The 71,013-nt window shown below is 50.4% G+C and overlaps 1 protein-coding gene across 1 annotated transcript; it reads right to left on the reverse strand.

Moving 5' to 3' along the window:
- Window positions 1-40,829: 40,829 nt before the first annotated feature.
- On the reverse strand, window positions 40,830-59,043 carry LOC114697163 (histone H3.3A-like). The gene is made up of 3 exons (XM_028875258.2): window positions 58,912-59,043; window positions 58,187-58,259; window positions 40,830-41,218 (listed from the first exon to the last, which is right to left on the reverse strand). Exons 1-3 carry the CDS (start codon window positions 59,041-59,043, stop codon window positions 40,830-40,832), a joined length of 594 nt encoding a protein of 197 aa, XP_028731091.1.
- Between the last annotated feature and the right edge of the window lie 11,970 nt (window positions 59,044-71,013).

The raw sequence follows: 71,013 nt of genomic DNA on the forward strand, positions 1-71,013 counted from the left end.
GAGGGCCAGTTACGTGGTACTGACCAAGCACATGATGCTGCTGTCTACTTAGGGGTGTCCCTGGAAGATGATGGAGAAGAGAATGCTCCTAGCTGGGATTATGGTGTGCATCACCACAGCAGGCAAGGGGGGTAGCGTGTGTGTGTGTGTGTGTGTGTGTGTGTGTGTGTGTGTGTGTGTAGGTCAGTGGTCACCCTTGAACGTTGTTCCTTTTTGTTTGTTGTTTTTGTTGTTGTTGTTTGAGACTAGGTCTCCATTGGGTTAGGCTGGCTGTTCAGTGAGTCCTGGGATCCGTCACTCTCTGACTCTCTGGTGCTAGGATTAAAGGCGTGGGCCACTGTTTGTTTTTTAATGTGAGTTCTAGGAGTTAAACTCATGCTCGCAAGGCCGGCACCTTACCAGCTGAGATCTCTCTCCAGCCGCATCTGGAAACTGGCATTTTGTTCCTGTTCTCACTTTACAGGTAGGGAAACTGAGGAATAGAAGGGATTGGTGATTTGCTTAAAGCCTCACAGCAAATAACTATCACTCTAGGACCAGAGCTCAAGCTGTCCAGTTCTGGACATAAAGAGTAGGTTCCACACATAAGGTCGGGAGCCCTGGGTTCGAATCTCACTCACCATGTCCTGTGGACTTTTGGGCCAGCCTTATCTTTACAGTAGAGCTGACCCCTCTTCTAGGCTGGAGAGCTTGAGCTTGGGTGGGAATGCTCCTTGACTCTGCTCCTGACTCTCCCAGAGAGGGCTCCGACAGGGGACCCACACGCGAATAAACCATAGTTCCTTCTGTGAACATTGTCCATAAAGGCTGCATTCTTCATCTACCTGAACAATTATGGGTTTGGAGGATTTAAAATAATGGTTTCAGCATGTGCTTTGTATAAACAAAGGTTGGGGCAGGGGGAGAGGAGGAGGCTGTGAGCTTGGCTCCTTCATACAGCTAAAAATAGCAACGTGAAAGTCCTTTAATGATGAGGAAGAAACTTAAATTCCTTGGAAAATTCCCTCCCAGTTCCACAGCACCCTTCCCGACCCCTTTTCTGCCTTGTGCAAATGAAGCAGGGGGATTGGGGTGAGGGGCATGTGTCACAACACATTCCTTCCTGGCCTTGAGAAGGAGGGGCCGAGGAGACCAGATTGGGAACAAAACGTTTGTTCAGGAGCTTGATTCCGGCTGACACGGGCCTCTGAGCTCTGTGAGTGGCATTTATAGCCACAGATATGGGAAAGAAAATAAATCTCCCAGGCTCAGCATCTTGCTTCAATTAATAACATAATCAAGTGTCTGGCCTTGTGGAATGGAAGGATTTCAACATTCAAGGCCCCACTGGCAGGCAGGAGAGAAGTGGGCCCCTGGCCAGGCACCCCCAAAGCAATGGGTTGGTCAGGCCGGAGCAGGAAAGGTGTGTGTGCTCGGGCACCCAGTAGGAAAGTGGAAGGTGATAGGTGGCTCAGGAGAGGAGAAATAGGAAACCGAGGCAGGGTAGTGGTCAGAACTCCTGCTGCTGTTCGTTGTGCCTTTATTATTTCCTGGGTTCTCACCTTTATTTCCCAATTCAGTCCCATTTTCCAGATCAGGAAACTGAGGTCCAGAAAAATAGAGCAAAGAGCACGTGGCGTGGAAAGTGGTAGAGCTGGGGTCTGCACTTGGGGGATGCAGGTTTCGCATCAAGAGAGACAGGAGTGGGGGGAGGAGACGGCTCAGCCAGTAAAGAGCGTGTCTTGTGAGAACTCGAGTTCCATCTCCAATCCCGATGCAGACAGCTGGGCATGACGGCACACACTTGTAATCCCAGCCCTGGGGAAGGGGAGCTGGTGGCTCCCTGGGGTTCGCTGCTCAGCACGTGTCTCAGAGCTAGAACAAGTTTGGGGTGTGTGTGTGTCGGGGAGGGCAGAATGTGAATTCTTTCTCCCAAGCCTGGGCTGTGAGCTGGGCAGGGGCGCCCCTTTCAAGCAAGCTCTGGCCTCTCCTGCTTTAGCTGATGAAGAGTCAGAAGGTTTGAGGGAGGAGGGGCAATGTCAGCTTACAAGAGTGAGCTCACCCGAGTGAGGCAGAGGATGCTGAGGAGGGTGAAGAAGGGACCATGGCTGCAGCCAGGATTGTCACCTCCCACCCCAATACCCCCCCCACCCCCCTGTCCCATCTCAGCCCTCACCTGAGGCTGGATTTGGGAAACACCTAGAGATGCCTGTGAAACACCATGAGGCAGGAGCAGGAGAAGCAGCCTTGCTTGGCAGGAACTTAGTGGTCCTCTGGGTGCTGTGCTGGCTGGCAGCCAGCCCTGGCTTCTAACATTCACTGTCTAACAAGGGGTGCTTTGGTACCTCCCTGGCCCCTGTGCTTGGCTCCACCGGCAGGCTCCGGTGTGTGAGTGAACAGGAACTCTCCAAGTCGCCATCTGGTCTACCTCACCCCCTCACCTCTGTGCCTAACGCTTTGTTGCAGGCAGTGGACAAGAGGGCAAGAGGGGTCGACTAGACGCCTGCTTCCCCATCACTGCCACCCATGCCCCTCCACCCCTTCTGGCTGGCTCAAAAGCCACCTCCTCCAGGAGTCTGCCTTTCTGGCTCCTGAGGGCTTTCTCGCCTTGTGAGCCACACCTTCACTGAGAATCCTGAAGGTTGCTCATTTCGCTTCTGACCCCGGTTTACTGTTTGTATCTTCCTTCTTGAAGGTCCCCGAAGCAGAAGGTGCTCGCTCCATCATGGCAGTACCAGCAGGTCCTCTTGGTGACCAGCGCATTCTGCGTTTCTTATGGAATTTGGTCCTCTAAGCCAAATGGCCACCATCTTCCTCAGTTCAGCTGTGGGTGTTTGCAAGAGGCCATCAGGAGCAGCCCTGTGGACTGTGGACATCTCCTCAGAGAAGAGGGCATTGGACCTTCATCTGAGATTCCTGCTACTCCTCCCGGTCATTTGTATGTGATCCTTCCCTAATGGCACAGGACCTTCGGGTCTCCCCCTAGATGCTAGAGTACGTAGGTGAGGAACTTAACTTGGAGCCCAGTCTATGTTGCTACGAGGACGCCATAAATAGAGGTCAAGTCCACTGTCTAAGGTCACCAGTGACTGAGTCTTAACATCCAAATTTGGACCCAGGCAGCCAGATGCCAGAGCCTCAACTCATTCAAATGATGTGAATTCTGTGACAGTCATGTGATCATGGTGCCTGATCTAACGCCACAGATTTGAGGGTGCTGCTTGAGTGTGACTTCCCCACCAGGCTGGACTTTGGTGCTCCTTGCTTTCAAAGTATGTTGACTGAATCAAGGAAAACAGGTTGATGCAACGGGAGCTCCCGGTGAATTCTGGGAGCTTTTCTGATGATGCACTCTTTCATAACACACTCACCTAACGGCTGAAAAGAACGGTTAATTAGTAATCGTCTCACACTGAGGTGGCCTCTGTAGATTGACAGGGCTCTGGCTTGAGGCATCTCCTGCAGTTAGCTTCACAGAAATGGTGCTGAAGTCATCTGAGGGCCTGTCTGGGCTGGATGGTGAAATGATCCTCTTGGCTCCTGTGTCTATCCTTTTAGCCAGCGATACCTGGCGATGTCTGGACATCTCTCCTGCCACATGCCCATGGCCGGTTGAGTTTCCTCACGGCATGGGGGGCTCTAGCTAGTGGGGCTTCTAACGTGGTGTCCAGTTTCACTGAGGGCAAGTGTTTCTAGGGTTCAATCCTTGGAAGTCCTGTGACAATCCAGAAGTGACATGCTTGATGCTGCCTGACACAGCGGGACGTATGACTCGTTGTTTCGGAGGGGCAGACATTCTTAGAGAGGGTTACTGTGGGCTGGGGCTTGTGGTGGTTTGGAAAAAAGTGGCCCCCAGAGAGAGTGGCACCACTAGGAGGTGGGGCCTCGTTGGAGTGGGCGTGGCTTTGCTGGAGGAAGTGTGTCACTGTGGGGGGCAGGCTTTGAGGTCTCTTTTCTCAAGCTTCCCTCAGTGTGACAGTCGGTTGTTGTTAGAATCTTAGATGGTCTTTTAATAAAAAACCCAGAGCCAGATATTGGGGTGAAAGCTGAATGATCAGAGAAGCAGAGCAAGCCACAGCCAACCTCACCTTGCCAACTCCTCAGCCGATCCTGTTTCCTTAGACTGATATCCTCTGAGTCCTTACTGGAAAGAGTCTCAGCTGAACTGCCTTAGTTCCTGTCTCCTCACGCCTTACATACCTTTCTCTGCCTGGCCATCACTTCCTGGCATTAAAGGCATGTGTGCTTCCCAGTACTAGGATTAAAGGTGTGTGCCACCACTGTCTGGCCTCTATGTCTACTCTAGTGGCTGGCTCTGTCCTCTGATCCTCAGGCAAGCTTTATTAGGGTACACAATATGTCACTACAGTCAGGCAACTTCCTGTTGCCTCTGAGTCAAGATGTAAGGACTGTCAGCTCTAGTACCACGCCTGCCTGCACGCTGTTATGGCCCCTGCGATGATGATAATGGACTGAACCTCTGAAACTGTAAGCGAGCCACCTCAATGAAATGTTTCCTTTATAAGAGTTGCGTTGGTCATGGTGTCTCTTCACAGCAATGAAAACCCAAACTAAGACAGGGCTGCATCATAGAGTCCCAGTGGTTTCTGTCACTCTGGCAGGGCTGTGGACCAGGGTGTTATCAGGGGTGGAGGCTGGGGCAGGTGCATGGGGCTGAGGATAGGAGTGGCTGTAGGTCGCGGTGACAGAGGGAGCCGAGCTATGTCATTGCCAACAGTCCACTAAGGGACGGTGCACATGGGTGTGGCTACAGGGCTCCCGGAGGAGCAAGAATAGGCAAGCTGATATGTAACCATATGCATTTAGTTTGTTCTGAAATGTTTACATTTAAAAAGCTCATTGAACAAGCAAGATTGGGTCACCTAGTGCCTCTGCTAATGTCCTGTTGGCCAAAGATGCTCAGATGACCAACCCCAGATCCAAAAATGAAGCCAGGCCTGTAATCCCAGCCTTGGGGAAGATGAATGAAGCAGGAGGATCATTTATCTGAGGTCCAGGTTAGCTTAGGCTATAGACTGAGACTTTGCCTCAACACAAAAAAGCGAAAACAAACAAGCAAACCTAAAAAGCAAGCAGGGACCCAGTGGTTAAGACCATGCCCTGCTTTTCTAGAGGGCCCATATTTGGTCCAGCAGAGTCAGGTGACTCAGAACTGCCTGTAACTCCAGCTCCAGGACATTTGATGCCTCTGGCCTCTGGGGACACCTGCACTCACACAGACATATCCACACAAAGATACACTTCAAAGATCAAATAAAATCTGGGGCTGGAGAGATGGCTCAGCAGCTAAGAGCTCTTGCAGAGGACCCAGGTTGGGTTCCCAGCACCCACATGGTAGATGAAGGTGCTTATGACTCTAGTTCTGGGATCCCACTCCCTCTTCTGGCTGCTGCGGGTGCTGCATAAATGTGGTGCACAAACATTCTCTACCACATGCACATACACAAAACCAAAAAACAAATGTGATCCAGCAAAACAGAGAATCCATCTCCAGCTCCTGACAGAAGAGGCTTGGGTGGGGGAGGGGAGGAGACTGGGCTGCTTTCCACACCCATCATACAGGTTTTCCTGCAATCAAAAGATACCTATGTTGAGCAGAATGATGTTCCACCTGGGATGTCCATGTGACAGTCTTTTTTTTTTTTTTTTTTTTTTTTTTTTTGGTTTTTCGATACAGGGTTTCTCTGTGTAGCTTTGCACCTTTCCTGGAGCTCACTTGGTAGCCCAGGCTGGCCTCGAACTCACAGAGATCCGCCTGGCTCTGCCTCCCGAGTGCTGGGATTAAAGGTGTGCGCCACCAACGCCCGGCCTCCATGTGACAGTCTTAAGGATTTGTTTATTCTTTATTTCGTGTGTAATGAGTGTTTGCATGCATGCATGTCTGTGTACCACATGAGTGCCTGGTGCCTGAGGAGACCAGTGCTGGATCCTCTGGAACTGGAGTTATAGACAGCTGTGAGCTGCCCTGTGGGTGCTGGGAACTGAACCCGGGGCCTCTACAAGAGCAGTCACTGCTCTTAACCACTGAGCCGTCTCTCTAGCACTAAAGCTGGTCTCACAGTCCACGGATATGTTGCTTTCACAAACGTGAAAGGGACCGGCAGGTGAGATCAAGTCAGCGATCTTTCGATGGGGAAAGTTTCCCAGATGATCTAAGGGACCCAGTGCTGTCCCAGGGCTGATTGTCACAACCAGACAGAGCTGTGGGCTGGAAGAAAGGTGACAGGGATGAGGGCTGGCTTTGAAGATGACAAGGGGCCAAGGAAAGTGGCAGCCTGGAGGGGCTGAAGAAAAGCAGACTGTCATCGGAGCCTCAGCGGAAACTCTGACCTCCAGAACCGGAAGAGTAAATTTGGGTTTTTTGGTTTTAGGTTTTTTGGTAGCAGTTTGTTATAGCCTCATCAAGAAAGGATATTTTTCAGCCATCTGACCTTTTCCTCAAAACCAATACCATCTGCATTTTGAAATTAGTTATAAGCAATCATTTCTTTTATGAGACAAAGCCAAGGCAGAGGCAGTGGAACACCGATCCCTGAAGGTGCTTAGAGCTGAGGCACCCGTTCTCACAGGGAAGCCTTGCTCCTCAAAGCCATGCCAGAGGAAACTGGAAGATGCCTTTTGACAGCTCTGTACATGATGCAAAGTCCAGCTGGGTGTGCCAAGCACATCTGTCACCGGTGTGGCACGCATCTGTCACCCCAGTCCTTGGGAGGCAGAAGAGGAAGATCTTGAGCCTGAGGCCAGCCTGGGCTACACAGTGAGATCTTGTCTCAAAACCAAACCAAACCAACCCTCAACCCCAACTAGATTAGACTGAGGACAGCTGAGAGATGTAGCGTGTTCATGAGTTTTCCTTAAACTTGGTCTTCTCAGACTATTTAGTTTTTTAGTAATTTAGTAACAACTTTGAATACTGGAGTATAAGAGACTCGGGCCATCACTGAGTACCTGCTGGCAGTGTTTCCCTTGGAGGGGAGAAGTTACTTCTCTCTCAATAATGCTGAATCAATAGTGACAGCCATGTCACTCACAATAATCAGGGCAGAGTGAGATGGCCCATGATCTGGAGTGACAGCCTGTGGAGGTTCCTCCAACCAGTGGGAATGTTCCGGTAATTAGTCACAGTAGCATCCCAAGAGAGGCTGAGGCACGGGTGTGTGTGTGGGGTGTGTGTGGTCTGTCTCTGTAGCATTGAGGTGTGGTGGGGCTTTTCCCCTGGGTCTGACTCCTCACAGATGCACCCCACTTTCTCTGGCTTTCCCCACAGCCGGCAGATCAGAGAGTGGAAATGCATTGTCTTCAGTCTTGAATCTACAGAATACCAGAAAGTCGGAGCGTATCAGCTCTCGGGGGTGGGGTGGGCAGCTGGAAGCCATTTTAAAGTGCAGAGCCCCACCCCTCATGGACAGATGGGGAAATGGAACCCCAGGTGAGGTGGCCTGCTTGTCTGAGATCACCCCAAGTTGGTGGCTGTGTAGGAGCCAGGGCTCACCTCTGCTTGCTCTGGGGACACTCTCCAGATGCCCTTGAGGAGAAAAGTGGAGAGGGGGAGAGAGAGGCTGAGGAAGAGGGAAGAGGGAACAGAGGAAGCCGCCCTTTGGCCCTCTGTGAGTGGCTGCCTGGTGCCATCCGAGGAACAGCTACAGAGTGACATCTGGAGACATCAAAGGCTAGAAGCTATTTCCTAAAGCAGCGTGCTGAGGGGACACCAAGGGCAGGGTAAGAGGAGTGGAGTTATTTTATAGTGAAATAAAATAAGACGGCGGGACGCTAATACTACTTCATGATTGTTTGAAGGGGTAAGCCACACTTAAGGATGGAGACCTGTCTGCCTGCGAATGGGAAGCAGCTGTGGAGGGCTCCTGGCTGTGACCTCAGGCCTGTCACTTCCCTGTGGGTCTGTTTCCTCATCTGTGAAGAGAGAAAGTTGAACCAAAGAGTAAGAACATTCCGTGAGCAATTGATGTTGGGCAAGACCTGTCTTCGTGTGGTAGTGCACCCTCATAATCCCAGCACTGGGGAGGGAGAGGCTGGTGGATCCTCGGGGCTCGCTCGATGGCCCGCCAGCCTCGCCTACTTGGCCAGCTCCAGGAGTGAGAGACCCTGTCTCAGAGAACAAGGTGAATGGCTCCTGATGAACAACACCAGAGTTGTCTCCACACCCACGTGCACATACATGCACACCAGCCTGCACACTGTTACGCAAACATTTCCCCACTCACTCCCCCCACTCACAAACCCACCCATATTCACATCCACATCCACATGCACACACACACAGTCATACACATGCATGTATATGCACCCACATGTGTGCACACACATATACACACACACTTACACACAAACTGAAATTTTCTATGTGGAACCACATAAAAAGGAAACTGTTTTGATTCTAGGGACTCCAGAGACTCCGGAGTGTGAGATAGCCTGGTACATCCTTGCCTAGCCCTTTCTTCCTGCTGTGCCCAGCCTGTTGGTCTAGACAAAGGGTCCCTGACCTACAAAGTCGCAAGGTGGCACCTGTCCCTGCCTGGAATGGCAGATTCCATTTCTGGCTTGTCTGCGTCTCATTTTCAGAAGCCACCCCCCGGGGGAGCTTGTTAAAAGGCCATTGGCATCCCCAGGAGGGGCCCAATTTGCCTTTATGAATGAACCGTTCCAGAGAAATCAATGAACATGTCACTCAGGTCAAGTAAACACATGTGCTTTCTCCTTGGGGCCTGGAGTCGGGCTTCCAGTCTCCCAGTGGGCATCGGGTTCTGAGAAGTGCTTTGTCTGGGCTGAGGCTGGCTTTGAGTTAGCAGTCCCTGCAGGGCCGGGCCATCCCAGAGCACACACCCATGGTCCTTGTTCCCACCCCAACAGGGAGGGCAGAGAACAGCATCTCTGGGCGTTTATGATCAGAAAGGAGCTCAGAGAAGTCTTTCTCCTTCTTTTAAAATGATGTTTTTATGTATTTATTACTTCTTTGTGTGTGTGTGTGTGTGTGTGTGTGTGTGTGTGTGTGTGTGTGTATGCAGGTGTGTGTGTGTCACAGGGCCTATATGGAGGTTGGAGGACACACTTGCATATCGATCCTGTTCTCCTCCTTGTTTGAGACAGTTTTCCACTGTGTATGCCAGGCTAGCTCATCTGCCAGACCCCAGGGGTTCTCCCATCTCCATCTCTCCTCTCGGCACAGGGCACGGGGATTACAGGCGCCATTCTACCACAGCTGACTTGTGACAGTTTTGGGGATCCGAACTCAGGTCCTCACACATCGTGACATGTGCTTTACCCCCCAAGCCATCTCTCCCAGCCCCTTCCCCATCTTTCTCATCATCTGTAGATTTGGGGGACTCTGGTTAGCATCTACCATATGCCACCACATAGATGCTTTGGTAGAGAATGGCCCATAAGACACAGGCCCTGTCCTCAAGAGACCCACGCCATGTGTGACTCCTGCCACAGAACCACTAAGGGAGCCGGTGAAAGCAGAGATTCCCAAACCACACCCCTCAGGCTTTGAACATTGACTCCTGACTGTCCCCCAGCTTTCTTCTGTGTCTCCTTAAATGTCACTAGTTCATCAAAAAAGTATTTCTTCAGAAACTGACCTCTTCAGGGCATTTTACAGGCTGAGCGAGATGGCTCAGCAGGTAGACATACCGGCTGCCCCGCCTAAAGCCTGAGCGCTTGAGTGAGACCCAGGTGATGGGACCCAAAGCGGCCCCTGCACATGGTCTGATGTCCACATAGACTCACACAAACGAATTGAAGCAGTGGGTGAGGAAAGGTGGGGAAGGACAGGGTCCTTGGGGGCCCTGTGCTCACATCTGAGGTGACAGCTTCCTCCCCCTGACATTGGACAGAGCTCCTCACCTACACTGCCATCCCCACCCCGGGAAGGTTTCCCTGTAGCTGCAGTGCAGCCAGCGAGTGTTCCAGAAGGAAAAGAGTGGGATGTGCCTCAGTGGTGGAGCAGCTGTCTGGTGTGCCTGAGACCCAGAGTCGGGACCAATATCAGCAAACGACAAAACAACAGCAAAACCCAGAGCCCTGGAGGCTCATGGGTGGTGTTTTCAGGTCCCTACCAGTTCTATTAGCGACTGGTTAAAAACAAAGCCTTTCTGCAACAGAATCTCTGTCTCTGTCTCTCTCTCCTTTTTCTTCTTTTAAATTTATTTCTTAGAAATATAATTAAAATTATTTTTAGATTTATTTAATTTTATATTAAATATATGCGTATAGGTGGTTTGCCTGTCTGCATGTATGTGTACCACATGTGTGTACTACCCTGGGAGACCAGAAGAGGGCATTAGACTCCCTGGAACTGGAGTTAAGATGGTGTGAACCGCCATGAAGAGGCTGGGGATGGAACCTGGGACCTCTACAAAAGCAACAAGTGCTCTAAACAGCTGAGCCATCTCTCCAGCTCCCCCTAGAAATATAGTTTTATGGTTAGGCAAAATATTCAATTGTTCCTCATGGCACATTTAAAGTGAAATTTCAAAAATAATCAATTTTATAAAACGTGTGTGTGTGTGTGTGTGTGTGTGTGTGTGTGTGTGTGTGTGTGTGTATGCATGTGCTGTGATGGCTCTCCCCTAGAGCGCTATGTGGGATTTGAACTGTCAACTGAGAAGTCTTGTGCTCTTCAGTCTCCTCCACAGTCAGTCCATCACACCATTGCCCCTTTATCTGCCTTCACTAGCCACAAGACTGTAGATGTAACCGTCTTGTTAAATAAGAAACACAGAGCCAAATACAGAGTTAAAAGCCAAAAGGTCAAGGCCTCAAGAAGAAGCGACCTAGAAGAGATGCAGGGGTATTTCTTGGCTTTGAGTTTCAAAAGCTGAGACCAGAATGGTTCCTGGGCATGGGCACAAAGAGAAGCAGAGGAAGATGAGGGAAATGAAATGAGGGAGATGAGGGAGACAGGTGAGGGGAGAGGGGAGTAGAGGGGAGAGGGGGTGGCCCTGGAGAGACTCTGGGCACAGAGGAAGTCTTCTTAGCAGACTCACTCCCTGGAGAACTATCTCCGTGACTCCAGAGCTGAGTATAGATGGCCATCTCTGTGAGCCCATGTGTGGCTGGCATGGTGGCCTGTGATGTCTTCCCAGCTGGCAGCCAGCTGCCACAGAGCTGTCTGTATGCTTGGGGACAATCTTTTTGATGTCCTAGGACACTCGAGCTCCAGATGCAGGGCAGACCTGGGGCTCAGTAGGGTCAGAAACGGGGTGAAATGCAACCCCCACTTCTGCCTTATCCAAACAGGGCCAGCTTGTGGCCAGCTGACCGACCCTTCCTTGAGGAACTCAGCTCTGCAGAGTGAATCTTGAGCTGTGGTTCCTGTCACCCACTATGGAAGTCCGCCCAGCTTGACTGCATGGATACCAGGCCCACAGTGGCTTCCCATCGAGACCTTGTAGTGTCTCCACCTGGGCTAACGTCCTCCCCAGATGTGACTTCGCTGAGCCCACCTGACATTTAGATGAGCCAAGACCATTCCACAGTGCATTCCAAAAGAGATACCTGAGGCTCAGCGCAGTTCAGTGGCCTTCCCAAGACCACAGAGCAGAGGGGTAGGGGCCTTCTGATGCCTGCGGGTTTTGCCAGTCTCCCAGTGAAGTGACCCGTGTAAGGTCACTGCCCATGACATCCCACGTGGTCTCCCTATGACTTGCCGTGATGTCACACGTGGGGCTGCGTGGGGCTGGGGAGGAGGACAGAAGCAACCAGAACGCCTCCCTCTTCTCGTGGGTGTGACCCTCCCTTCTGCCCTCCCTCCCAGGCTGTCCAGGTGGCTCGAAGCAGCATGCGGCCATGCCCAGGTTCCTCCCCTGCTCACCAACCTGGACCAGTTCCCATCACTGACACCCCTCTGTTTATCTGCCCCTGTTGAGGGTGAAAAGACTCAGAGGCTTGGAGTGGAGCCCCCCCCCCCTCTGGCTGTCACCTGGAATGCATTACCGCATCTGTGGCGAATTACACTTTGATTTCCTCAAATCTCCGTCATCTCAGATCTTCCCCCTGAATCTGATGGTGTTCAAGGCTGTAGCAGAAGGCAAATGCTGGCTGAGCCACTGGGTCTCAGCGGGCTTCTCCACCCTGCTCCCTTCTCTTCAGTCTCCTGTGTCCCTCACTGTGGCTGTGCAAAGACACCAGGTCATCAACCCAGGAGGGAAGCTGATTGGTTCCCATCTGGGTAACAAAGTGCCCGTCTGTCATCCAGGGGAAGGTGAGACATCCTTCCGTTTTCCGAGGGGCACCAACAGTCATCGGGGTGGCCTGTGCTCTGGAGTTCCCACCCGTGGCTTGTCCTGGGACCATGCCAGCCAGCTCAGCATCCTTGGCTAGCCAGTGGAGCAGTGAGACCCAGAGAGAAAATGTAGTTGCTCCTGGCTGCAACCTTGCAAGCTTCTGAACGCCATGCACCCCTGAAGTGAGACAGCGGCAGCACCTGCTTCGCATGGCTGTGGGAAGGAGTCCGAGGCTTTACAGCCCCATGTCTGCACTGTGGCCGATTAGCTGTACATGCAAGCTGCCAGGCCCAAATGGCAGGTCTCTGGCTGCAGGGAGCCTTGTGACCAGCAGGGAGATACATCAGTCACATCGTCACACACGCAAGTGTCACTTGCCACCCACGGGTTCCTGTGGAGAGAGGGACACAGAGCCAGAGAGAGTGGGAGGCTGCATATGACGGAGGCCTGAGGGCCTCTGTGCCAAGGTGGACAGGCAGCCTTCCCTTGGCTGCCCGACAGCATTTTACAAAGTTCCCTTGGCTGCCCGCTGTGGGGAAGAGATGGGTGTAGGGGGCACAGCAGAGGAACAGCACCCTGTCCTGGGGTTTATGCTGCAGGAACTCTGGCCATCCTTGGACCATGCATGGCCTTGCCTTGTCCTAAGTGGGGTCTCCACCCCAAGGACTTCTACTCACCACCCTCTCCTTCCTTCCAGTCCCTCTAGGGCAGGGGCCCCCAAACCCTGGGTCTTAGGGTTGCAGAGAAGCTGCATTTGTGCAGACTCAGCTGGAGCTGTCGTCCACCCCTTGGGGTGGCATGGAGCAGGGATGGCCAGGGGAACCAGAGGGCAGGGACCACCTCTCCCAGCCTGGGGATGGAAAGGGGACCAAGGGGTCTGCTTCTGCTGCACCCCGGGGTGTGAGGATGCAGAATGGGCGGAAGGCAGAGTCTCAGTTGGAGGTGCAAGTGTTGAGGCCGGGGGCATCTTGGGACATTCATAAAATGTCAAATGGAGCCCCCTCCCCCTCTCATCCACACATTCTCTCTCTCTCTCTCTCTCTCTCTCTCTCTCTCTCTCACACACACACACACACAAAACCAAACCCATCTCATTTTCTGCCTAGTTTTCCTGAGATTAATGTGTTTAGGGGACTCCTTATCTGAACCTAGGTTAATCATCCCTTAGTCACTGCCACCCTAGTAAGAATTAGGATCTAAGGTACTTGCTGAATGAAGTGTCACTCTGGGGCCATCTAGAACATGGTGTCTTGCATGTCTCTGCCATCAAGGGGTCAGAGGGCCAGCCTGCTTTATGTCCACATCCTCCTCCCCCTGGGTAAAGAGCAGCTAGCTGTCACTCCAGCTCCCAGGCTTAAGGGCCCAGCCACACCTGAGTCCTTGGTGGCCCCTCCTGGCCATGGTCCTGATCCGATCCCCACCTATCAGCCTCAGAGCCTTAGCTTGGCGGTTGTGAGCGGCTCCCTCTTGGCTTCCTACCCTCATCCCCACCCGAGCTGCACATACCTTTCCAAGTCCTTCAGGCTGTGAGTGCATCTGCTGTAGAAGCCTTGAGCCCCCTGTGACCCTGAGCAGGGTCTGTGGCCTCTGCCCCCCAAGGCAGGCGGCATCCAAGTTTTCCATGTGCCTGGTGCTGCCTGGCCATCTGGATGGCGAGCAAGGCTGCCAGGCATGGCGAGGGCCCCACAGTCAAGCTTCTGGTCCCTTTCCCACTCCTGGATCAAACAGGCGCATCTGGGCAGCAGCTGGGCGGCTCCGATCTGCCAGCCTCTGAGCCTCCTACCCTGGGAGCTGCAGCCTATCCGCACTCATCCCAGAGGCTGGCTTGGGCTGTGGGGCTGCTCACCAGGGCTTCTTCCCTTCTGGCAGGGACTTGAACTCCTTTTCCTCCTCCCCTGGCCTGGCATGGGCTGTGCTCCGCAGGAGGCCCTGGGAAAATCTGAGATTCCAGGATCAGTCAGGCTACCACTTGGGATGTTAATCTTGATTGTCAGCTCTGTGGGAAATTTAAAATCACCGTGGCAACCGATCCCTGAGCATGAGAGGGGTCATTTAGATTAGGTTGACTGAGGTGGGGAGATCCGCTCTAAATGTGGGTGCCACTATCCCATGAACTGGGGGCCAGGACTGCACAAAATGGGTGAAGTGGGCCGAGCACCAGTCAGCTTTCTGACTGTGGATGCCTTGGGACAGCTGCCTCCTGTTCCCACACCCACACCTTCCTCACCAGGATGGACTATGTCTCTCAGAACTGTAAGCCCAAACGAACTGGATCTTCCTTAAGTTACTTCTGTCTCAGTCATGAGGACTGGCCAAGGTCACCCAACAGAGGGGGCATCCCCAAACCTAGATTTTTTTTTTTTTTTTTAAGACAGGGTTTCTTTGCGTAGCCCTGGTGTCCTGAAATTCATTATGTAGACCAGGCTGGCCTCAAACTCACAGAGATCCACCTGCCTCTACTCCCCACTCCCACCCCCAGTGCTAAGATTCAACTCAAACATAGATTCTTGAACCCCTGGTTCCCAGTCCATGATGCTTTTGCTATTTCCATTTTGAGCCCTTAATTTATTCAACTATTAAGTGCCACACAGACAAGGCCCCTGTAGGGAGTCTGTGGTGTGACCTACAGGTGGCAGAAGATGACTTCTCAGCAGGAGTGACATTTGAGGGACCTCACCCCTGACCCCCCCCCACTACACCTTGGTTCCCTACCTCCTCTCTCCCCACTCCCCACCCTCAGCATATGATAGCGGCTCAGGAAGCTCCATAAAAGGTCACAGTGAGTGCAAAGGTCCTGAGGCCAGAATGAGGCTGCTATGACTAAAACACAGGTGAGGATGCTCCCAGAGGGCTCTGACGGGGCTCCACCCCTCCACAGATCCAGCTCACCTCTAAGTAGATGGATGAAGCCCTGGGAGAACCCAGAGGCGGCAGAGCCCAAGGTGGCTGCTTTTCTGCCTGTGTTTTTGGAGAAGAAGAGCATGGTATGGTATGTCAGAAATCTTCAATTTGGGAGTGTGGGGGTCCCGAGTTTGGCTCTGGTGTGTAACCTTGAACCAGGCTTCTCCCCCGGGTGGTCTCAGTTTACCAGAGAGCTCTCTGTGGATGACATGGGGTAGAGAAGGGAGAGGACAGCAAGGTCATACAGAGACACCCCCTCGTCCCCACCCACCAGTTAGGGGGAGGTCTGTCCCAGTGGAGATGATGCCAGAGTGGGGTTCTCAGTAACGGAATGGAAGATCTTTGTAGTAAGGGCTGTTGGACAGCAGAGGGCGCCAGCCGAATGGCCAGGGGTCCCAGGAAGGAGGAAGTAGTTGGTCAGGAGTTGGCTTTTGATGGTTGGTGGCTGCAGGAAGTCTGACTTCCTACAGGCGTTGATGTGGACTCTTACACAAACCCTGCTCTGTTCACTGTGCTGTCCACTGTTCTCTGGCTCCGAGAACTGAGGAGTAATGGCTTTTACATTTTAATCAGCTACTTTGTTACCATTTAAACAGCTTTTGCCTTAAATGTGCTTTGCTTGGAATACAGTGTTAAGACAAATCCCGAGGTTTGGACCTGGCTCCTCAGCAAAGGATGCTAAGATTGATTAGTAATGTCTGTCTAGGTGAGGCTAGGAAGGAGTATCAGGTATCTGCCATTTCTTGTCTAAAGCAGTTTCATTCCTGGACGGGACTGTCAATCAGATGCAGAGATGCCGAGCTGATTTGTGTAAGGTCTCGCTGCTAGAATGTGTCAGAATGAGGAGAGTGCTGTTGATTCACCATGGCTCTGAGTCTGAAGAAATAGCCTCTCTAGAGCCTGCAACCCTGTGATGGCATTAGCAACCAGGATGGCCCACAAGGAAGGAAGGATATTCTACATAGGACCATTTAGGGTTGTTTCGTGAAACCGGACAAGCTTGTGGGTAAGATGGATCATTCCAGAGCCCAGCATAGGGGCTAAGCACCATTTGTCAAGGGTGGAGCTCAGGCCTGATCAAGGCTCCTGAACCCAGCAACTCTGGCCACATCCACAGTGTTCCACACTTGGTAAGCTCCTATTGGCTGTAGGTTGGCGGAAGAAGCCATGCTGCCTGTGGGGGCTCGTGGAGGGATCTGAGCCAGAAGTCCCAGGTCAGGCTTTGTGGGGGGACCAGTGTGGCAACAGCAAAGAGCTAAGCTCCCAGGAGGCAGCAGTTGGGGGCCAGAGCCAGCTAGCACTCGTGGGCAGAGGACTCGGGGTCCCCAACAAAGGGCTCACCCGGTCTGCTCTGCTTGTAGAAATGAGTGGTTCCTATAGACAACTTAGAACGCAACAGAAGATAAAAGCTGAAGTCGCCAAAATCCCGCCAGCCCCTCATTACACAGACAGCGGTGCCCATCGTCATAATCACCCGTTAAGTCAGACACAAGGTGACGTTGGCCTACAGTCCTGGGGATCGAACCCAGGGCCTCACACATGCTAGGCAGGCCCTCTACCCCATTACTTTCTGTTTCCACATAGGGTCTCACTGACTTGCCCGGACTGGCGTTGGACTTGCTCTGTAGCATGGGCAGCCCTTGAACTTTCAATCCTCCTGCCTCAGCCTCCCAAACTAGCTGGGATGACAGTCCTGAACCCCAGGCTAGCCTTCTAGCTTTGAAATTTCCTTTCTTCAGTAGTGTTCAAGAAATGGCAGGTGACCACTGTGTGATGAGTGCCCTCCTGCACTGGTTAAAATGCAGGTCTAGCCTCTACCTCCAGTGAGTGAGAGATCCCCCTGAGCTGGGTCAGAGACCAGAGGGATCTGGGCAGGAAGAGACACAAGAATGCTGCTCTCAGAGCCTGTCACCCACTTGGGTGACTGCAAGCTGGCAAGAGGGGTCACAGTCCCTTTTACCCATCTGCCACTAGGAAGAGGAACTCTGGACCAGCAGGCAATGAGTAGCCGCCTCCTCCTCTCCCTTCCTCCTTTCCCCCCTCCTCCTCTTCCTCCTTCTCCACCTCCTTCCTGCTAAGGGCTTTCTGGCGAGCTCCTGGAAAGAGCACACTGGGGCTGCAAGTCAGCTGCCCTCAGGCCTCTTAGGAACTTTAGTGGAAGGAGGCCCTCGACCCGCTGTCTACAGCATGTCTGGGCTTCGCTAAACCACACGCTTTCTTGGCAGCATAGAGACCAAATATAGCTAAGAAGACATGGCAGGCCCAGAAAGGTGAAGAGTTGGGCAGCAGAGCGTTGGGGTTCTCTGATGAATCCCCATCTTCATATAACTTAAGAACCTCCCAACAGCCAAAGTCATCTCCAGGGTCGGTATACAGAGCCGGTGGGCTAGGGGCGGGGCTCTCTAGCATTTCAGAAGGAGGAATAGGGGCTGGGGAGGTGGTTCAGCAGTGAGGAGTGTTCGCTGCCGTCCTAGAGGTTAAGTGTGATTCCCAGCATCCGTGACCAGTGGCTCACAACTGTCTGTAACTCCAACTCCAGGGGACCTGATGCCCTCTGTGGGCATGCACACATGTGTGCACAGACATGTAATTAAAAGAAATTGTTTAGAAATAGTGGCCAGGCGGGGGGTGGGGGTGGGGGGGTGGCGCACGCCTTTAATCCCAGCACTCGGAGGCAGAGGCAGGTGAATCTCTGTGAGTTTGAGGCCAGCCTGGTCTACAGAGCGAGATCCAGAACAGGCTCCAAATTTACAAAGAGAAACCATGTCTTGAAACAACAACTACGAGAGAGAGAGAGAGAGAGAGAGAGAGAGAGAGAGAGAGAGAGGAATAATGGGATTCTGGGAAACCACTGATTAGCCACGAGGCATTACTGGAACATTCCAGGTCAGACAGAAGCAGCTGGAGGCGATGACAATTCCCCTTTGAGTAGCTAAGCAGGCTTTGTGTGGCCAGAGCAGGCGGTCCGACCCTGTTGGAAAACCTCCACAGCCTCCTGCCCAGGACCCCTCACTCTCCTTCCTGAACCGAAAGCCTCAGTGAGGCCCCTGTTTATTTCCGTTCCTTCAGCTACACTCTTTCCTCGAACCTCCGGGCCTTCACTGCTGTTGCTCCTTCCCAGTCCTTCCCTCACTGGTGGCTGAGCTGGGGGTCCTTACTCTCCAATCTCAGCCGAGACCCCAGGGTGCAGGCACATTGTGAGCCCTGCGGGGGAGCATAAGGGACTCAGAACTCCTGTCCGTCCACGTTCTAAGGGCTGGGTGAGAACTCAGGCCAGCTGACCTGGAGGAGAGAAGGTTAGGTGAAGGGGTCATGTGAAGACATGACCTGGGGGGCAGGTTTTGTCCCAAAGGGTAGAATCAGGACCTCTTCTCCCAGGCGGAAGTTGGGGGATGCCCATTTTGTTTTTGGTTTTGCTTGTTTGGTATGTTTCTGCAGCAGGTTCCATATAGTCCATGATGGCCTCACTGAGTCACTGTGTAGCAAAAGATGGTCCCACATTTCTGATCCTCCTGCATCCACCTTCGAAGTGCTGGAATTATAGGCATGCCCCTGCCCCGTATGCATTAATGTGTGCCCCTGCTCCCCGATGCATTTGTACAGTGCTTGGGATCCAGCCCAGGGCCTCACGCCTGCTAAGCAAACACTCTTCCAACTGAGCTGCAACCTCAGCCATAGAAAGACATTTTCAAGTCCGTCCTGCAGCTCAGCGTCAACAATATGATTATATCCATGGCCTGTCTTCACATCTGGAATTCAGACCTGGTAGCTGAAGCATCGGCGGCCATTTTGGAACATGAGGCTGCCTATTGCGAAGATGGAAGCCATGTGCCAAGGATGGCAGGGATACTCAGGATGCTGTCAGGGGCTATACTTGGGCCCTGCTTCCTGACCAAAGGGGGACAAACCTGTCTCAGTTAGGGTTTTATTGCTGTGATGAAACACCATGAACAAAGCAACTTAGGGAGGACAGGGTATATTTGGCTTACACTTCGATAGGAAGTCTGGACAGGAACTCAAGCAGGGCAGGAACTGATGCAGAGGCCATGGAAGGATGCTGCTTACTGACTTGCTCAGCCTGCTTTCTTACAGAACCCAGGACCACCAGCCCAGGAATGGCACCACCCACAATGGGCTGGGCCTCCCCCATCAATCACTAATTTAAAAAATGCCCTATAGGCTTGCTTATATCCAGATCTTATTTTTTTTTCGGGGGTGGGGTGGGGTTCAAGATCAGTTTCTTGGCTGTCCTGGAACTTGCTCTGTGGACCAGGTTGGCCTCGAACGCACAGAGATCTGCCTCTGCCTCCCTAGTGCTGGGATTAAAGGCGTGTGCCACCACTGTCCAGCTACAGCCAGATCTTATGGAGGCATTTTCTCAATTAAGGCTCCCTCCTCTCAGATAGCTTGTGTCAGGTTGACATAAAACACCTTCCACTTGTTCAAGCCACTGTTACTGAAGTTTGCAGGTGCAATCAAATCCAATCCGATATACTGAGTGTTTTTCACCTCCCCTTTTGGACCCACTGGGGATCCATACTCTGGGGAAAAGGCCTCCTGCATCATTCTAGCCTGTGACCTTGGGTCCACCACTTGCCCTAACCCATCCCTGGCATTCTTCTGCAGTTGCTTTGCGCTGGGCCTCACCTCCTTGGTTGTCTTAGATCTCCCCACCCACAATGCACCTATAAGTTATTTCCTGGGGGCTGCTGAGGTCACTTGCAGCAGAGTAGTGCTCAGTCTCAAAGTCAATGCCAGATGCCACGTGAAATGCTCCATCCACACCCAATGCCAGATGCCATGTGAAATGCTCCATCCACACCCATCAGCAGGGGTTTTCATTACCACTGTGCCCCCTCCGACTCTGTCAGAGGGGATCTATTTCTTCTACCTTTTCCCATCCCCAGATGACAGCCAAATTCCCTTGAAATCCCAGGTCCTTTCTCAGCAGAGCATCTCGGCATCTGCCACACCCAGCCCCTTGCTCCCGGTCTAGATTTGGCTTCATAAAATCATACCTTGTCTTGATCAAAGCAAACCCCAGAGCCAGCAGATTGTAAAAGTTGCTCCTTTTCAGACCTACAAAATCAGACTCTTCCAGGAGGGGCTCAGAGAGGGGACGTAACCAGCACAGGGTCACACATCAGGTTAACATCAAGTCTTGAAGCCGGCCTCAGCCTGTTCTTGCCTCTTCAAGGACCCCGAGACTGCTCTAGGCTGTGGTCTGGACTCCAGGTTACCCTGAGGCCCCAGCAGACCTGCCTGGCACATGGACTTCAGGCCCCTCAGCTGAGTCCACACCCGGCTTTTTGGGGGGCGCTGGGCGTCAGTCTGCCCTCATACTTGTATTGTACAGCAGTCACCACCCGAGCCCCAGCTGCTTATGCTCCGAGGCTTCTGTGTGACTAATAACAACTTCCGTGTGCTTTTAGGGTCAAGGGGAGAAAGAAGTCATCCAGGGCCACGGCGCTGTGGTACAGGCTTCTGAGATGCTGCGCACTGTTTGCGGCTGTGCCAGTGAGCCACCTTTAGCTTTCGGGGCTGGTGGGCCATTCCTGTCGCACCAGTGTGCTGGAAGCCTGTTTAGCCCTAGACAACACCACCTGGTGCCTCCAGCTGAGGTGTTGACACTTGGGATGAGGGGCAGAGTTTTGCCTGTCCGATTTGGGCATGGGCTGTGTGCTGTGGGTGCTGTGTCTCCGGCTGTGGGCCAACACAGAGGCTGCCACAGAGGCCCGGAAACGGATGAGCCTGGGACACAAGCACGGAGCCTGGGACAGGTGGCTGCTCGGCCACCCAGCTGTGTGTGGCCTCGTGGTCACTGCTGGAAAGTCTTGGGCTAATTCTCTACGTACTGAAAAGCCTTGTAACAGAGGATACCTACTCAGGGCTCCATCCAGGGCATACATCCTAGGAGCCTACCTGGCCTCTGGTGGGCCATACTGTGTTAGAGGCCAAGAAAGACCCAAAATTGTCCCCGAGTGGAAAGGTGCCTATATTACCTCATGAATCGAGTCTGGCAGGAGCTGAGACAGGTCCTTTCCGCGGTGGCTTTTCGGGACGGTGTGGGCGGCATTGGGACAGGGCTCTGTGGAGGGGCCCCCTTAGTCATGCTTTCAGGATGTAGACTCTGGTTTTAAAGAATCTGCATTGCAGGGCTAGAAGCGTGGAATTCCACTCACGGAAGCTGTCACTTCTCTCTCCCGCTTCATCCCTCATCTGCTCTACAGAAGGGTGGGACGCCGGTGACAAAACCCCTCCGAGCTCCGTCAGCCACAGATTCTGCCTGCTGCGCAGACCCAGCTGCTGCAGACAGCTCTCTCAGTTGCCACAGGCCTCCCCAAAGCCCATTTTCCAGAGAATGCCTAGAGTGGGAAAGTCGCTTGCCAAGGTCACCCAGCTGCTGGGAGGTGGAGTGGAGCAGGGACCTCCTCTTCAGAGCCTGAGCCGTTAGCCCCTCAGCTCTCCCGACCCACCCTGGGCTGTACCCTGCTCTCCCCCCGTCCAAATGGTTCTCCCTTCTCTTTTTATCCCGTCTCCGTCTTTCAATGTCCGGCCTGCGTGATCGCCTCCGACGTCCACTTAGTGGGAAGCTACTGGTCCTCAAAGTCCGGGCTCGGCCCGCCCATCAGCAGCCCTGCCTGCTCCGGGCCTCCCTGGCTCAGGACCAGCTCGCTGCAGAAAAACCCGGAGTTCGATGCTCCTGACCACCCGATGGCCACCGTTCCCTCCATTTAATAAACGGCCTGAGAACCACGGGTGGTCGACGACCGAGGCCTGCACGGGGCAAGGTGGAAATTAAAAGCAGTGGCTGAGAGTGGGTTTGCAGGCAGCTGCAGGAACCATGAATATTTTACAAGAAGCCGGAATTATTAATGTTACAATAAAAACCCAAACCCCCGTGTCCATGGGAAGGTTACATGTGACTTCAAGCCTCCAGCAAACCGCTGCGGTCCTCCGCCGCCCTCCCCAAAGCCACTCAGCGCGGTTTTGCTTAAACCGTTCCCATCTCTGAAGCCTCAGCCCGCTGCTCCCGGGTGGGGAGCTGCATCCGCCCAGCCGCCCTGATAATTAGCACGGCCCCCCTTCCTTCGGAGCTGTGTACGGCCAGAGAAATATTTCTGGAAGACTATTTACGAACTTCCCCATCGTCATTAATCATCTGGGGAAGAAGGCACGCGGCTCGGCTTCTTACCTCAAGGACTAATGTAGAAAAGCTATTTACTGGGCATGGATGGGGCTGTGATTTCTGCTGCCATTACTATGGAATACATAATAGCATCAATAATTAAGTATAAATCGGATTTAATATTTTATGCTGGCGACATGTAATTTACACTCTACCCGAGAAATCAAAGGTCACGTCTGAATGGGGGAGCGTGGGGTCGCAGTGTGATGAGCCCACGTCCCCCTGGTGGCAGCTGTGGCCGATGAAGGGATGGGAGGGGGTATTGGACTTGGGAGCCTCAGGGACATGCTGGTCCCCGGAGTGAGGATCTTTTGAGGAGGCCACAGCCCTCCTTTGGGGTAAGCTACCCAAAGTGGGTGGTACTTCAGGGGGCTCAGGGAGGGCAGCGAGGCCGGGGTGTGCTGGGGAGGTCAAGTTCTTCCTAGAGACAGAAGGGAAAATGGGATTGTGGCTGTTTAGAGCTGATGGTGTCATCAAGGGAACTTGAGGCCCACAGGGGCCAGGGCTCATCGGGCTGATGAAGGGACTCTGTGGCCCTAAACAGGCCAGCTCAGAGCTGTGGGAGCAGGGGTTTGGTACCACAGACCCTCTCACTGGCCAGGGAGCAACAGCCTCAGCGATCCCTCACCATGTTCAGAGCTCTTTGGCCATTGTGGGACGAGGTGGAGAGTGTAGGCTGATGTTGTGGGGGGCTGGGAGCTGGCAACCAAGGACACCCCTCCATACACTACAAGGGGTCCGGTTATTGCTCCTCACTTAACCCTTGTACAGCTCCCAGCCTCCGGCAGGAGAAAATTCCAAGCCTTCTCCTGCCTCACAAAGCCCATTGCTGGGTTCATGGTCCACTTCCCCTCCTCATGGCAGGCCGATTCTCCATACTCCCTGAGCCTCAGGGATGTGCATGACCTGCCGGCCTTTGACCTTGCAGTGCCCTCTGCTTGGGGCACCACCCCTCAGACCACTCAGTCCCACATCCTTTTTTTTTTTCCCACTGAGGCCCTCTTTACATACAGCCGTCCCTCCCAGCCTGCGCTGTCTCTAACTGGCTCTGAGATGCTTTTTCTGTCCACCACCTGCCAGCGACTTACTGTCTCCCTCACTAGGAGGCTGGTACCCATGCCCTTCTCAGACCCTCATCTACTCTGGTCAAGGAGTCTGAGCCTGAAAGAACACAGGGACTGTGTGTGTTACCTCCAAAAATTGTCCATATCTTTGTGGCACCATCACCAGCTCAGGGAGGCTGAGCTGACCAGCTCAGCCTGTGACCACGAAGTTAGGCTCAGCTTCCCTGGACCATGTGACCTGTCCATTTCCCCATCTGACTCCCAGCAGCCTTTAGTCTGTTCTCTGAGTGCTCCTCAATGTCTGGTGCAGGACTTGCATATAATAGGAGCTCAAGAAATGAATCTTGGCAGAGGAAGTGTGTGTCCTGGCCTGCAAACGTGACGTAATATGGAGCTCTTGACTCGGGAAGCAGCCAGGAACAGAGAAAGCACCGCCCACACCCTGAACTCTAAGTCACTTCTGGTGAAGAGCAGGAGCCGGAGGAGGACACAGACCCCATTCCTCCTCCTCTTCCCCGCTCCTTGTCTCCTTCTTCCCTGTCCTGGTGGAGTGAACCGAATGGATGTGTATCCTCCCCGTGGTGCTGACCTGGTACAGGGTGGAGATGAGGGTCGGAATAGCTGGGATGGGCTGAGGGCAGGCACAGCATTGAACTTCCTAAGCATAGACTCTGCTCCTCACACAGTCCAGGAGGCCGCTGCCATCTCACTGACCCCTTTCATTGATGAGGACACGGTGGCCCAGAAGGCTGGTCACCTGCCCAAGCTTCCATGTGGCTGGTCTGAAGACACCATGATTAGCCAAGGCTGCTGGCTCTAGGCCTGCCCAAGGGCCACGGTGTATCTCCAGATGTCAGTCTAGGACTGGGGAGAATATATGTATGCTGAACTCCTGGAGTGGCACTTAGGAGGTGAGGGACCCGGAGCAGTGGTGTGTGTGACTTCACACAACAATGCACACAAGCTGTGTCCTGAGCTCCAGGTCTTGGGTCCTGGGGGGCCTCTCCACCTTCAACATCAAATGCCGCCGAGCCTGAGAACTAGCCCTTGCCCACCATAAGGCCGTGGGCCCGGCCCCCTCCCTCCTCTGCCCCAGAAGCTTTAGGTGAGGAAGAAGTCACAGCTTCCTAGTGTCTTTATGCTCTGCACCGGTCACTTGAGTGGCCCCTTCCCTTCCCTCCAGTCCCATCTGCTTCCTTGCTGGAGCCCATGGAAGCCTGGGGTGCTGGGGTACCTTGCTCATCCTTGTAGCTCAGCCTTGGGAGCTAGTGGGGTGGTGGCCCTGGGGCCAGGCAGAAGGGATGGCATGGCTGTTGAGGGTCTGTGATGAAGGTGCTGTAGGGGTGAGGAAAGCTTCAGAGCCCCCAGACAGGGCTCCCTCCAAGGTCAGGGGTGGTCAACTCTAGGGTCCCAGAGATTAGGATTGTCTTCTTCACGGTCCCTGGCCTGTTGTCCCTGTGGAGACCATGTAGACTGACCAAGTTCAAAAGATAGAAGGTAGACCTCCATCATGGAGACACTCTGGTTTGGATTCCCAGCTCTGTGAGTAAAACAGCCAGTGACCATAGTATCCGAAGCCCCCGAAGGACCCTGTGTCTCTATTCTACCTACGATGAGGAATCTGAGACTTAGGGAGAAGGAAAAAGCTGGCCCTGGAGACAGAGCTGCAGCAAGGCACAGACAGGTTGTCCTTGGGAGTCCATGGTGAAGTCTGAGCCCTCACCATGGGCTCCCTTAACTGCCAGGAGAGAGGCAGTGGCCTGGGGAGGAAGCACATGACCTCTTCACCATGACTGTGCTGCCCAGATGTTTGTTTGAGGACAGTTTTTGATTTACAGAGCTGTCTGGGAAGTTATTCAGAGAATTCACACACACCCCAGACCCAGTTTTCCAGGAGAATTCACATATGACGTTGTTCTAAGCCAGCAGCCAATACGGCCAGCCTCGGGAGCTGAAGCCCTCCTGGGTCTGCAGGAGGGGAGGTTTAGCCGGAGTTACGGGCACCCACACCTCCTCAGACCCTGTAGGGACAGATGCTGTCACAGGACTCAGATAACATCATGGGAAGAGATGCTGTCATAGGATCTGGTCATGGGGTACAGACACCATTGTGGGACCAGAACACTGTCACGTGACTTGGATCCTGTCACAGGACAGAGAACAGGGTCCATCCTTTGCTCCAGGGTAGGGCAGGTTACCCACCCCAAGCCAAGGCTGATTGCAAAGCCACTTGTCACATGACCTGGTGCGCCGGCTAGTTCTGTATCAACTTGACAGAGCTATAGTTGTCGGAGGAGGAGGGAGCCTTGATTGAGAGGGTGCCGCCCTAAGATCAGGCTGTAAGCAAGCCTGTAGGGCATTTTCATAATTAGAGACTGATGGGGGAGGGCCCAGCCCATTGTGGGTGGGGCCACTCCTGGGCCGAGTCCTGGGTTCTATAAGAAAGCAGCCCGAGCAAGCCAGTAAGCAACAATCCTCCATGGTCCTGCATCAGCGCCTGCCTCCTTGAGTCCCTGTCCTGACTTCCTTTGATGAAGTACAGTGATCCGGAAGTGTAAGCCACATAAATCCTTCCTTCCTGAGGCCGCTTTGGCGTTTTATCACGGCAATAGTAGCCCTAACTAAGACACCTGGTCACCCACTGGTACATGAAGTGCCGTCCACACTCAGAGACTTGGGACACGCGTCAGTCCCCTGCCGTCTGCTCTGGGTGCCCAGCAGTCCTGGCCCAGCTTTCTCTCACGGCTGTGGTCAGACTGCGGCTGGCTTCCTCGATTTTTATGTTGACCAAGGCTAGTGTCTGCAGGGACCTCAGCTGGACCTCTGTGACCTGGTGACTCTCTGTGACCTGAACTTTCTTGGTGCATAGTATCTGAGTCCATGGGGGACATCCCCGGAGGCTGAAGTGGAGGCTGTACTAGGCATTATGAGCCGAGCGTCTGGGTCTGTGAGGATGTCTCCAGTGAGTCAAACGGAAGTCGTGGTCTTTACCGAGTCAAGCAGCCATGGTCTCAGACCCATGTAGGCTCAGTGGAGGGAGTCATAGTGGAGGCCAGTGGCTGGGAAAGTGCCCCAGGAACTGAGTACCCCCCCCCCCCATGCCTGAGAGATTGCTGCTACAGAGCTGACCAGCATCATCAGGGCAAGCAGGGCCAAATGGGATGGGGGTAAACTGAGGCTCCAGCACCTGCACAGGCCAGCCTAAAGCATGTGCTCAGCAAAGCTTAGCTGGTAGGCTCTTGGAACATTTGTCACCATCAGCCCCGAACCTGCAGAGGTGCCCCTGGGGGTCAGCCTGTGGCCACCAGCATAGGGAGGGTGAAGTCTTTCCAAGGCCCTAGAGTGGCCATAGGGAAGGGCAGATGCCGAAGCCAGATTCCTAAGCGTTTGGTTCAGAGTCTCCACTGGGACCTGGGCTGTTCCATGAGCTCATAGAAGCAATCCCCAGGGGCATGGGTCCTATGTCCTTGCTTCCAAGCAAGACTGGAAAAGGGAGTCACAACTTCTATGGCTGAATCCTTCCTCCTTCGAGTGGGGTGGGAACACAGGGTCTTGTTACTCCCTGCAAGGGGTGGTGGTGGTGGTGGTGGTGGTGGTGGTGGTGGTGGTGGTGGTCGTGGAAGTCTATCCCTCCTGTGACTTTGTGTCGGTCTGTCTCTATGATCCTCAGGCAGTTTGTGATCACAGGTGGGAAGGGGAAGACACTGAACTCCACCTAAAAGCACCACTTCCCAAAGAGCATCCCCTAGGCTACCCTTCGGTTTTGTCGTGGGTATTGGATAGAAACGGGTGTCATCAGATAAGTCTGGAAATGAACGGAAGAGACCCCAGCTGGGCTTCTCGGAGCGTTGACTGGCCTGCGACTCTCAAGAGGGGTGAGATCAGGTGGACATTCTCTTCCCCCCACTCCCCAGTTCTCTCTCTCCTGGTTTGCTGCGACATAGCGTGAGTCCTGGGAGCACATTTTGGGTGACTGTGCTTTCTCTGGCCTTGGACGTCAGGGAGGGCAATTTTTAAACAGCTCAAAGAAGCAAAAATGGGAGCCTGCCAGGCACGGGCAGAGTCTCACATTCTCCTCAGATGCCACAGTGCTCAGGTGGACAGACCTTGGAAACGCACGCGGGGCCTGTCCTTGAGTGGGGTCCTGAGTGTGGAAGGGGGAGCCATATCCGGTGTGGCCTGCGGCCCCGCGGCCTGTGGCATGGAGAGTCCCCAAGGACTTGAGCCTTGAGGAGTCGTGGCCAGCCCCCAGGCTCAGGCTGAGGGCGGCTCCTTCCCAGCCTGGCCTGTGGGTTGATGTCGTCTAATGTTGTGGTCAGGCCGCCTGGGCTCCCCAGGCGGGCAGGGCCGCATAATGGACGGGTCAGACCCACCCGCTGACGGCTCCATTAAATGTGGTCGATGTTTTTTTTTTTCCTCCCCGCCTCACCCCCTCTTTTCTGTTCTGTTTCCCGGTGTTTTAAGCTGAGTGTCTCTGGGCAGGCATTCAAAGCAGGGGCTAATCTCAGAGGGGGATGGGGGGCAGGCTGAGCTGCATTAAATGGCTAAATCTGGCACTGGATGGGTGGGGCTCACTCGAGGAAAGAATAGCATCACTGTGGTCTTGGACATGACTCTCTGGGCCTGGCTGCTCTCCCTGTCCTTCAGGCTGCTGGAGGAAGTTGCCAGGCATCAGTAGAAATGCTGGGGAGGGGTTCCAGGTATAAATGGGAAACATGAGGGTTCTGTGACCTTGCTGTGTGACCTTTAGGCAATTGTGGACCCTCTCTGTGCATTGAAGTCTTTTTTTTCTTCTTTCTCTTTTTAAAATTAACTTCCTTGTGTGGGATTAGAATGGTTTAGGGAGCTGGTCAGTCTGTATAGTTAAGGAAACCAAGATGTTTCAGTTTGGAGGTATGTGGTGGTTTCTGTGGGCTTAGGAGAAAATCGAGGCCAAGCTACATGGTGTGGGAGCTGGAGTTTGGGGAACAGTTAAGGGGGGCGGGATAGAAGTCTGCTGAGCAGAGGCAGGATGGGCCGGGAGTGGGAGGGAGGCAGGAGGATGGTCAAGGACCCGGGCTGGGTTCCTTTGAGTGGGGTCACAGAACTGCTTCTGACCCGTCAGGCCTCTTCATTTCTGCTGTTAGAGTCCAGGGAAAGTAGATGGGAGCGTCTCTGTGTGTGCAGGTGGGCAGAGGGGAGGCAGAAAAGTCAGAGCTGGGAGCAGTCCCCTGTGGTAGAGCCTGGGGTGGTCACCTGGGCACCGTCACCTGCCCTAGCCCAGAGCCTGCTGGGGAGGTCTGCTGGAGGCCAAGGTCAGGATCTGGGGAAGGGGACCAGGGCCAGGGGCGAGGCAGGCCCGAGGACAGAACAGCACCCCAAACTGCAAAAGACCCCTCAGAGCAAGTTAAAGGCCTTGATGGGGACACTGGGGCTCTGAGAGTCGTCAGGACATTCTAACCCAGACCGAGAGCCCCTGAACTGGGATCCACTTCATCCCCATCTGTCAAGGTCTCTGACAGACCCACAAAGGAGGGGTGTCCCTACCACCCTCACGGCTAGGCTGGCAGGTGGTGTGGACTGGAGACGGAGCAGGAGTTAGGGTGACCCACCAGCTTGCTCAAGTCCTTCCCACCTTCACTCTGATATTCACATGTGTGAAATAAGAGCAGAGGCCTAGACTGGGGACCCCACCTCACCCAACTCAAGTGCCCCAAGCCCTCCTTCCAGCAGGCTGTCATGAACCCCTCTCCTCCCAGGATGGACCGTGAATCTTCTTGCTCCTGTCCACTCATCCTGTAAGCCTCTGCATGCTACACTGCGCACACTGGCCACTGGGTGCTGCAGGGCACGTGGCCGCACGTGATGGGTCTCTTGCACTGACCTCTGCTGTTGCGGCCCATTAAAGCCACAGGCATTTGTTGTCCTAACAGCCAGTAAGTCACAGGTCTCCCTGGGCTAAAATAAAAATGTGGACTGAGCTGTGTTATTCCTGGAGGGGTGTGTGTGTGTGTGTGTGTGTGTGTGTGTGTGTGTGTGTCCTTGCTTTCCCGGCTTCTCAAAGCCACTGCCCTCCTAGGCTCACGACTTGAGCCGTCCAATCCTGAATCCACCAGCTTGAGCATCCTACTTCCCACTGCCTGAGTCTGTCCCTCCTGCCTTCCTTATCCGGAGAAGCCCAGTGTGTCACCAGGGATAAGGGGCCATTCCTGTCCCGTTTCTGTAGATTTCACTGAAAGGTACCAGTAACATCTGTAAATACGCAAGTATATGAATATGTCAAGTACCAGAATATGCAAATCATTTGTGCACATTTTCCAGAGTTAAGGGATGGACCTCCTTAGAGGTTGTTATTCTGCGTAGCAAGGTGTCAGTCTGTTCTGGAACCATCAGGGACACAGAAGACCTGCCCAGGTCTTGCTCTGAACCAGGTTCAAAGACCCCATGTCTTCCAGCTGGGAGCTGCAAGCTGCAGTAGGAGAATCTGCTTAGTTTCCTCCTTGGTACATCAAAGGTTCCACACAATGAGCATTCAGGCTCCCGTGAGCAGGATGCAGACCCCAGTGCCAGCCAGGTGGCCCTTCAGCAGACATCACTTCTGCATATGTTTTCCTCGGCCTTGAAGCATCTCTCTCTCTCCTCTTGTTCTAAACGGAGGCTGCTGTGTCCAGCTGTGTGTAGAATAAAGATGGATAGATGAGAGCCACAGCTGACCAGCAACCAATAGAGAGAAATCTACATTTCTGTGAGCTACTAGCCTGGCCTGGTGAATACAGCACAGAGGCCCTCTGGCTGGTTAGTCGAGAGGTAGTGTAATGATTTTTTAAAAAAAGGCAAAGTGGGTACCTTTCATACGGACCCTGCCAAGGTGTGCTGCTAAGCGAACACGCCACGTGCCTTGGAGTTGGTGCGAGAGGTTTGTTGGGGGATGGGGAGAGTGAGAGAGCAAAAGGCTGTCTAGGAGTAGGGATATGAGAGAGGCAGACAGACAGACAGACAGAGAGAACAGGGAAGAGACAGGGGGAGGAGAAAGCAGGAAGAGGGGACTGTGACAGACTGGCACTTGTAAAGGATGTGCTTGTCTCTTAGCTGAGGGTGGAGAGGTACCTGGTGGCAGGTGATGACGTAGTCACCCTGGCAGCAGAAGCAGGCTGTTGCCCTGGTGCGAACTAACAGGTGGGGTGGGGTGCAGGTGTTCCTCCCCTCAAGGCATCTTTGTGAAGAGCACCCTGGGTCTGCATCATCTTGGCCAGGATTGCCTCTGTGTCAAATCCCCAGGGACTATAGGGCTTGTCCTTATCAGGGCACAGCCTTGATCTCCTGGCTCTCTGGCCTTTCTCTGCCTCGCTGAAAGACGCATCAGCCTGAGTCATCTGGATTCAAGCTGTCTTTTAGATTGGTGGCCAGGAGCCCAGAGGGGCCACCAATTTTTGGTGGCTTTTTTTATCCTAAGAGGATGAACTCTACTCCAGAGGAGGCAGGAAGAGAGTGACCTGGATCCTGTTGGGGGAGGGAGATTCCATGCTTGTGGCATGTGTAAGGGAGCCTGCCATCTCTCCTCCAGAAATCACCTGTGGTTAGGGAGGAGAACGTGATGTGTGGGCACAGCCAATGCCGGAGGTTTGTGTGTACTCTGGGCTACCAACGCAACTCCCCATGTGCTGAACTGCTACTATAAAACAGAGGCCATGCTGAGCAGTCTAAAGACCCTGTCTGGCTTAATCTTTGTGACAAACTCAGGAGGTAAGAGTAACTCATGTGAAAGCAACATTCGGTGACTGACGGGTGGTTTTAACGGTAAAGAAATAAGAACAGCGCGTGGAAGAATGCTGCTTACTGGCTCGCTCCCTGGCTGACACTCAGTTAGCTTTCTTCTACAGTGTAGGCTTGTCTGCTTAGCGGTGGTGCCGCTGGTAGTGGGCCCTCCCACATCAATCACCAATCAGTGTAATCTCTTGCAGACAAGGTCACCGGCCAGTCTGATCAATGCAATTCTTCAGTTGAAGCTCCCTCTTCCCAGGTGACTCCAGACTGTGTCAAGTTGACAGTAAAATCTCACTGAGACATATATTTTCTTTCTTCAATATCTATAGAACTATCTATTTCTTTATCAGCATAATAGATGAGTTTAAAACTTTTTCCAGTTCATCTAAATGATCAAATTTTATTAATGTAAAACTTTATACATGATCAGCTTATTAATTTCAAAACATTTTTAATGTCATGGTATCTGTAGTGATGTCTCTCTCTCTGTCTCTTTAGATTTTAAGTTTTATTTTCGATCCGTCTCTTCCACACTAAATCACCTTCAGGAAGACCAGTGAAGCCATCTCTTCTCCTGTGTCCCGCACACTTCCCAGCCACTTGCACCTGCCTCCTTGGGTACCATCCGGAAGTGGGATAGCAGACTTCTCCCTCTTCCCCAGCTCCTAGGAAGCTGCCTGGTGTTCTGGTTTTGTCCTCTAGCACTCCCCAAGAAAGGGTCTACTTTCTTAGGAACCACAGTTCTTCTCCTCACTGCTTCTGAGTCTTCCCAGCTGCATCCTCACCTGACTCTAAGCATCAGTATCCAAACCATCCAGCAATCGTTACAGACTCCAAGGGTTGAAGGACCTTGCTCTTGCTTCTTAAATACTTTTCAAAAAATTTCCGTGGGGGCTGGAGAGATGGCGTAGGAGTGAAGAGTGCTTGCTGCTCCTGAAGAGGACTTGAGTTTGGTTCCCAGCCCCATCTCAACTGCCTGCAACTCTACTCCAGGGGACCCGACACTCTCTTCTGGCCTCCAAAGGTACTGCACTCTCTTGCACATGTCCACAACACACACACACACACACACACACACACACACACACACACACACACACACGCACACATTCACGCATGCCTACAAACAAATTAAAAATTAAATAAATCTTAATTTTTTGGTCCATGAACTGAAGCTTTTGACTCCGTTTTTTTGGTTTTGTTTTGTTCAAAAGCCAGGATAAGGATAAGATTCCTATTTTTGCTTTCTTGTGCTGTTGCTTTGAGTCAATGAGGCCTCTTAGTCCCTTGGAGCTCCAGTTTTCCATTTATAACCTGAAGGTAGAGAACATTGTCCTGCCCTGCCTTGCTCACAGTAAGGTCGAAGGGTCAACTGGGTGCCTCAAAGCTAGGGCAACGGAAGTGATGTTTAGTTTTTTGTCACCTTAACAACAAAGCCAGTTATCAGAGAAGAGAAAAACTCAACTGAGAATATACTTCAGTCAGACTGTCTACAGGTAAGTCTGTGGGTTTTTTTTTTTTTTTTTTTTTTTTTGTTTTTCGAGACAGGGTTTCTCTGTGTAGCTTTGCGCCTTTCCTGGAACTCGCTTTGGAGACCAGCTGGCCTCGAACTCACAGAGATCTGCTTGGCTCTGCCTCCTGAGTGCTGGGATTAAAGGTGTGCGCCACCACCTCCCGGCTTGTGGGGTATTTTCTTAATTAATCATTGATGTCCCCCTGGGGCACTGCCGTCCCTGGGCAGTGTATAAGAAATCCTGGGGTGTATAAGAAAACAAACTGTGAAAACCGTGGGGAGCAGGTCAGAAAGCAGTCTTCCTCCATGGCTTCTGCTTCAGTTCTTGCCTCTGGGTTCTTTTTTTTTTTTTTTTTTTTTTTTTGGTTTTTTTCGAGACAGGGTTTCTCTGTGTAGCTTTGCGCCTTTTTCCTGGAGCTCACTTGGTAGCCCAGGCTGGCCTCGAACTCACAAAGATCCACCTGCCTCTGCCTCCCAAGTGCTGGGATTAAAGGCGTGCGCCACCACGCCCGGCTCGCCTCTGGGTTCTTATCCCGATTTCCCTCCATGGCGTATGCTGTAAAGTGATAGAGCATACAAGTTGCTTTGATACAGTTCCCCAAGTTGCTTTTGGTCATGGTCTTTATCATATCAATGGAAAGCAAACTAAGTCAGTGAGGAACATTTATTTTTTCTATGAACTTTACTACCCACTCAGAGGAATTTATAAACATACATGTACAGTTTAATCAGCAATAATTACAGTAATTATTCAGGTGCCTCGTTAATGCAGTAGGTAGCTTGCTAATCTCATAATTACAGTGGTTGTTGCCATTTGAAAGTAAAATGTCCCCTACAGACTCATGGGTCTGAACACTTGTTCCCCGTTGGGGCTGCTGCCTTGGGATGTTGTGGACATCCCACAGTTTGTGATGCCTTGGGACACAGCACTTAGCTGACAGCCATAGGCATCTGTCTGTCTGCCTGCCTATCTGTCTGTGCATCTTATAGAGACAGAGATCTCTTTGGATCTCACTGGGCTAAAATCAAAGCATGGGTGGTGCTATGTTCTTGTTGGAAGCTGTAGGGAAGAATGGTTCCTTGGCTTGTTGAATTTCTAGAAACTTCATACACCCATTGACTCATGACCTCTCTTCCATCTTCCAACCCAGCTGTGCAGCATCTTCAGCTCTCTGTCTGTCTGTCTGTCTGTCTATCTGTTATAACTTTCTCTTCTACCAAAAAGACCTACGACTACTCTGGGTCCACTCAGGTGATCCAGGATGCTCCCCATGTCTCAGGGTCCGTAGTCCCTCTCCCTGCCCTGCCTCCCATAGCCTTCATCCCTGTTCATAGGTTCTGGGGATTCGGTTGTGAGCCTCTTTGGAGGTGGTGATGACTTTATTCTGCCTATCACATTGGGAGGCTTCCTAAAGGTTTTAAATTCATCTCCCACATTTCCTTTTTCTTGGTGGGAGTAGTTTTGAGACAGGGTTTCTCTGTGTAGCCCTGGCTGTCCTGGAACTCACTCTGTAGACCAGGCTGGCTTCGAACTCACAGAGATCTGCCTGGCTCTGCCTCCTGAGTGCTGGGATTAAAGGCGTGCGCCACCACTCACTACACCCAGCTTCTAAAAATGTAACTCCTGCCTGTCTTCCACACGCCACCAGCAGGTGGGGAGGAGAGGCCAGGGGCCCACCACCACTCACCATGTTCTTCACTTGGTGTGGTTTAGTCCCTGGCCTGAAGGGAGTACAGGAACTCCACACTGATCCATTGTCATATTCCCTATTACGAGATCTTCTTTCAGAATAGTTCGCAATTCACAAGAAATTGTGGAAATAGTATAGAAGCATATCGTACAGTACAGAAACCCAGCTTTCCCGAGTGCTCTGAAGGGCGGGTCTAGCGCTACGACATAAACACGTGTAGATTGAGTCGTCATCGATAAAGACCCTTTAAACCCTAATCTTAGTGAGCAGAGTGGCAGGAGAAGGCTGGCCCTTGGAGGCCTCATAGTGAGGAGGATGGCTCCGAGCCAGGGAGTGGTCTAGGGTGAGGACCCAGGGGACAGACAGGGAGGGCCAAGGCGTTGGAGGTTCTCATACTCTGGGAAGTGGTCTTGTCCACAGGTGTCCTGGTGAAGGTCACCTTGGCAGAGTTTTTTCCCAGTGCACCTGAGCACGTAGGCAACAGGGACAAGCAAGGACCTTAACTCTCCCAGATTAATCCTGCTAAGTCGAAGCGATATTGATATGCTATTATTTTCCATCTTTATCCTTCCCCCGGCGAGGACTGAACAACTCCCCCAGGCCGTTCATAATTGAAAAATGCTTTTAAGGCCTTTACGAGTTGGATACTAAATTTCTCAAGGTGCCTGCTTTATTGGGTCTCCAGTCACCGATGATACATTTGCTCCCTAATGTTCGTTAAGGAAAGGGACTGCAGTGGGGTGATGGATGGGGCGATCGGAGTCAGTGCTCATTAGTCATCCAGTGGCTGCCCCATCGGGGATCAGCTCTCTTTAATACAGAGCAAGGCCTCTGGGCTGTCATTTCCCTTAGATGGTGGCTTAGCGGTCATTGATATTCTCAAGCGATTTTTTTTTTGCTTATGTATGTGCATGTGAGATATATGGGCATGTATATTCATGATTGCTTTGTATATGGGTGCACATGTGTGCAAATACATGTGGAAGTCATGACATTATCAAGTCTTTATTGATTGCTCAACACCTTCTATATATTGAGGGGGGATCTCTTGTTTGAACTCAGAGCTTGCTGATCAGCCGGTCTATTTATCTAGCTGGCTCAGGGCATCAGGCGTCTCTGTCTTCACAGGCGGGGATAGCAAGCCTGGAATTTACAAGGACTCAGGGGGTCTAAACTCACACCTGTATGGCAAGCACTTTCCCCATTGAGCCCTCTCCATTGGCTTTCGACCGATTTTTACTCTGCCAGTATGTGCCAGGCTCAGACTGGACACAGAAATGGGTCAGACTCACACACGGCCATCGAGGAGTTCCCAGGCAGGACACACACACTGTGGAGTGGCCTCAGTCAATGCCGAGCCTGTGTCTGGTAGAGGGGGATGGGGGGGAGGAAGGTTACTGTGCTGGCTGTCAGAAAGGCTTCCTTTGAAAGAGGAGTCTTACGGGTGTGAGGTGACCTGGAGTGAACAAAACACCACGGCACCTGTTCCAGTGAGGGATCCAGGGCAAAGCTGCTAAGCATGACCTGCCCTGAGCAAAGGGACTTCTCCATTTGATTTCCTGGATGATGACTCCTGGTGGCTTCCGAGGTGACCAGGGCTGCAAGCCCATCCACCCGAGGCTCCTTATCTCAGGAATGGCATACCATAAGACAGGGAGGGAGGGTCCTCAGTAAATAGTCCACTCAGCCTGTGGGGTTCTGGTGGGCAACCGAGGCCCAGAAAGAGAAGGGTCAGGCTTAAGGCTGTAGAGCTGGGGGTGAGTCCCGGGCTGGGGTCTGCACAGCACAGCTGGGACTCATCTTTGGTTTTGACCTTGGGTCTGAGTTTATCGATATGAAAATTTGCATTCAAGACATGAAATTTGAAGTCCTGCCGAGGTTATGAATCCCAGAGAGAGAAGTCCTACATCAGGTCACAGACAGGGCGTTAATGACACAGGTGGACATCGGGGAGGTGAAGGGCAATTGAAGCCACGCAGAGATGGATGGCAGAGGGGCAGTTTCCAAACATCACCCACTGACTGCCCCTCTCTGTGCCCTCTGACCCGGGGGAGTGCCACACCATGTCACTCTGATTTTGTGCCTGTGGAAGTAGGACTCAGGGGGCAGTGACTTGCTTAAGGGCACAGTGAGGGACCCAGCGTCTGAACCAATTTTGTTGTTGTTTTGTTTTGTTTTAAATGTCAAAGCTGAAAATCCTCTCACTCTTCCAGAAACCCTCATGTGAGCCTTGGAGAGAAGTCAGTCCTTGGTTTAAGAGAGCTGTTATGCCCTTTATGGTGTCCATGTGGTCTCAGGGCTGTGACTCTTTCAGGGACCCTGGTCACCATCTACAAGGTGCTAAAACCTGTGTCAGGTCATAAAGTGACTAGACAGCCTTGGTCCCTTGTTCTGTCTAGAGGAGACCACTGTTACTGACTCTGTTCAAAGATCTGGGGTCAGGGTGTGGCCAGGAAAAAGGCCACAAAAATGGGTCCAAGAGGGCAGGGTCAGTGCGTCTCCTCTGTCCCTCCAGGGCCTTCCTAGGGCAGGCCTCTCTTCAGGGCCTGAAGAGGACAGGAGGCTTTGGAGTGCCTGCAAGACAGGATAGTCCTGTCTGACCCCTGCAGCTGGCCGCCAGCCTCATCCTTCGGCCAGGGCTTTGGGATTCCAGACCCTTCTAAAGAGTGCTGCCAGCCCAAGCCCCACACTATTGCCATGTGCCTGCAGCCTGTCTTTCTTCCTTAGCCTGGTTGTCAGCGCTGAGTGGCATGGGCCCCCAGGCAGTGGCAGGGTCCAGCTCTGTCTTCCTGGCTGGCTGCCTGTACTCGTGGACCTCATGCCTGGGGTTCACTGGGTCTTTGACTTCGTTTGAAAGCTAGGCTGAATTTTTTTTTTCCTTGACAGGGTTTCTCTGTGCAGCTTTGGAGCCTGTCCTGGAACTCACTCTGTAGCCCAGGCTGGCTTTGAACTCACAGAGATCCCCCTGCCTCTGCTTCCCGAGTGCTGGGATTAAAGGTGTGCGCCGCCGCCACCCGGCCTGGCTGGAATAATTTCGTTGGTTATTCGTTGGTGTCCCATCTGGAGTGACAAGTGTTTGTTGATGTTTCCCTGGGCAAATGTCACACAACACAGATGGGGACCAACAGAACCACAGATGAGTTGGGAAGGAGCCGTTGCATGGCTGCTTGGTGAGACACAACCCATGCGGTGCAGCATCCATGAAGGCAATTTTAAAGCAGGTACCGTATCTCCTTACTGTAGTTCCATATGGGCCTGGCAGTAAGACATACAACTGAGGGAGAGCTGTCTAAGGATGGATCATCTTTAGTGGGAGTTCTAGGGTGGCATGGGGTGAAATGTCTCCCTTGAGAATGGGGTCCTCCACATGAATATGAGGACATTCCCTCAACAGCTGATGGACTAGAGAGTGTTCTGGGATATTTGTACACTGTGTGAAGACAGAGTGTTTTGATCGGTTTAATACAGAGCTGAATGGTCAATAGCTAGGCAGGAGAGAGAGGCGGGACTTGCCATCAGAGAGAGAGGAAATAGGAGATGCCAACAAGAAGCAGAACAAGTCAGACACACAAAATGGGAGAGAGGTAAAAGCCACATGGTAGAATGTAGATTAGTAAAAAACATGGGTTAATTTAAGTTATAAGAACTAGTGGGACAAGCCTAAGCTAAGACCGAGCTTTCATAATTAATAATAAGTCTCTGTGTTGTTATTTGGGCCTTGTAGCCCAAAGAAAAGTCGGATTACATATGGTGCCCAACTGTAGCATGTAAATCCACATAAGGCCTAAGAAAGCTGAAAAAAAAAAGTTCTGGGTAGGCTTGGTGCTTGGTGTAGTCTACAGAGCCATGACCCTGCTACCAAGCACTTGAATGGGGTTTACATGCAGCAGCATGCTACTCGGTAGTGGAAAAATAGGTAGAAGTGAGCTGGGGCAGATAACTGGATCCAGGCTGGGACCTGCAGGTGTGAGGCTCTGCTCTCCTGACCCAAAGCAGGTGGAGCCAGCTGCCAGGCCATGTGCTAATTGGAGGCATGTGGAAGAGGGGTCTAGCTGCTGCTTAGCGGTTTAAGATTTGGCTCACATGGTCAGAGAAAACTGCAGACTCGAAATAAAGGTCCAGACCAAGAAAACCAAATGTGCTTAGATGCTGAAGAAAGAAAAAAAAAAAAAGGATATAGACAGTCATAGAAAAATAAAGTTTAAAAATAATAAAGTCTTTAAAGAGTTAAAAAAATAAACCGCAAAAAGATGGGAAATACACAGGGAGACTAAATCCTGTATGGTGCTTTGTTGACTTTGAATTTTTAAAATGCTAACGTACAAAAATCAATAGCTGCTGAGAGACATTGGATTATGGAAACTGCTGAATTAAACCAGCCTATGTATTTTAAAAATGTCTTAACTTCAAAATGAAAGTCAGAAAATATGTTGTGTTGGGGAAGAGGTTATGCCTTTGTTTCCATAGGAAACAAAAAGTTATGGCTCTTATAACAAAAAGTTATATCTCTTCAAAATTAATGAAGATGAGATTTGATTGGGGGAGACCTGAAAATCTTGGCTACTGTGGTTTATATATTGTGCACCCCAACAAACTTATCTAGGGGTCAGAGAACAGAACAGCTACTATATTAAATGTAGGTTTAGGCAGTGGTAGCACATGCCTTTAATCCTAGCATTAGGAGGCAGAGGTTTGTCTGGATCTCTGTGAGTTCAAAGCCACACTGGAAACAGTCAGGCATGATGACACACGCCTTTAATCCCAGGAAGTGATGGCAGGAAGCAGAAAGGTTATATACCTTATATAGGCGTGAGGACCAGGAGGTAAGTTTGTTAAGCTTTTAGGCTTTTAGCAGCAGTTCAGCTGAGATTCATTCTGGATGAGGACTCAGAGGGAGGCTTCCAGTTTGAGGAAACAAGATCAGCTGAGGAACTGGTGAGGTGAGCATGGATGTGGCCTGTTCTGTTTCTCTGATCATTCAGCATTCACCTCAATATCTGGCTCCTGAGTTTTTTATTAACCAGACCTTTTAAGATTCATGCTAAAGGCTGCAGACATGAAGAAAGAAATCAGGGTACAGGACAGGTGACATATATGTTGATCCCTCTGCCATGGGAACAACTCTGAGACTGGATGAGACATGATAAATCTTGTTGGCTACAGAGTCCTCGTGACTTATAATTACATGCCATCCTTTCATATGGATGGATAGAGATTTATATTATAGTTTGATTATGCATTTTAAACAGACTTATAAAGTTGACAGATGCCTTTTACCTGCTCAAGCATAAAACAAAAAAATCATCTTTAGCTGACTTATACACACTGCACATTCCATACTTGTGTTAATGCAGATATATATGTTGCCTTTAAAAGTTTGTCTTCAGAAAAGGACCAGACACCAATGAAGACAAGTAGGCCAGGTGATCCAGCCTCTCAGAATGCCTCTGTTGCAGTTCCCTCAAAATTCTGTATCCAGAACAACTTCAAAGCTGCTAGTTGAGATAGTCCAGCCGCACTGACTACTAGAACCAGGACTTCAGATCAGCCCTACAATTCCCCATTATACAGAGAATGGACAACAAATGATACAGCTAGCCCTTCCAAGACTTGACCATTTTCCCAATTCTTAGGGTCCTCTAAAGATGCTGTAATCCCCAGACAACAGGAAACAGTCTAGAGAACATGATACCCACATTCTCAAGAGGTGGGGTGGGTTTTTTTTGTCATTCAGTGGGTTATGGATATTCATCAACATTTAGAAGGGGTGGTTAGAAGTTGTAGTTGGTTTTTTTTTAATAGTTTAATGTATTTTAATAGCAAACTTACAGGAACAGCACAGAAGACAGACAACATTAAAAACATGTACTTGCATGTAGGATAACTCAGTTAGAAAAGTATAGTGAGCCGGGCGGTGGTGGCGCACGCCTTTAATCCCAGCACTCGGGAGGCAGAGCCAGGCGGATCTCTGTGAGTTCGAGGCCAGCCTGGGCTACCAAGTGAGCTCCAGGAAAGGCGCAAAGCTACACAGAGAAACCCTGTCTCGAAAAACCAAAAAAAAAAAAAAAAGAAAAGTATAGTGAATGGATGGAATCTACTGTATGATAAAAATGCTACAAACACCATTTAGTTGCCATCAATAAGAAATTTACTTATTTTAAAAAAATCCAAATGCTGGCATTGTCCAGAAAATTTTAACAGGTTTATTTATAATTGTTATAAAGTTGAACTGTTGAAATGTGTTCACTGAAACATTTTGCTTGCATTAATGCTTTACATCTTGCATTTATATTAAAAATTCACACACAAATGAAAATGGAAAAACTGCCAATACCTGATTTCTGTCCCCTATTTTTCCACTCGCAATCATATACTTAGGTACCTTTTGACCCCATGGAAAAAATATCTAAAAATATCTAACATTCAGAACTACTGATAACAGGAAGAAGAGGAAAAAAATGTTTGAGAATCAAATGTTTCCCCTCATAGTGGACTCTTAAGCACGTTCTCCCGTTTGGCATGGATAGCACACAGGTTGGTATCTTCAAAAAGGCCAACCAGATAGGCCTCACTTGCCTCCTGCAAAGCACCAATAGCTGCACTCTGGAAGCGCAGATCTGTTTTGAAGTCCTGAGCAATTTCTCGCACCAGACGCTGGAAGGGGAGCTTGCGAATCAGAAGTTCAGTGGACTTCTGATAACGTCTGATTTCACGGAGTGCCACAGTACCAGGCCTGTAACGACGAGGTTTCTTCACCCCTCCAGGAGAGGGCGCACTCTTGCGAGCGGCTTTAGTAGCCAGTTGTTTCCTGGGTGCTTTACCACCGGTGGATGTGCGGGCAGTCTGCTTTGTAGGAGCCGTGGTATGGGCACCTTCTTACTTACCCCCCTTCTGGAGGTAAGTAAGGCTGGAGCTCTGCAAGCGAGAGGCGGCGCTGGCGTGAGGGAGCGGTGGCGGTGCGGCCGGGTTTTTTTTTTTTTTTACTCTTTGCTCTTTGGGGGCTCACCACTCAACTCCCAAATAAACACATGAAGATTTATTCTTACTTATGGATGTCCAACCTTACGTTGGCTTATTTCTAGCCAGCTTTTCTTTCTTTTTCTTTTTCTTTTCTTTTTTTTTTTTTTTTTTTTTTTTTTTTTTTTTTTTTTTTTTTTTTTTTTTTTTTGGTTTTTGGAGACAGGGTTTCTCTGTGTAGCTTTACGCCTTTCCTGGAACTCACTTGGTAGCCCAGGCTGGCCTCGAACTCACAGAGATGCCTGCCTCTGCCTCCCGAGTGCTGGGATTAAAGGCGTGCGCCACCACTGCCCGGCCAGCTTTTCTTAATTTAAATTATCCCATCTATCTTTTGCTTCTGGGCTTTTACCTTTTTCTGTTCTCTATTCCTTTCTTTCCTTCTTACTCCACGGCTGCTTATGTGCCTGGGTGGGTGGTGGCTGGGTGGCTGGTCCCTCCTCTCCTTCTCCGTTTCCCGATCCTCCCTCTTCACTCTTCTTTTTAGCCTAGATTTCTCCTCCTATTTATTCTCTCTGCCTGCCAGTCCTGCCTATTTCTCTCTCCTGCCTAGCTATTGGCCGTTCAGCTCTTTATTAGACCAATCAGGTGTTTTAGACAGGCACAGTAACACAGCTTCACAGAGTCAAACAATGCAACATAAAAGAATGCAACACATCTTTGCATCATTAAACAAATGTTCCACAGCATAAACAAACGTAACACATCTCTAACTAATATTCTACAATATATCCCCCCTTTTTATCTAAATAAAAATGAAAGATTTTAACTTTAACATAGTAAAACTATGTACAACAAAAGAGTTATCAAGTAGGAGTTACATTTACAATATTCAGTCCATTTGTATTTAGCAAATTCAGAGAAAACACTCCATTGTCTATCTTATCTTAGTGATTCTAAAGTTGTATACCTGATCTATTTTCTGTCATAGCTAAGGAAACCTATAACTAACTATTTGGTCTTTAACTCTATTGAAGACCCCAGTAGGATGCAATATTACCTAACAACAGAAACATCTGGCTGCCAGGAGAGTCACCCAAAGTTCCTCTGCAACACTGGAATATCCATCTTTGGCCTACAGGCCTAGAATATCTGGAAGACTTTTCAGTGAAATAGGAAATTTGAAGGACTGTCTCACCTTTATTGGTAAAGTTCATCAGTTGCTTCCCTCTGTGTCCTGCAGAATGTCTGGCAGACTCTTCTGTGAAGCAGAAGTTTCAAAGGACTGTCCCGCCTTGTCTTGGCAAAGTTCAACAGTCTTTTTCCTGTGTGCTCTGCACGTCCAGTCTGTACAGCACACTGTCAGCAGTCAAGGCAAGAGCAGTTCCTTGTCCAAATGGCTAGCCTTGCCACATTGAAAGTGAACTCCATATGGAATTTCTTTGATGCCCATTACCTTCTCTGAAGTAAATTGGTGCTTCCAGAAGCAGACATGTCTCACTGTCATGAAAAACCTTAGGTTATTAACATCTTAAATGCCATGTTATGTAGGTCTTTGAAGTGTTTGAAAATCATCTATCTGTCTAAAATATACCTTTTTAGCCTTGAAAACATACCTAATGTGACTACAAGTTTGATTATTACAGATTAACTACTAACCTCATTTCTTAATTATACATTGCCTTTTTATTTTTATTTTTTTTTATTTGATTTGATTTTTTTTTTGGTTTTTCGAGACAGGGTTTCTCTGTGTAGCTTTGTGCCTTTCCTGGAGCTCACTTGGTAGCCCAGGCTGGCCTCGAACTCACAGAGATCCGCCTGGCTCTGCCTCCCGAGTGCTGGGATTAAAGGTGTGTGCCACCAACGCCCGGCATACATTGCCTTTTTAAATGAGCCACATAAGCACAATACCCCAAACAAGAGTAGAAACACATAAATAGTATAACAAAATAACTTTAAATTTGTATCAATATACCAAAGTTCATGCCAATGCAAAATATCTGACATTAATAGTTGTCTTTTTCCCTATATTCCTATATTTCCCTAAATGATAACAAACACCCATAACCCACAAAATAACTAACAACTACCCACCCCATCTCTTGGGAATGTGGGCATCATGTTCTCAAGACTGCTTCCTGTTGTCTGTGATTGAAAGCATCTTTAGGGGTCCCTGAGAAAATAGAGATAATGGTCAAGTCTTGGGAAGACCAGCAGTAACTTTTGCTGATAGATGTCACCTGTCAAGTTTCAGGTCTCCCATCATTAAACCTGATTCATATCAACCCTGAAGGAAGCCACAGTCTCTCATTTCCTGTGGAAATAAAAGCAAAACCTCTCCCCAAGCAATACATTTTTTTTTAGTTCAATTTTAAAATTAAGGCATTCTTAAAATATCTAGGCTGGTTTTTTTTAGCAGTCCCTCTTTCAACCCATGTCTCCCAGCAGCTGTCTTTGCTTATCAGCAATCAGAAAGTTCCAGGTCAATACAGCAACATACAGAATACAAATTCCCTGTGTATTTCCCATTTCTACATGGATTATTCTCTTTTTTATACAACTTTACTTCTCTCTTAAAAAGACTTTACTTTATAATTTTAAAACTATTTTGCTTTTTGAGACAGGGGTTCTCCATGTAGTTTTGGTGCCTATCCTGGATCTAACTCTGTAGACCAGGCTGGCCTCGAACTCAGAGATCCACTTGGCTCTGCCTCCCAAGTGTTGGCATTAAAGGTGTGCACCACTGCCACCTGGCTAAAACTATTTTTTTCTTTCTATGACTGTCTATACCTTCTCTCTTTTCTTTCTTAAGCCTACACACAGTTTTAAAAACACTGGAACCTGTTTAGAGGTTTTCCCCATCTGTTTCTGTCTTTACTTTGTATCTCTAATCTTTTTTGTCTGCCTGAGCAAAAAACTGCTAAGCAGCACAGCCAGGACCTATTTGGGGCGGCAGCCCAAAGGAAAGTCTGATTACAATAGAGTACATTGTATCGGCAGAGGTTTCTTGTCCTGCATCTGCTCTAAATAATCTCTCAGAGACTTAATATTAATTACAAATGCTTGGCCAATAGCTCAGGCTCATTACTAGCTAACTCTTACATTTAAATTAACCCATATTTCTTATCTATGTTTTGCCATGTGGCTCAATGCTTGTTATCTCATTTTCTATATGTCCTGCTTCCTCGGCAGCTGGCTGGCATCTTCTCTGACTCTGCCCTTCTTTAGCCCATCATTCTCAGTTTGGCTTTCCCAACTAACTTTATCCTGTTCAGCTATTGGCCAGTCAGATTGTTTATTAAACCAGTCATAGCAACTGCTCACACAGTGTACAGAAGGATTATTCCACAGCATTTCCCCCTTTTTGTCTCATTAAAAAGGAAGGATTTAACTTTAACATAGTAAAATTATATACAACAAAAAAAGTTATCAAGTAAGAATTATAGTTACAATATTCAGTCTATTTGTATTTAGCAAAATTAGAGGAAATACTCTCTTATCTATATTACAATGGTAAGTCTAAAGTTTTATACCTAATTTGCTTTCTAGCATAACTAAGGAAAACTATAAGTTTAACTATTTAGACTTTAACTCCATCAAAGACTCCAGAAGGGTGAAATGTTACCTAATTACAGGGACATCAGGCTGCTTGGACAGTCACCCAAAGTTCCTTTGTAATGTTGGGGCATCCATATTTGCCCTTCCAGCCTAGTATATCTGACAGACTTTTTTGAAAACCAGGGAATTTTAAAGGACTGTCCTACCTTGTCTTGGCAAAGTTTGGCGGTCACTTTCCTTCATGTCCTGCTGGTCCAGTTTGGACAGTAACTGTCAGTAATTGAGGCAAGGGCAGTTTCTTTGCCCAAATGACTGCCTTTTGCCATAAAGAAAGAAAATGCCATATGAAGTTTCTTTGATGCCCATTATCTTCTCTGAAGTAGATTGATGCTGCCAGGAGCAGACATGTCTCACTGTCATGAAAAGCCTTAGGTTATTAAACATATTAAATACCATATTCTATAGGTCTTTGAAGTGTTTGAAGACCATCTATCTGTCTAAATATATCTGTTTATGACCTTGAAAACATATCTAACATGACTATAAGTTTGACTATTATAGATGACTATTTATCTATATTTCTTAATTATACATTACATTTCAAATGAGCTGCATAAGCACAATATCTAAAACAAGAGTAAAAATATACATACAGTATAACAAAATTATCTTTAAATTTGTATCAGTAAACAAAAATCAATGCCAATGTAAAATATTTAAGACTAATAATTGTTTTTTGGATTAAAATAGATTCAACAATCTAGCCTTCTATTCTATCATTTCTATATCTCCTCTTTTCTGTTTAGAATGAAATCTCTTAATTTAATCTCATTTAGCTTTTTTCCTGACTGTGCTGGGGGATGGTTTGTATGTCAAATTGCTCTGATTGGTCAATAAATAAAACACTGATTGGCCAGTGGCCAGGCAGAAAGTATAGGCGGGACTAACAGAGAGGAGAACTGAGAGAACAGGAAGGCAGAGGGAGACACTGCCAGCTGCTGCCATGACAAGCAGCATGTGAAGATGCCAATAAACCATGAGCCACGTGGCAAGGTATAGATTTATAGAAATGGGTTAATTTAAGATATAAGAACAGTTAGCAAGAAGCCTGCCATGGCCATACAGTTTGTAAATAATATAAGCGTTAGTGTGTTTATTTTATAAGTGGGCTAAGGGACTGCGGGGCTTGGCAGGACCGGAGAGAGGCTCACCAGCTACAATTACCAATAATAACTTCTAACCAATCCCCCTTAAATGTTAATAAACATTCATAACCCATCTTTTGGCAATGTGGGCATTGTTTTCTCTAGACTACTTCTGCTGACTCTGATAATCTTAGGGGGCCCTGAGAAAATTCAGGATTATGGTCAAGTCTTGACTGGAGGGTTTTTTTGGGTTTGTTTTTGTTTTGTTTTTTTTTTTTTTTCTTTCTTTTTTTTTTTTTTGAGACAGAGTTTCTCTGTGTAGCTTTTTGTAGACCAGGCTAGCCTTGAACTCACAGAGATTTACCTGCCTCTGCCTCCTGAGTGCTGAGATTAAAGGCTTGTGCCACTACCACCCAGCCTGACTGGAGTATTCTATGAGGCTGGATCATCTCAGCCAGGAGCTTTGAAGTTGTTCTGGATGCAGAACTCTGAGGAGACTATAACAGAGGCATTTTGAAATGCTAGATCACCTGGGCCATCCATTTTCCTTGGTGTCTGGTCTCCTTGCTCTGAAACTACATAAACTTTTAAAGGTAACATACATTTCTGCATTAATAAAAGTATAGACTGCATTGTATACAAGTCAGGCAAAGATGATTTCTTTGTTATGTGTTTGAGCAGGTAAAATATGCATCACATGTCTTGTAGTTCTTTTAGGTTTATTTCTTTATGTCTGTAGCAAGGATTTTCACAGGGTCTTCCTCAATAAAACCTGATTTTCTTTAACCCAGCATGAATCCACAGCCTCTCATTTCCTGTGGAAATAAAGGCATAACTTCTCCCCCAATGTAACATTTCTTTTGACTTAAATTTTGAAGTCAAGGGGTTGCAGAGATGGCTCAGAGGTTAAGAGCACTGGCTGCTCTTCCAGAGGTCCTGAATTCAATTCCTAAGACCCACATGGTGGCTCACAATTATTTATAATAAGATATGGTGCCCTCTTCTGGCCTGCAGGCATACATGCAGGCAGAACAACAATTTATTCATAATAAATAAATAAATAAATCTTTAAAAAATTTTTGAAGTGAAGGTATTTTAAAAATATATATGTTGGTTTAATCTATAAGTTTTCACAATCCACTGTCTCTTAGCAGCCAAAAAATTTAAAGACAACACAATAACATACAGTATCCAGACTCTCTGTGTATTTTCCATTTTTATGTGGCTTATTATTTTTTTATTATTCTATTTCTTTTTTTAAGGACTTTATTTTATTTTAAAAATGTATTTTTAACCTAAAACTGTACGTATTCTTTTTCTTTTCTCTCCTAAGCCTATGTGTGGTGATATATTGTTTGTCATCTAGGAAATAAAGCTTGCCTGAAGATCAGAGGACAGAGCTAGCCACGGAGTTAGTCATAGAGATCAGGCAGTGGTGGCACACACCTTTAATCTTAGAACTTGAGAGGCAGAGACAGAGATCTGTCTGGATCTCTGTGAGTTCAAGGCTACCCTAGACTACATGAGATTAATCTAGTCTAAGAGAGAAACAGAACCAAGAAGTGGTGGCACACATCTTTAATCCCAGCACTTGAGATCTCATGCTTTTGCTACCAATATTTGGGAAGCACAAACACCATTAATCCTAGCACTAGGAAGGTTGAGACAGGAAGTGATGTGGCTGGGTGGAGAAAGGCATATAAGGCACACGAGGAGACGGGACCTGAGGCCCTTTCAGCTGAGGACTCAGAGGCATTCAGTCTGAGGATTTGTGGAGACAGAATCTCACTTCCCTTTTGGCCTGAGGATTTGGTAGTGGTGAGAAGTTTTTCTAGTGACTTGTTCCTTTGACTCTCTGATTTTTCAGCATTTACCCCAATATCTGACTCTGGGGTTTTATTATAAGACCAAATAGGATTTGTGCAACATCTATGCATATTTTTAAACACACTGTGACCCATTTAGAGGCTCTTTTGCTCAGAATCTGTCTTTACTGTGCATCTGTAACCCTTTCTGTCTGAATGGGTAAAAAAAAAAAAACTGCTGTGTAATTTAGATCATGGCGTGCTGGCACTGGCTTCTCCCCTCAGTTCCCAAAGAGCCTGGTCTCATGGCAGAGGTAGTTTACCACCAGCTCTGGGAGCCATGTTTAATGCCCCAGCTCTGAGAAGTCTCTGGGTCCATGCCACCATCGAGTAGTGTTCCACCTACTGCTCATAAACACCATATGAGAGTTTGGCAGCGTGGCCTCTCACGAGAGCTGCTGGTTTTTGTCGCTAGCTCTTGATAACTGTCTTTTCTCCAGTGGGCTCTGTTTGCTAAAGGTGAACAGAGCCCACTGGAGAAAAGACAGTTATCAAGAAGCTGCATTTGACTCCATTTTTGTGTGTTTAGAATCCTTTCCCAAACTCTCTTGGGTTTTATATGGATGTAGTTACGCCATGTTGGAACACCAATGTGTAGGTGGAGTTTTCCTGTCCCGCAACCACTCTCTCATAATCACTCAGAGGCTTAATACTAATTACAAATGTTTGGCCAGTAGCTCAGGCTTATTACTAGCTAACTCTTACATTTAAATTAACCCATATTTCTTATCTATGTTTTGCCATGTGGCTCATGGCTTGTTACCTCATTTTTTTACGGGTCCTACTTTCTTGGTGGCTGGCTGATGTCTTTTCTGACTCCACCCTCCTTCAGCTGATCATTCTTAGTTTGGCTTTCCTGACTAACTTTATCTTGTTCAGCTATTGGCCAGTCAGCTTGTTTATTAAACAATCATAGAGACACATATTCACACAGTGAACAGAAGGATTATTCCACAGCAACATTGAAATATCTGAAAGTGGCACTTATGGACAGATTGCAAAGAGGCTGGGTGGAGTCTCACAGCCTTTGCTGTGAGTGATGAGTTGTGCAACTGAGCCTGAGCCCTCTGCCATGTGTAAGGGAGAAAGAATGATAGAAAAAGGACGTGTGGATGTCCTGCTCATCTGCTGTATGATATTTTGTTTGTGTTCTGACAAATAAAGCTTGACTGGAGATCAGAGGGTGGAGCTAGCCATTGGTTAACCATAGAGGCCAGGCAGTGGTCGTCAACATCTTTAATCCCAGCACTTGGGGGGAGAAAGCAGGAATATCAGGAGTTCAAGGCCACCCTGGGCTACACGAGGTTAAACCAGTCTAAAAGAGAAACAGAGCCGGGAGGTGGTGATGCATGCCTTTGATCCCAGCACTTGGGAGGCTCAAGTTATTAAGCCTAGCACTAGGGAGGTGGAGACAGGAATATATGGTGGGTGGGAGACAGGACCTTGGCACCCCCCCCCCATTTGGTCTGATGATTTGTAGAGACAGATCGCCACCATTCGGTCTGAGGATTCATAGAGGTAAGAAGTCTCTGGTGGCTGGCTGCTCTGCATCTCTGATCTTTTGGGTTATTACTCCGATATCTGACTCAGGGATTTTATTGTTAAGACTAATTAGATTCACACTTCAGCACATCAGTCTCTGATTTGGTGGGAAATGTGGAAAAATTGGAGGATGAAAGGGAGGTGTTGGCTGCCACTTCTTATAGCTGGTGTAAGGAAAAGAAGGTACAAATTAGATCTGTGTTAAAGACCTTCCTGGGAACCCAAAATGAGGAACAGTGAGGAGGAAGAGGGCAAAGGAGACAAAAGACATCCCTCAGATCCATCCTGCCTTTAATCCAAGGAAGGGAAAGTTCATGATACAGCACAAAATCAGAAGCTTTACAAATGTCCCAGTAAGGAAGCACTGTTAGCGGTGCTGGCCTTCTGGACCACTTGGATTGGGGAAAACTTTTCTTTATTTATTATCTTTTGAGAATGCCTCTCACTATGTAGCCCTGGCTGTCCTGGAACTCACTCTGTAGACCAGGCTGCCCTTGAACTCACAGAGATCCTCCTGCCTCTGCCTCCTAAGTGCTTTGACTAAAGGCGTGCACCAGCACACCTAGCTGAATTCTTCCTTCTTTGAACATCACACTGACTGGTGAATCCCAAGACCAACCGGCACGTTCTCAGAGCTGAAGGCCTTTGAAGATCCTTCTCACTCCCAGCACAAGGCTTCATTATATATAATGCTAATCACTGATGCCTTTCCACTGATTTGAAAAAGCACCTGAAAGGATAGTTTAAAAAAAAAAACAACTACAGAGTTTAACATAAGTACACTGAATGGGTGAGAAAAGGCACACTCAGAAGCCATAAGGTTATCAAAAATAATATACTTTTGCTTAGGGATGGGGTACCTCTGTGAGCTATTACCTAGGGAGGTCCTTGGCCCACCAGTAATAAAGGATATCGCCACTGCTGTTAATTATAAACCAGAATTAGATGGCTAAGTCCATGTGCTGCAGACATTGCATGCTTTGGTTAGAGATCATGAAGAAATCAAGCTGGAATTAAACCTGAAGCTCCCTCTCTATTGGCTGACTGTCATTGTCCCAGGAGGTGCTGTACAGGCTGTTGGGACAGAATTGTTACCAACATGTTATAGACCTTGCATATTATACTACCAACATGGCAGGCAAGACGTGTCTGCTGGTATAATAGTCACATGACCGTTATGGGTGCAAACCAACTGTCAAATAGATTTGAGGTCCACTCTACAAACAGAAACTCACATTTGGTACTGTAAGCCAGGATGAAAACCTGTTGCTGAGGAGGTCATAGGCTCCAGTGAAGAGGTCATTGCTACTGTTAAGGAGATGAGATGTGCCTGTCAAATGGCCCTATAATCACTTGTGGTTTTGCCAGAAGAACAGAACTGATAGAATGGATCTTTGTCTGTCTCCCTCCCTCCCTCCCTCCCTCCCTCCCTCCCTCCCTCCCTCCTTCTCTCCCTCCCTCCTTCTCTCTCTCTCTCTCTCTCTCTCTCTCTCTCTCTCTCTGTCTGTCTGTCCCTCTCTCTCTCTGATTTATTAGAATGGCTTAGAGATGGTTTAAAGAGGGAATAATTCAGCTAGGTGGTTTTAACAATAGATTGTTAGTGATTGTTAGTACACTTGGCTGGTCACTGAGGGTGACTTCTTTCTTCAGAGTGGGCAGTGGTTACTGTGGAGTCATAACCAGTCAAGCTGGTAAGAATAAATGAATGTCATTGTGGCTCAGCTATAAATGGAAGAAAATAATTACTCATCTATATTCCCTCCCTCCTCCCTCCAAGGTCCAGGGAACATCACAGAAATAGGGTGAGAAAGAATTTAGGAGCTAGAGGAAGAGGCAGGGTGGTGGTGGTGGTGTGTGTGTGTGTGTGTGTGTGTGTGTGTGTGTGTGTGTGTGTTTCCCTTCATTGGTGGAGCTGCCTCAAGTTGTACCAGAAGATTTAGGGATGGAGTTTTTGTGAGTCCTTACCTGGGAAAAAGTGGGCTTTTCAGTGATACGGCACCTTTAGTCACCCATGTTTTTGTAAGGAATGGCTTGTTTCTGCTTCTGCAGGTAACCCCAGCAAAGTAATGTTCACTGTGTTAGTCAGGGTTCTCCAGAGGAACAGAACTGATCAAATGAATCTCTGGCTCTCTGTCTCTCCCTCCCCCCTCTCTCTGTGAGATTTATTAGAACAGCTTAGAGGTGGTGGTTTAGCTGGTCCAACAATGGCTGTCTACCAACAGAAGGTCTAAGAACCTAATAGTTGTTCGGTCCACAAGACTGAACATCTCAGCTGGTCTTCAGTATATGCCAGAATCCCGAAGAAGTAAGCTCTAATGCCAGTGAAGGAATGGGCTTGTTCGCACTAGGGAGAGCAAGCAGACAGAGAGCAGGCTTCCTTCTTCGGTGTCCTTTCTCCAGGCTGCCAGCAAAGGGTGTGGTCCGGATCAAAGGTGGGTCTTCCCAGCTTGAAAGCTCTGGATTAAAAGTGTGTCTTCCCATCTCGAAGATCAGATCAGAAGTGGGTCTTCATACTTCAAATGATCTAATTAAGGAAAAAATCCTTCACAGGAGCGCCCAGGCATTTGCATTTTAGTTAATTCCAGATGTAGTAAAGTTGACAACCAAGAATGGCCATCACATTCACCAAGGCAAGGCTTGAGTGGAGCTGTTCGTGTCTTTGGTCTGTTGTCAGTGTCCTGTCTGGTGCGAGTTTGCTCATGTCTCCTCAGAAAGCCTCACACAGCAGAAGACTTTGACTCCGTGGGTAAGAACAGGCAAACTGGCCCCTGCTTTGCCACTTGACTGAGTATTGACAGTAAACCCAACATCTCACAGTCCTGGGCTCAGCTGTGAAGTGAGACCAATATGACCTTTCTCCCAGAGTTCAAAGGTGGGGGACAAGGAGTGCATGAAGGGTCTTGGTGTGCAACCCCTGGGGTCAGGTAGATGGGGGAGGCGGCAGGATTCAGGGTGTCCTGGAACTCTTCCCTTGGAGGAACTCTGAACTGGCCTGGGCAATGTCACCCCTGGCCTCAAGATCTTCAGCATTACTTTCTGTCCGAGGCAGCAGCTTTTGGTCAAAGTTTCTCCATCTGAGATATGAACAGACTCGTTTCTCATGAAAGTATGTGAGAGACACTGCAATGAGCTAGATCTGTGCCTCTGCTCGGGGAGTCACCTGTCTGCAGATTCAGCAGTGAAGAAACTTGGCCCATCTGGAAACTGCTAGATTGTTTACTTTTCTCCTTGCTCTGACAGAGTGCCTGACAGGAGCAATTTGAGAAAGAAGGGTTAATCGGGCTCACAGTCTGCCAATATAGTCTGTCGTGCTGGGGAAGGTGTGGCAGCTAGAGTATGGACAGCCAGTCACGCTGCACCCTCAGTCAAGAAGCAGGAACTAGAAATGAAGGCACTTAGTTCATTTGGTCCTTTTTGTGCAGTCCAAGACTCCAGCCCATGGAATGGTGCCACTCACAGTTAAGGTGGCCTTTGTACCTTAATTAACTTCATCTAAATATTCCCTCAGAGTAGGTGGAGTTTTTAATCAGGACTGCCAACTCCCCAATAAATGCGCAGAGACTTAATATTAATTATAAATGCTTGGCTGATAGCTCAGGCTTGTTACTAGCTAACTCTCTTTTTTTTTTTTTTTTTTTTTTTTTTTTTTTTTTTTTTTTTTGGTTTTTCGAGACAGGGTTTCTCTGTGTAGCTTTGCGCCTTTCCTGGAACTCACTTGGTAGCCCAGGCTGGCCTCGAACTCACAGAGATCCGCCTGGCTCTGCCTCCCGAGTGCTACTAGCTAACTCTTACATTTTAAATTAACACATATTTCTTATCTATGCTCTGGTATGTGGCTTGATACCTTTTCTCAATAAGACAAGTTCATCTCCTCTTCACATCTCCTCCCAATTCTGAGAGACTCCTCTTCTTATTCATGCTCTCTTTTTTTCTGCTAGTCTCACCTAACCACTACCTGTCCAGCTATTGACCAGTCAGCTCTTTTATTAACCCAATCACAGTGACATACATTCACACAGTGTAAAGGAATATTCCACACCTCAGAGGCATGCCCAATGACTTGTCTCCTAGGTGATTGTAGATTCTGTCAAGTCAGAAATAATAAGCACCATAACTCCACCCCTTGGCAACTTAACACCCAAACACATCACTTTTTAAGCCATACTTTCCTTCTCTTGTTCCCATAGGCTCATGGTCATCTTTCTAATGCAAAATACATGGAGTCTAACATCAAAAGTCCCCATAGTTGGGGCTGGAAAGATATCTCAGTGGTTAAGAGCACTGGCTATTCTTCTGGAGGCCCTGGGTTCAATTCCCAGGTCACATATATGTCACACATATGACAGTTCACAACTGTCTGTAACTCCAGTTGTAGGGAATTGGACACCATCATACAGATGCATGTATGTAGGCAAAACACCAACGTACACAAAATAAAAATAAATAAATTGTAAAAAAAAAAAAAAAAGTCCCTACAGTATTTAATGATTTCAGCACTGTTTAAAAGTCTGAAGTGCAGCCTGGCTCTTCGAAGATGGTGTCACACATGCCTTGTGGTTTTTGCTGGTCCATAGTGAGGTCATTTGTATTCAACAGGTTAGCTCCAGGCTTCTTTACAATCTGGCAGGAATTCACAAAGGCAAATTCCATTGGGCAAACTCACTTGGAAGCTTCCTATCACAGTTGTTGGTGCCCTTCTGGTGAATGCAAGTTAAACTGCACAGCACAGGATCATTGTACATACATATAGGCATTGAACTACATATAGGCAACTGGGCACCAAGAACACATCATAAGGAATGATTTATAGAACAGAGCACAGCAACTATAAATATGTGCACATGCATTTTCCCCAATTAAAAACAAGCTAAGTTTTATTCTGTCTCTGTGATAAAAACAACTTTGAGAAGGGCAGTTACTGTTCAGTTCCCCGAAGGAGACACCATGAAGTGTAAGTGAAGGTAAGTTATAAAAGAAAGCATTTAACTGGAGGCTTGCTTACAGAGGGTTAGTCCACCATCATCATAGCAGGAAGCATGGCAGGCAGCAGACATGAGGCTGAGACCTTTACATCCTGATCCACAGGCAGCAGCCAGGCATGAGGCTGAGACCTTTACATCCTGATCCACAGGCACCAGGCAGGCATGAGGCTGAGACCTTTACATCCTGATCCACAGGCACCAGGCAGAGAGGGACATTAGACCAAGTTTGGGCTTTTGAAACCTCAAAGCCTACCTCCAGGGACACACCCTTCTCCAACAAGATCACACCTCCTAATACTTCCCACAGTCCACCAGCTGGGAACCAAGTATTTAAATATTGAGCACACGGAGGTCATTCTCATTCAGACCACCACAGAAGGGTTTGTTGGGCTTATACTTCTAGGTCACAGTCCATCCTTGCAGGTAGTCAGGGCAAAAACTCAGGCAGGAACTGAAGCAGACAGCACTGAGGGACACTTGTTTGCTCTCTGACGAGCTTTCTTATAGGATCAAGCTTAGCTAGTTTTCTTAGGCAGCCCAGGACCACCTGCACAGGGAATTGTAACACCCACAGTGGGCTGGCCCTCCTACATCAATTAACGACTAAGACAGTTCCCCACCGGCCAATCTGACCTAGGCAGTTCCCCAGTTGAGGCTTTCGTCTCAGATGACTCCAGGCTACATCAAGTTGACAGTCAAGGCTAACCAAGACACAAGCCAAAACAAACAAACAAACAAACAAACAAATAAATAAATAAATAAATAAATAAATAAATAAATAAATAAAAGAGCCAAGTCTTTTCTGAGACTTATGTAACTCTTAACTGTGATCCTCTAAAATAGCAGTTCTTAACCTGTGGGTCACAATCCCTTGGGGGGCAGGGTCGAACAACCCTTTCACAGGGGGTCGCATATCAGATATTTACATTATGAATTATAACAGTAGCAAAATTACAGTTATGAAGTAGCAACAAAAATAATTTTATGGTTGGGGGGTCACCACAACATGAGGATCTGTATTAATGAGTCGCAGCATTAGGAAGGTTGAGAACCACGGTTCTAGACCATCAAAAAACAAATTGCCTACTTGCAACATCCAATGGTACAGAGTAAACACTCTCATTATGAAAGGACAGGATGGAAGCCTAGTGATGATAATTTGACCAAAGCAAAGAGAAGCCCAGCAAATCTTGACGCTCCATGTCCAGCATCTGGAGCTTGTAATGGAATCATCTGGACTCCAAAGGGCTTGCCTAGCCCTGCCTCTCCAGCTTTGCCGCCTGCAGCTCATAGAACCTCTCTCATGGGCTGGCTCCATCCCATGCTTGCAGCTTTCCTTGGTCCCATGGTCCGGGCATCTCCGGCATCTTAGGGATTCCATGGACTTTAGGCTTTATCTTTACACCAGGTCAGCATGGAGGAAACCAACACAGGATCCTGCTCTTGGGAACTCTCAAGAGACTTACAAGTAGAGACAGGTAGTGAAAGAATGACTTTGGCCTCGTTCAGAAGGTGCCCTCATACAGAAAGGCCCAGGGGACAGTCACAACCGGCTGATGACCCCTGAAGAGAGCAGCTGCTTACTCTCCACAGTCCCTCATCCTGACATGAAGGACAGTACTGCACCGTGGCCTTCCACTCCTGCTCAAGAGAGCCCTGGCTTCTAACCACACCCACCCAACACCAAGGCTGAACTCAGACACCTGGCTGTCAGCTTCTGCCTTGGCCGCAGAGCCATCGACATTCCCATGTACGTATCTGAAGGCTGCCAAGTTCACGATCAGGGTGTCCAGCCAAGTCGGTGCCTGGCGAGAGCTTTCCTTCTGGCTCATGGCTGGCCAGCTGCTTTCTCAGTGTGGCCTGCATGGTGGAAAGGGCAGAATTCCTCTTTCCTTTTCTGATAAAGCCACCAACATCATCAAGAGAACCACTCTGATCCTAACCATCCTAAAGACGTCATCACGATATACCGTTGTGTTGGGAGTTGGGCTTTATCACAGGAATTTGGGGTCGTGCCTGCTCTGCCTCAGTATGTGTTGGAGGGTTGAGGGTTGAACAAGGATCCTGGGAGCTGGCTCCTCAGAGCTTTCTTTTAGAAGGTTAGTCCATGAGGGCTGGTGCTGGGTCCATCTGGGGCCCAGGCACTGCATGGGACATGTAGATACTTGGGGTGCATTGTTTAATAAAAGGAAGAATCCAGCACATGGCTGTCCGGTGGGGTAGCAGGCAGGGCATGTCTGATATCACCAAACTACTCTGGTTGAGCATTCCTTTGCTCTGCCTTTGCTCACTCCTTCCTCCAAAAGCATGGGGGATGCTCTCACCAATAGCCCTGAGAAGATACTTGGGAAGGGCCTCCTGAAGTCCAGGGCCAGAGGTGAAGGCCCCGCCTACATGGGACAGTAAGGCAGATGGAGGTTGAGTTAGCATCAGTGTGTTCAAGGTCTCCACCTGCCAAGACTGGGTAAGAATAAGGGCTTAATTAATTATTGTTAATACTCATTAATTGTGCCTGTTAATGGGTTTCGCAGTGACATTTCCACACAGGCATACATTATGCTTTGATTGCATGGAGTGTTCCAGCAAGCCACTAAAACGTCAGGGTGATTTGTGAGGCAGCAGTGGCCATAGGCACGGAAGGGGTGGGGCCAGCTACAGAGATAGGGCAGGGCGTGGCCCAGCTGTGGCTCAGCAGGGGCAGGGGCTGCCTCCTCCACCTGTGGCCCCTCCCTCAGGGAGAGGGCGGGGCCTCACTAGAGGTGGGCTCCGATGAGGAACCCCACACGGGCCCAAGAAGTTCAGTGGCTCTGGGCCTTGTGTAATTACACCACCAGCCCTGGCCAGCTTGACATGGGGGTGTAGGGGGAGGGACCAGGGTGGGGTGAAGAGAACGGGGTGGGGTGGGGAGTGAAGGGGGTGGCGGTGTTTACTTCACAAAACGGACAGGCGGGCTGCGTCCATGGACCCTGGTTCTGACTCCTTCCGGGGAAGATTCTAGAATCCACCTTCCACCTGCCTTCCTGTGCCCATTTCCCTGGGCACTCTGGCTGAGGTTCAGAATCATCTGTCCTTCCAACCCACCCCAGGTTCCCTCTCTTTCTGGGGGTCTCCCTCCCTTTCTCTTCCTCCACTTCAGAACTAAGGCCGCCTGTCCCTGGGCCATCTCTCAGTCCTGACCCGCCTGGCTCCGGTCACACGAAAGTCCTCTCTTGTGGCTTCTACTCACCTACCCTGGCGCTGACCCGACGAGTCCGGCTTCAGACAGCTGCTTAGCCCCCATCTCCGCCTTAACCTGCTTAGACTCTCACTTTCTTCACACCCATCTGTAGTCGGCCAAGGCCAGGGTCAGGGAGGGGCTGAGTCCTTGGTGAAGAGGAGGAGGATCCGATCAGCCAAACCTATGCCAGGCCAAGGAAAGCAGGCATGGAGGCCCCGAGGTGAGCAAGGGGCTGTCACTCACTCACCCGCACTGTGTCTGTCGGCTTTTCACCTGTCGGTCTCTGGAATGACACACGGCACATCAACCTAGAGTCTGGCGCATGCTCAGTAAAGTGTTCTAGAGCCTGGCGCATGCTCAGTAAAGTGTTCTAGATGAAAAGATGGAAGGCTGGGAAAATGAGAAAGGAAGAGGGAGGGGGGAGGAGAGGGAGGAGGCCTGTGAGGTGCAGGAAGGGTGCAGGATGAGGGGCAGGTAGGGTGGTAGGAAAGCTTGCAGGGGGGTGAGAAGACAGGTGGGCTCAGGGCTGGAAGGGTGGCTGACAGGCAGCCAACGCAGTCGCTCCAGCCTTGTCTACCAGCCAGGAGCTGCAACCTGCCCGCGTCCCGAGGGCTCGGCTCAGTTAACTGGGCCCCTGTTTTACTGACGCCCTGTTTGCAGCAGAGGCAATTAGAGGTCAGGGGGCTGTAAGCCTCTCCCTGGGCAGCCCCACCTGCCCTGTCCCGTCCCATTAACTTCCAATTCAACAGCCATCCCCGACCTGCAATGTATAATGAAAGACATTCGAAATCTATCCAAATGGCATGAGTATTGATTTATTAATGCCGGGGAATGTTGCTCTAATTGAATTGAGATCCAGGAAGTAAGTTAATGTAGCTGACGATGCTACAGGAATTGAATTACCCCAGGGCCTGGAATTATTACCTTTCCACCCACTTTGTTGTCGGTGGGATAAATAACAAATCAATTGACAATTCACCCTGGTGGCAAAAAGAAAAAAAAAAAGAAAGAAAAAAAAAAAAGAGTGACAGAAAAGACAAAAGTGTGCGCAGAGCCCGGCTGTAGGCTGGAGCTGGAGCACGCATAGGAGGGGTGGGGGGCTTCCTGGAGGAGGAGCAGGAAGGAGGGGAGGGGGTAATCCAGCTGAAGACCCTCCCTTGGCCCCTAGTCCGGGCCAGGGTCCTTCCGTCACACAAGCAGCAGACAAGAGTGGCCATGACAGCCCCCAGAGAGCTTCCCCCATGGGCGGCAGGCTCAGAGACAGAGACAGCCCTGGAGACACACAGCGGGTTGCTGTCACACGTCCCTGGCCTCTGCTCTATCGGGGGCAAAGGCCCCTCCTAAAGCTGCCCCTGGGCCCTCTTCTCCCTCATGCCTCGCTTCTCCACCCTGAGGGGCTGTGGTGCCCAGAAACTTCCACTGGACGAAGGCCATGTCTGTCCGACGAAGGCCTAACGCGCGCTCTCCTTGCCTGGCCACAGAGGGATTTGTAAAGTGATTCTGGAAGCATCTCGTGTTGCTGTGAGGAATAACTTCAGGCTGTAGGCAAGGCAGATCTCGGCTTCGGCCAGCACCTTGCACAGACTTCTCCCTCCCTTCCCCCCCGGCCCTGCCAACCTCCAGCAGATTTCCTGTCTCTCCATCAGAGGGGCACCTCTCGGGAAAACAGGCTCACCTGGCCTGCCCACCAGCTCTGTTCCTTAGTGGCTTTATGCCCTCAAGTAACTGGACTCTCAGTCCTGAGCCTCAGTTTTCCAACCTATGCAAGCCCTGCAGAACCTTTGGCGTGGGGACTCCAAAGAGCTTCGGAGGGCACCACAGCCAGACACACTGGCAAGTGTCTTCTGGGACCCAGGCACCGGCCACCTCCGCTACTGGCTGTCCAAGCGGGTATCTGTGAAGCCGCTGGGCTGGCCTTGTTCTGGTCAAGGAAGAGAAAGCCTGAGTTAATTAAATCAACAGCTCACACTGCAGGTTACCCACAAAAGTGAACTTTAGTGCCCCTCAAACCACTGACCAGAGGCGGGCTGGGAAGAAAGCGAAACCACAGTGGGAGTGAGATGGAAAAGAAAGCAGCCACTCGGCCTCACTTCAGCGGCCACAGGTATCAGAATATTAATTGGTCTTTGACTCGATTTGGCTGTGGAAGTCAGAGCAGGCTGTGGCTTCGGGGAGCCCGACAGTGCCATGGGGCTGGTGCAAAGCATGACGGGAGTGGAGTGGAGCCGGGTGGGAGGAGGAGGAGGCCGGGGTGGGGCCTTCGGGGCATGGGAGGGCCCTGCCCTTGGTTGTGGCTGTGGGTCCTTGTGGGGGAGACAGCAAGGAGTGGGTGTGAGGGGGTGTGGAATTAGGAGTAGACACCCTTGAGGGGTGGAGAATGGGTGTGTGCCTGGGAGTCTGGGGAATCAGCCTGCTGTGAAGAGTGCAGTGTGCTGGGTCCTGGAGTCTCTGTCTGCCTATATATTAGGAGCACTTGAGGGCTCACAGACAGGGTCTCACCAGGTTGTTGGGGACATTACCTGCCACAGCGGCAGCAACAGGACAAAGAGAACAGTGGCTTGCTCGGATTAAGAACTGGCCTGAGCCAGGCAGCGTGTGTGTGTGTGTGTGTGTGTGTGTGTGTGTGTGTGTATGTGTGTGTATTGTGTGTGTATTGTGTGTGTGTGTGTGTTTTGTGTGTGTGTATGTGTTGTGTGTTTGTGTGTGTGTGTGTATGTGTGTGTGTTGTGTGTGTGTGTTGTGTGTGTGTATGTGTTGTGTGTTTGTGTGTTTGTGTGTGTTTGTGTGTGTGTGTGTGTGTATGTGTGTGTGTTGTGTGTGTGTATGTGTTGTGTGTTTGTGTGTTTGTGTGTGTGTGTGTGTGTAACTTGTAGACTCCCAGTGCCCAGCACAGAGGAGATTCTCAAAGCATTGAGGTTGAACGTATTCTTTGACAGGCGCCACTCAGACCAGCCCGTCCCCCCTCTTTTTACCCCATGATCTCTTGGGCCTGACCTGTAGGAGCCTGGCTAGGGGTCTACACCAGCACTGGGTATTAATTTTCACCGTGGCAAGGGCTTACTTTGTGCTATGGCTACTGGCCATTTCTCTCTTTCACTGTGGCCGTGGAAGCCGACTGTGCCCAGCCCTTCCACTGGCTCCCCAATGCTGGCCAAGCCTGGAGCAACATCAGCACCTGGCTGTGGAGGGGTAACAGGAGCTGACAGAGCCTTCCAAGTGCCTGAGTGCGGCACGCCCTTGGGGGGCATTTGCAGCTGTATCCCACACGCTGGCATGGGCCACACCGAAGAAGGCCTGCTGGGCTTACCGGCCTCTTATGGGCAAGAAGGGCTCTTAAGTGACCCATCTGGCTGTTTGCAGAGGAAGCAGCCGTGGCGCAGAGAGGGACAGGGACTTACTTGAGGTAAGACAGCAAGAAAGAACCCAGGGGTCGGGCTTCTGGCTCCAGGAATCTTCCTTGGAGACTCAATGCCTTTAGGGGTCACATACAAGCTGCAGAGTCACCATCGACATTGTCCTTGTGATTGGGAGAAAGAGAAATGGCAGACGGGCCACCTGGAGAGGCTGTGCCTGGCGCTTCATACGCTGCAGCTCCACGCTTGGGGTGGTTTGAACAGCAATGCCCCCACAGGCTCACATGTTTGAATGCTTAGCCACCAGGGGGTGGCACTGTTGGAGAAGGATTAGAAGGCTTAGGAGGGGTGGCCCTGTTGGAGGAAGTGTGTCACTGAGGGTGCGGGCTTTAAGGTTTCAAAAACCCATGCCAGGCTCAGTCTCTCTATCTGTGATCTTTCTCCAACACCACCTCTGCCTGCACACCGCCATGCTCCCCACCGTGATGATGATGGACTGAACCTCTGAAACCGTGAGCCAGCCCCAGTTCAATGCTTCCTTTACAGGAGTTGCCGTGGTCAGGGTGTCTCTTCACAGCAATCGAACACTGACTAAGACAGCGTTCCCACCTCCTCGAGCGAGGTTGAGAGTCTGGGAATCCGTGTGGTGTCTGATAGTTGTGGAATGGTGATCAAGTTCAAGATGTTTAAAACTGTGGTGACCTGCAGAGCAAACCGTGGGCTGGACGGGGTGATGCTGGGGCATGATGGGTAGAGTGTGGGAGGGAGGAGAAGCCTGAGTGCTGCTAAGAGGGTTTGGGTCTTAAGACAAGAATCCGTTGACTAATGGCACTCTTCATTCATTCATTCATTCATCCATCCATCCATCCATCCATTCATTTCTTCACCCTCCTAATCTAGTCTGTCACTTCTTCTCAGTCCAGAGCAGTTGTGTTTGTCCTTGACATTTCAACCCTGGGTGACTTTCTCAACATCTCCAGACCAGCCTAGGGACACAAGTTTTTTTTGGGGGGGGGGCAGGGAATGCAGATGCTAAGGATGGCCCCCAGCCTCTTCCTAGACAAGGACCAAAAGCTTGCCTGATTTCAGACAGACCCAGCCCCTAGACCTGACCCCACTCCCACCCCATGGATTAAAACTGGATCAGACTGCCAGGTGTGTCTTGGGCAATGGCTGCCCCGCGCGTGGGCCCTGTGGAAAGAAGCCCTGCAGACACTCTGCCTCCCTCACCTTGCCTGTTTGCACAGGGCTGCTCACTGCAAACCCGGGACTCTACTGAGGGGGTTCACAGCCTGGGCTGTAAACTCAGGAGCACCCACAAAGCAGCCTTCAGACACCGGGTGTCTGGGTCAATGCTGGGCTCTCTCACCTCCACAGTGACATGATTCCATGGTATGTTTGCCAAGGGGAAACCTTTCCCAAGGGCTCCTCTCTGACCCACAGTGACAGTTCACTGAAGACTTGCCTCTAACGGCTCTTTCTTCCCCAGTCTGACTTCCCACTTCCTCACCAGCGTTTCTCGGTGTGGTTGCCTGAGGAAAAGAGAGCACTTGCCTCAGAGCTGCTTCTGGGGAAACAATGAGAATCTTGACTTGCTCAGCTGCCAAATGGGCGCAGGGAGCGTGGCTTGGGTAGAATGGTGAGGCAGGCAGGTCCTACAGCAGCTTGGTACGCTGCTGACTGTCCTCGACAGGCTGAAACTTGTTCACATGGAGGGCGGAATGTCAGGCTACTTTCTCCACCCCCGGCACCCAGTCCCAAGGCCAGAGCCAACTCACAGTCTTCATGTAGAAGCTGTTCCAGGAGAACGTGAGGCTGATTTGAGGGCTCAGAATCAGAGACGGGGAGACTTCAGTTTTGGTGGTGGTGGTGGTGGTGGTGGTGGTGGTGGTGGCAATGGTGGTGGTGAAACCCCTGCTACAAAGGGGTAGGCCCCGGGAAACCCATCAGCGCCACCCCAGACCACAGGGCCGTTTGTGGAAATGGTGCTGACAGCCCAGGGCACCTGTCACTGGGTAGACATGGGGCACAGAGAGAGCTGAAGCAGAGGGCACAGTGGCCGCCTAGCCTCCAGGATGGGCCTGAGGGTTCTGACATAAGGAGCAGAGTTGAACTCAGCACCAAGGGTTCTGGGGTGCTGGTGAGAAGGCTGGGTTCCTCTGTCATTTTTGGACAGTCAAATACAGGTGTTCAGCCTGTACAGCCTCTGGGGAGGCTGTGGGAGGGGTAAAGTCCCCTGGGGTTCCTAAGCCAGGGCTTTGGGCACTGTCTCCTGTCTGAAGGCCACACACTCCTCCTCACAATGGAGCTGAAGCAGCGCCATGTTCCTAGGGTTTTACAGCATTGTTAGGTAAACTTGGCCAGAGAATAAATAAGCTTGGCCAGTGCCTCTCATGCCCAGGCCTCTGCTTGCTCCACCCCTCTCTGGTTCTGGCCTCTTGTCCAGCCCTGCCCCGCGTGGAATCTGGGGTGCAGATTGAAACCTCACATGGATGTTGTGGAATATTATTTTAAGATGTGTTACATTTGTTTATACTGTGGAACATTTGTTTAATGATGTAAAGATGTGTTGCAGTCTTTTATGTTGTGTTTATTTAACTCTGTGAAGCTGTGTTACTGTGCCTGTATAAAACACCTGATGGTCTAATAAAGAGCTGAAAAGCCAATAGTGAGGCAGGAGAAAGAATAGATGGGCCTGGCAGGCAGAGAGAAATAGAAAGAGAAGAGAGGCGGGAGGAAGAAGAAAGAGCAAGAGGGATCAAGGAGGAGGACACAAGGGGCCAGCCACCCAGCCACACAGTCAGCCACAGAGTAAGAGTGAAAGTGAGGTTACAGAAGAAAGGAAAGGAAAAAGCCCAGAGGCAAAAGGTAGACAGGATAATTTAAGTTAAGAAAAGCTGGCTAGAAACAAGCCAAGCTAAAGCTGGGCATTTATAATTAATAATAAGCTTCTGGGTGTGATGTATTTGGGAGCTGGGTGGAAAGTCTCTCAAAAGAGCAAAACCAAACAACAACACACGGGTTTAGGCCAGTGACTGCAAGTCTTCACTGCCAAGAGCTGTTGCCGTGTTCAGGGAGAAGGTGCATGGGGAGCTTTTCAAAATGTGAGGGGCAAGGTTCCTGCAGGGTGTCCTGAAGCCTTGGGTCAGCATGACACCTTCCCTGCTGCCAGGGAGCCTACACAGCACACACCACAGACAGACAGATACATACACACTTATACACGGGTATGCACCGCACACACACTCACCACAGACACAGACATATACATAACACAGACACACACACACAGACACACACCCCAGACAGCCATACACCCCCCCACAGATACAGACACAGATACACAGACACATAGAGCAATAGACACACCCACACCCACAGACACCCACACACACATGCACACCACACACACATACACACACATACTCCCCACACAGACATACCTAGCATACATATACATATGTACACACACATACACGCACACACTACTAAATCAGTGTGATCTCTGTCCTACATAGATGCACACCACAAATGCAAACACACCACACAGAACACACCACAAACACACAGACACCTTCCCCCCCCCACACACACAGGTGCACATGCACATGGGGATATCCAGACACCCAGATATAGACCAGACAGACACAGGCATCTGTTTCGGGCACACACCCCTGAGGCCCCTCCCAGGACCCTGTCTGTTTCTCCTGTCCTAGGTCTGGGTCTGTGAGTTACTCAGAATCACCCCTCCCTGGCCCCACTTGCCCAGCGTGACATTCCTAAACCTGACCTGAGAAGTTAGTTTTCTTCTCCACTCATCCCGTGGAGGAACCCCGAGGCTTCCAGAACCATCTATACACAAGGAAGCGGAGTAGAGCCAGATGGGGTGAGGCCGAGAAGGTACCGGCTGCAGAGTTCACGGAGGCGCTTGCAGACACCTGACGGTAAGCACCTGCGCTTGGCTCACCCTAGTGCAGGCCCCGAAACCAGGGTGTGGGGGATGGGGGTGGGGTGGGGAAGCCCAAGAGTCACAATAAAGGGAGGCAGAGCGACCACCAAAGTCTACCCTCCCTGTCCCTCGGCTGGGACTCTCCTGCACTCAGGAGGGAGCTGCCCTAGACAGGTAGAGGCCTGGGAAAATGACCCAGGTAGAAGTCGGCGGGGCCTGTGGGGCTGTGTGGGTTTGGGATCCTCGATAAACCACACCTGGAAATGCAGCGGCCCTCAGCTTACGACGGTTTGGCACAATTCCTCAATCACGGGCGGTTGTGAGCTACTGCGTGTGGGTTCTGGGAACAGAACTCAGGCCCTCTGTCGTAACAGCAAGCCCTAACCACTGAGCCACCTCTCCATGCCCTTGATCGTTTCAAGTGACGGGTTTCTTGCTCTTGCTTCTGTTGAGGAACATCTGCAGCCAGGACCCTGCCCGGAGACAGCCGGGAAGTCTAGGCCAGTGCCACCCGAGGGCAGGGTTTGTGATTCTGGTTGATTCTTACTAACCCAGGACAGCTCCGTGTTGGGGAGGGGAGTTCTTACTGTCCCAGGAGGCACGGGATTGGGGCTGCGTGGTCAAGCTGGTGAAACCGAACAGCACACCGAGGCTGAGGTCCGGCTGCACTTCAAGGACCGTCAGAACAAGGGACCGGTGCTTCCCGAGTGCCGGGCATGGTGGTGAGTATGCACGCGTGTTCACTTACTTCGTGCTCCCGGGGGCCCTGAGGCCTGTCTTAGCTGGAATGAGTGACCCCGGAAAGCCGCTCTGCTGGTAAAGGGCGGGGCTGTCCCTGTATTAGGCTCTCTCTCTCTCTCTCTCTCTCTCTCTCTCTCTCTCTCTCTCTCTCTGTCTCTGCTGTCTTCCGCAGCTTTAGGTGGCGGAGAAGGTTCCTGAAGAAGACGATCCGCATCAGTGCCCACAGTGACAGCTCCCTTGGACCTTCCAACAGGCCGAGATCAAGTTACACCTATTACCGGATGTGCCGCAGCCCCACAGTCTCCAGAGAATCCTCCACTTACGGGTGGGGGCTACATCACGTCCCCATAGGTTCATCACCACCTGACTATCATTGAGCTAAACGTGCACAGAGCACCCTTAAGCAAGAGGGCACCGAGGCTCGGCTGCAGAGGGCACCATGGGGACTTGCCAGCCTCTCTTTGGGATCGCAGGGTGGCTGCCAGGGACCGGTGACTCCTGCCACACCATCTCGAGAGAGAAGCATGCTGCCTGTGGCCTGTGTGGGTGAGGATCAGAGATCAGAATTCAAAATATGGACGTGACCCGATATGCCTGGCTCATGCACCGTGCAAGTGGAGAAATCATTAAGTCCAAGTATCGTAAATCAAGACTATTCAAAAGAAAAACTGTCACTTGTTCCTGTGTGGTGGTCCACTTTTTTTTTTCTCTTGAAACAGAGTCTCATGTAGCTCAGGCTAGTACTGAACTCCCTCTGCAGGAGCCAAGGATGATCTTTTCTAGTCCGCTGACTACACCTCCCGAGACCTGGGATTAACAGCTTCACCACGCCTGCCTTGTGTGGTTCTGGTGACCTGACCGAATTCCAGGTCTCATGCCTGTGAGACAAGCATTCTCCTACCTGAGCCACATTCCCCAGGCCTGGGTCACAGCTAGTTTTTTAAAAAGTGTGTGTGTGTGTGTGTGTGTGTGTGTGTGTGTGTGTGTGTGTGTGTGTCACAGTAGGCAAGCATGTGTGACTGTTGTGTATAAGTATGCAGAGGCAAGAGGAAGGCCACCCTGGGTGTCCTGCTCTATTTCCACTGTATTCCCTTGGGACAGGGTCCCTCCTTGAACCTGGAGCTTGCTGGTCCTTTTTCGGCCGTTTTGGTGGCCAGCAAGCCCCATGTCTTTGTTCTCCAGCTCAGCCTGGGACTGCAGGCGTGCACAGTCATGCCTGATTTTTACATGGGTCCTGGGGATTTGAACTCAGGTCCTCACACTTGCATGGCAAGCACGCTTACCTACTGAGACATCTGCCCAGACACATGGGTCTCACTTCAAAACATTTATTTATGAATGAGAGAGAGAGAGAAAGAGAGAGAGAGAGAGAGAGAGAGAGAGAGAGAGAGAGAGAGAGAGAGAGAACTAGCTACAGTACATGAAGTCAGAGAACAATTTTGGGGAGTTTATTCTCCTTCTACTTTGTGGGTTCCAGGTACCAAACTCGGGTCATCAGGCTAAGCAGCAAGTGTCCTTACCCACTGAGCCACCTTGCTAGCCACTCTGGAAAAGCCAAATGAACAAGGACCTAGCCTGTAACCAGTACTGCCTACCTCTCTGGGTGCCTGTGGTGAACCCCCTCTTACCTTGTTTTCTTTTTTCCCCCCTCAGGGAAATGGACATAAAAGTAGATTATTTGTGTAGCATTGAATTCAAAATGCAGTAACCTAGTTCAGGGAAACGCTCACCATGGCTCCTGGTCCACAGCAAGTACTCAATCCATGTTTGTCCGGAGGAAGAGGGAGGACAAGGTGCTCTCCTGGGGGACCTGAGTCCTGAGTGGGTTCGTGGTGTGCCAGGGTCCTAGGCCTAAGAGCCAAGCAGACGCTGGGAACTCGGGTCTCCTTTCTGCCGTGACTTCAAGAAGGGGAAGCAGGGTTGGGGTTTGGCTGTGGGGACAGTGGCTGGCTGGTGAGTCCCACAGCCGGGACTGGGGTTGTTCTCCCACCGCAGCGCAGAGCTGGCTGGTCAGGAACGGGGAAGTCAGAGCTGCCTCCTGGGCAGGGCCAGACAGGCCAGGCGGAGGGTGGAAAGACCCTTTGTTCAGTGCGGCCAGAGCGTTAGGAAGTGCTGTTCTCAGCCCGCCGGCCTCCTGCTGCCCTTGGCGCCTCCGGCCTAACGTCCAGTGCCACGGGCCCAGGCTTTCCTGTGCTGAACCTCCCAGGCCTACTGAGGCCTGGTAAACCTTCCTGAGGGCCAGCTGGGACCCGTCACTCTTCTGGGCAGGGCCTGCCTGGCTACCTGGAGTCTGAAAAGCCAGCTCTTTACTTCGACTAGCCAAGTCTGCTTTGGTGTGACCACCTTGGCCCTAGGGTGGCTGGAAGGGCGGCATAGAACCTAAGTCTTGGGGTTCTCCTAGACTGAGAGCCGCTCCCCGGTCTCGGTTCAAACCCTCCCTTGGGACACGGTCAGCACACAGCTCTGCACCTGGTGGTACATCCTTTACCTACGGCACAACAGGGCACGGAGAAGAGCCCACTGAGGCAGCGCGGCTCAGTAATCCTTCAGGTGTAGCTGCAAAGGATGCAAAGGCCGTGAGCTCATCAGCAGCTCTGAACCAAGCACCCCCTGTTGGCACAGAGACCTCGTGTCTTCTAGGCATCTCCTCTCCACCCCAGCTAGACCAAGGGCAGAGCTGCAGAGAGCCAGCCCAGGAGCTCGAGACAGGGCTCGTGCAGCCAGACTGCCTTCAGCCTCGCTGTACAGCCCAGGAGAGCTTGAATTCTGCTAACTGAACTGTGTTCCCGCTCCTCTAACGGCGCTCCTGCATCCTGAACCCCACCATACTTCTCTGCAGGTCCAAGAGTGGGGAACAGAAGCGTACTGTTGTGAGGGACTTACTCAAAGTCACAAGGCACGTCACAGCCAAGGCTGGGCAAAGAACTCAGATTTCCCGCTGGTAAGACGGCTCAGTGGTTAAAGGCACTGCCACCAAGCCCGGCGACCTGAATTTGATCTCTGGAACGTATGTGGTGGAAAGAGAGAATGAACTCCTGAAAACTGTTCTCTATCCTCCACGTGTGGGGCTGTGGCTTGTGCATGTGTGCACACATACACAGATACAGACACACAGACACAGACAGACACACAGACATATTAAAATATTTACAAAGGGAAAGAACTCAACCCTCTTCCCTCAGCTACGCCTTTCCCCACTGCTTTCTGGCCTTGACCCCACACTGGGACCAAATGCGACCCAGTCGGTCTGCAGGAATGAATCTTGACAGATCGGGCCTGGGTCTGGCACAGTGGAGGCTTCTGTGTCCAACTTTCCCTCGGGGTCCCGGCCTTCCTGGAGTGATAGAGGCTCACCTTGGTGTCCATTGGCATCCTGCTGTGACCTTGCAGCTGTCTCTCCAGGGACTGGGTGGCGTCATCTTGTCACATCTGCGATGCAGCCGAGGGAAGGCCGTGTACTTGGGGCAGTGATGCTTGGCTTATGGCTTAGGTACAACTCTCCTACAACTTAGGTACAAGCCATGTCCCACTTTGGGGCTTGGGCTGGGGCTCTCTCAGGGGTGTGGCTAGGGCAGAGGTATTTTGGCAAGAGTGGTCTTGGACTTGACCCAGAGGACCTTTGTGAGGGCGGTTTTGTTGACCAGGCCTACTTCTCAGCATAAAGCCTGCCTGACAGTTCTCCAGATTCTAGAGTGGGAAACCCGCCCAGGGACGAATCAGTTTTACTCAAGGCCACGCAGCAGCCACAGATTCTTTCCGGCTGCCTTGACTCCCTCACTTTAGGCCTGCTTCTCCTCAGCATCTGCCCCTGTGTGCGCCAAGGCACCTTCACCCTGGCCTGGAGGAGGTACAGGACTACAGCCCCTCAGGAGAACCCCCAGACTGACTTCCACTGAGCATCACCCTGAGTGGGCTCTCTTTCGGCTGTGATTTTCACAGGACCTGCCTTCCTAGTCCTGCGGGATGGGGTTCAGCTTCAGGAGCGCTCACTTAACGAGGCCTAACAACCATGCCATCATACCCTGCTGCTTCCTGGGCCTCCGATCTGCCTCTTCCTCCCCTTGGCATGTCAAGTCCCCTTCTCCAGGCTTCCTTCCCACTGCGGCTTCTCCTCAGCCTTCAGGCCAGCCTTTCCTCCAACCCCCAACAGAGTCCAGCGACGCATGGGCTCCTACCACCCATTCCTGTTTCCCACAATGCTGGTTAGGCAGATGGCTCTGGGGTTCTGGCCTGTGGGTCATGTGACTCCTTCCCCTCTCTGAAGTTTTCAAGCCCTCTAGGATCCACCTTGTCAGTGGGCTAGAGTTCAGAGGTCACATGAGGCTCCATCAAGTCGAGGGGAGCCCAGAGAGCATGGCTGCAGCTGCCTGAGAGGCCTTGTGGAAAGCTTCCTGGGAAGGACCAGGGATCAATGGAAATGGAGGAACGGGGTGGACGGGCTCATTAGCCGGAGGACCAGCTGGCCAGCTGTGCTAGACCATGAACTTGGCAAAGGGCAGTCACCCAGGACACAGGGTGGCCTGCCTGTGCAGAAGGGACTCCCCAGGGGGCCCTCACAGAATCAATGAGGGCAGCCAGGCCAATGAGAGGTCAGCAGGCCCTAGGGAGGTGACCCTGGGCAGGACAGGGAACTAACGACAGTGCTCCTCCCCGGAGTCAGACCCAGGCCAAAGACTTTGCAGCCAAGGGACCATTAAATCGACACTCAGTCAGGGCCATCACCACTGTCCTCGGCGCTACCCACCAAGCTTCTCATCTTGCCCCATTGGAGAGAAGACACCTTAGGCTCAGGGAAGTGGAGGGACGTGAGAAACACTGATCAACGTGAGACTCAGGCAGCCGGACTCCAAATCCCAGACTCTGCGTTTTTAGTTTTGTTTCTCTTTTTGGGTACTGGGGTCTGAATTTGGGATCTTGAACATACTAGCAAGATATAATACCACTGAGCTACATGGGTATAGAGATGAATCATCATTCTATATGAATAGACACAAGTAACCACACACATACATGCACATACATATATGTGCACATGTCTGCACATGGTCACGCACATATGTGCATACACACACACACACACTCTTTTCAGAGAAGTTGCTTTGATGCGGCTGTGGCTAACATGGGACACAGAAGTCATGTCAGTGTGTGTGTGTGTGTGTGTGTGTGTGTGTGTGTGTGTGTCAATAGTGGGACTGACGTTTCCACTCTAATTTCAGAGTCTTTTTGGTTCTGTGGGGACTGTGGGGAGGTCTGAGGCTGGGCTGCCCAGCCTGGCTGAGGTTGGCATGGTGGGAGTGAATCTGTCTGTTCCCTCTGTCCAGCCCCCAGGGTCAGGCCTGGGAACTCCAGGGTTAGAATAAC

This window comes from Peromyscus leucopus, chromosome 2 (assembly GCF_004664715.2).
Source record: "Peromyscus leucopus breed LL Stock chromosome 2, UCI_PerLeu_2.1, whole genome shotgun sequence".
Classification (NCBI taxonomy): domain Eukaryota; kingdom Metazoa; phylum Chordata; class Mammalia; order Rodentia; family Cricetidae; genus Peromyscus; species Peromyscus leucopus.

Bases quoted from the DNA above. Each gene is read 5' to 3' on its own strand.
- LOC114697163 (XM_028875258.2), bottom strand. From the start codon at position 59,043: ATGGCCTTCGTCCAGTGGAAGTTTCTGGGCACCACAGCCCCTCAGGGT. The intron at 58,260-58,911 runs GTGTGACAGCAA...TGCTGCAAACAG, and splicing joins ATAGAGCAGAGGCCAGGGAC to GGCGTCAGTAAAACAGGGGC. The intron at 41,219-58,186 runs GTAGACAAGGCT...GTAAGTAAGAAG, and splicing joins CAGGTTGCAGCTCCTGGCTG to GTGCCCATACCACGGCTCCT.